General features: G+C 32.5%; 2 protein-coding genes and 2 non-coding genes across 4 annotated transcripts; 2 read left to right on the top strand and 2 right to left on the bottom strand.

Moving 5' to 3' along the window:
- Window positions 1-3,128: 3,128 nt before the first annotated feature.
- Window positions 3,129-3,202, bottom strand: TRNAW-CCA. Its single transcript has one exon. It is a non-coding gene; the product is annotated as a tRNA-Trp (tRNA).
- Window positions 3,203-3,376: 174 nt separating this feature from the next.
- On the bottom strand, window positions 3,377-3,450 carry TRNAP-UGG. Its single transcript has one exon. It is a non-coding gene; the product is annotated as a tRNA-Pro (tRNA).
- A 17,725-nt stretch (window positions 3,451-21,175) lies between these two features.
- LOC125208402 (protein LIFEGUARD 2-like) lies at window positions 21,176-23,225 on the top strand. The gene is made up of 4 exons (XM_048108011.1): window positions 21,176-21,570; window positions 21,696-21,809; window positions 22,538-22,695; window positions 22,792-23,225. Exons 1-4 carry the CDS (start codon window positions 21,327-21,329, stop codon window positions 22,996-22,998), a joined length of 723 nt encoding a protein of 240 aa, XP_047963968.1. The 5' UTR covers window positions 21,176-21,326; the 3' UTR covers window positions 22,999-23,225.
- A 29,551-nt stretch (window positions 23,226-52,776) lies between these two features.
- LOC125203571 (sulfate transporter 3.1-like) lies at window positions 52,777-57,689 on the top strand. The gene is made up of 11 exons (XM_048101952.1): window positions 52,777-53,202; window positions 53,320-53,527; window positions 53,806-53,977; window positions 54,829-54,894; window positions 55,073-55,186; window positions 55,525-55,641; window positions 56,072-56,485; window positions 56,594-56,784; window positions 56,871-56,956; window positions 57,113-57,189; window positions 57,309-57,689. Exons 1-11 carry the CDS (start codon window positions 52,872-52,874, stop codon window positions 57,495-57,497), a joined length of 1,965 nt encoding a protein of 654 aa, XP_047957909.1. The 5' UTR covers window positions 52,777-52,871; the 3' UTR covers window positions 57,498-57,689.
- Window positions 57,690-60,948: the final 3,259 nt, after the last annotated feature.

The raw sequence follows: 60,948 nt of genomic DNA, 5'->3' as shown, positions 1-60,948 counted from the left end.
CCACTAAAAAATTAAATGTATACAAAATTAAAGCTTTGAATGTCTCTAGATTCTACATTTTTCGCTGTATATATGTTTCAGTCTATTAGTGGTGGTTAGGTAGGTAATAAATTGATTATAGTATAAAAACAGAATTGTTCTACTAACTATAGTATTATAGTACTGTGTATGTTATGTAAGCACTTTCCCGATTTAGTACATTTTTCATGTTCTTTATTTTATTTAGTATATTTTAATTTGACTCTAATACCTTAAAAAGTGTTATCGATATTATTAACTTTATAAATTACAATAATAAAATTAAACTCAGACTTATTATTATGTTTATTTAAGTAATATCAAAAATACATAAACTAAGCTATCAATTTTTATGTAATTTGTAGAATAAATTCATGAGGCAATAGAACCAAATTAAATGCATAAAACAAAATAATAATATTAGTATTATATACGGACTAAAGGAGAAAGATCCTCACGAACGATGAGGACATAAGATATGTAAGAATAACATTTCTCAAAATGTTTGGATGAGCAAACACAATGTTAAATTGGTTAGACCCTCTCAATTCCATGAATTCCTAATTCTGACCCTTTTCATACTTTATCCTTCGATCATGTACAATAATTATAATTAGAAGTAAATTCCTCATAAATTTAAAAAGTTTTGATATTGCAATACAATTTGGAAAAATACCAAGGTAGACGAAGAACTATTATATTTTATTATTTTTTTCTTTTTTAAATCGGACCGGCGGATGCCATGCTCGTTTGGTAGGTCTAGTTACAACCAATTAATAGACCAGAAATTAAGTATGCCTTCAAATTTCTTCTTGTCACTAAAATTAAAACAAAATAGAACTACTAATGGTGTGCTGAGATCTCAAAACTTTTCACTTTATGTTCCAATGCAATTAGTGATTTATATAATTAATATAATCACGTACTGAGCTAAACTGCAGGTTGACAACTGTGACTACTAAAGTTTAGGGGAAAATGATTAAATTATACTCCCTCCGTCCTACATTTGAAGTCACTTATTGTTATAGCTCGGGTTTTAAGAAAGGGATGAAGTGTGTAATAAATGAAGTGAGATGGTGGAGTGTGTAATAAATGAAGTGAGATGATAGAGTGTGTAATAAATTAAGTGAGATGGTAGAGTTCGTTGAAGGTGAGTCCCTTTTGACTTTTCATTTTTGTTTTGGTTTATTTTAATGTAGTAATGACATTTTGATGTAATTTTAATGAAGAATAGAGTAAAATTGTAGGACCAAATATGGAAAATTCTAAAAGTGACTCTTAAACTGGGACGGACTTTTATGACAAAAAGTTATTCTTAATCTGGGACGGAGGGAGCAGTTCTCTGACCCTCTAAACGAATCAGTAATTATACTACTCGGTTTTGGTCTCAATTATGGGATGCCAGTACTTGTCTAATCTGTTTGCTGCCATTCTAAAAGTTCTTAATTGTAAATATTATAATTTAAGACAAGAAATAATAAAGACCCCACTTTGTGGCCTCCCATACACTTCGTACATGCCACCCAGTTAAGCCATTAATTAATTATCAATAAATAAGCTGGATTGTTTGGTAGAAAACGTGCCTTCTTTTAGGAAAATATACTGTAAAAAGAATGTTGCTTTTCTATGACGGCCATGTTGTGCTGGACTACAACCCATATTAAATTGATGAGAACATCAAATATTCATTAATGCACGTTAGTAAACATATATTTATGTGATATGGTATGATTATTATATGGGAAATGAATATTGAAACCAATAGTATTAAATTAAGTCAATGAGTGTTTTCGAAGACTTACCTGGTTCATTATGATTTAATTTTAAAAGTCACAGTGGTCGGTTCTAACGTCTCTTGATCAGAAAATATATTCAATTATTTAATACTACTAACTAATTACTGATTCAATATTATTTGTAAAGAAATTTGTTTCATTTTTGAGGTATATATTTTAAATGGAAAATTTGATACACCAAAATACTTATTTATTTCAAGGTCTTTAGTTTGAGATTTTTATTAATTAGTTAATTGTTATAATCATTAAATTGTGGATAGTATTTTCTTTTACATTTTTAGAGGAAAATAGATCTGAATTTTCAAACAAAAATACAACAATAATTTCTATCTCATTTTCAAACATTTTTACAGCATTGTCTCAGTCTCTCTATTCTTTTTCAAACCCTAGCCACCACCCTTTTTTCATCTCTTCCAGTGGCAACTGCCTATCTACAGCGACGCCTCCACCGCTTGGTCCACAAAATTGTTTAGATCTTTCAACACTGGAAAATTTTCATTATCTTTTTTTTTTGGGGTTTTGGTTTTTTAAACTAAAATTTTTTTTTTACAAAGTTTAATTTCTTAAAATCCATGTTGAGTCAAAATAATTCTTTAAAATGATGGACGGAGAGAGTATATATACATATATTTATATATACTGTTTGTTTTTATTTTGAATACTATGCAATTGATTTTATTTTTTTTTCCTATTTATTTGTCGCCAACCAGTTTGCACAAGGGAACAAGGGAAAACTAAAAGCGAAGACGAAATTAAATTAGCGAGTTTTTTTTATTAGATTTGTTTTTTCTCTATACCTAAAAGGTTTTTCTTCTTTAATTTATGTGATCGTTAGGTAGCAAAGTCTGGTTCCAAGAAAACGAAATCGGATGGTGAAGCATAACATGTGAATTCATGTATGGTAATAAAAGTTATTTCTCCTAAAAAAAATGGAGTATTTTTTTCTCACCTTTTATTTGGTAAGTGTGATTGGCCTAATTCATACCAAGTTTATTTAACTTGCGCACATCAAGTCTCAGGACTGCAAGCACATGTATGGTATGACTTGGCCGAATTCATACCAGACTCGTGTGCAGTTAACATTGCGCACAATAGTTTGAGAACATATTATGAAATGATTGAATTCACATCAAATTTGTGATACCTTCAGGTATTTCCATCCACCAGAAATACAAGCGTGGCGATCAGTTGGACCTTTGATTAATTCAAATTTGATTGGCCTCCTCCTTTCTTTAATCCACAGGAGGTCCAATTTGAATTATTGTGCAAACGACTGAATTCATTTCATTTTAATTGGATCCATGAAGAAAAGATCACGCTTTGTAGGATTTGAACCCACGACATCGGGTTTTGGAGACCCACGTTCTACCGAACTGAACTAAGAGCGCTTTCTTATCAGAATAGAAAAGAATGTAAAGAAAAGATTCTTTCTTTTTTTAAGATTCCATTTTTATTTTATATGCATATATGCTATAGTTTCATAAAAATGAACGATTCCGCGCAACGCAATTTGAACCGATCTTGGTTGATTCCTCGTTACTGCTCAAAGGGTCAGTAATAGGTAGGGATGACAGGATTTGAACCTGTGACATTTTGTACCCAAAACAAACGCGCTACCAAGCTGCGCCACATCCCTTCAATTGTTCTACAGTATAATTGTAGAGAATTCCTGTCTTGTTTTCCACATCCCTATGTACTGCATTGAGAAACAAAGTTTTCTGACCATTTCTTCTTTTTTTGGCCTCATTTAACATTTTTTAACATATAATAATAAGAAAGGAAAATCTTATGGATCGTTGTACATTTCAATTGGAATTAGGGATTTCGTGTACAACTCTGAGTAACCCTTAACTACATATACATCTGATTATATATGCTTTATGTATTAAAATTAAAAAAAAAAGGAGGTTTTTCAATGCGAGATCTAAAAACATATCTCTCCGTGGCCCCAGTACTAAGTACGCTATGGTTCGGGGCTTTAGCAGGTCTATTGATAGAGATTAATCGTTTTTTCCCCGATGCGTTGACATTCCCCTTTTTTTCATTATAGTTATTGACACCAGAAGGAATGAAGAAGATTAGAAATACAATCAAATACCTTTGACTAATCCCCCCTTATTTTCTCTTTTTTCCATTTTTTTCTAATCTAGAATAAGGGATGAAAGAGAAAGAATAAAAGTGGATTCAACCTCTGCGAGACTCAGTCTCAAACTCGAATTAAAAAAATGAAAGGTGGGGATAGAGTAGGAAAGTCGCGGTCTAGGGCAAAAATACAAGATCTTTAACTGCCCTTCAAATTTAAATAGATTTTTGAACTCATTGTCTTACTTATTATTTATTATGTATGACTTTGGGCTTTGATTTCATTTATTTTTATCTTTTAAAGGTGGATTTCAAGTTAATAACTTCTATTTTTTCCTTCCTTTCTTTTTCTTCATTTCGAATTAAAATAGAAGAGTTGAGTAAATCAAAAATCCAAAGGAGGTTCATGGCCAAGAAGAAAGGTGTGCGGGTAACGGTCATTTTGGAATGTACCAGTTGTATACAAAACGGTGTTAAGAAGGTATCAACGGGTATTTCCAGATATACTCAAAAGAATCGGCACAATACGCCCAATCGATTAGAATTGAGAAAATTCTGTCCCTATTGTTACAAACATACGATTCATGGGGAAATAAAGAAATAGATTGAACCAAGGATGTCTTATCCTTGAAAGGGGAGAAAAATGACATTATATAGAACACATTGAAATTGAAATAGAAGATATTGCATTTAAATAAAAAGAATCCTATTTGTAGTTCAAATGACAATTAAGGAATAGGATTTTCGGGATAAGAAATAAACTAAACAAACAAACCATGGATAAATCCAAGCGACCCTTTCTTAAATCCAAGCGATCTTTTCGTAGGCGTTTGCCCCCGATTCAATTGGGGGATCGAATTGATTATAGAAACATGAGTTTAGAACTGCGTGCATCGTCTCGACTCTCGGCATTGTATGCGCACAAGTTTGGTAAGGCTCATATAACTAGACCAATTACGTGCATGGTGCCAAGGTTGGTCACGTAGGGGGCTAGTAAAACTAGTTCAAATTACCGGAATTCATACTAAACTTACTAAACTTGAATGATATAAATTTGGTATGTATATTATAAATTCGCCCAATTCATGTCTTGTATGTGCAAGTTTGATATGCAAGAATATGAATTGGCCATTTTAACTACTATGTATTATGAGTTTAAAGCTTTAGCAATGCGAAGTGGTGGTGGTTAAAAAAAAAAAAAGTGGTGGTGGTAGGGCGAGGAGGCGACAGTGTAAGTAGTACCCCCTCCATTCCATAGTAGTGGAGTTATTTTGTCATTTTTGTATGTACCATAGTAGTTGAGTCACTTTTATTTATTTTATTTTTCTGGTAAAGTCAACACATTTCTTCTCACTTACTTTACTCTCTTTAACTTTATTTTCTCTTCACATGTTCATTTTGCATTTCCTACTTTATTCTTCACTTACTTAATTCACTTAACACAATTTTTCTTAAATTGCATGCCGAAAAGAATGTCTCCACTACCACATAACTAGGGGGGCAGGAGATTGTTGAGAGAGAGAAGAAAATTAAAGAAAGAAATAAACCTAAGAAAGAGGCAAGATAAATACAGAGATAAACAAATGGACAATTTTGACCAAAAACTCTCAAAGTATAGTTTTCTTCAAATTCGTGGCTAATTAATTATTTTTAACTCAATGTGTCTGTTCAGAAATTGCCTCATAAAATATAGTACTATAAAATTAGTTTCACTTATTAATTGCCGTTTTAGAGCTCGTTTGGTTTGATTGTTTGTTGTTAACATAGAGTTAGTATATATTAGCGTGCTTTCCATGCATATATGGTAAGTTTTGTTTCCTATTGATGTTTATGTATTAACCTTTATTCAATAATTTTTTAGAGTCTCAAATAAAGCTAATTTAATAATAATATATTTCTAATTTATAATTAAAATATATTATGAAAATATTTCTGACAAATTTCAAAACTTTTGAGGTACATATGGATCAAAGGTTCCATTGTGGCTAGCTGGGCAAATGATTAATAAACAAAAGTACTAAAAAAAAATAGTGTAAAGATATTTCAAAATTTTAATAGTGGACAGTGCTAATAGTAATTAATAAGTACTCCTAATTTAGTAAAGTATAAAAGAGATTAAAAAATAAAATTTGTTGAAATATTATTGATTAAAAATGAGACACAACACATTAAAGGGAGAAACTTACGAAAAGACTATTTTTAATTGACGATCCAAAATTACTCCCTCCGTCTCCCATTAAGAGTTACACTTTTCCATTTCGGTCCGTCCCCAATTAAGAGTCACACTTCATTTTTACCATAAATAGTAAGTAGGTCCCACGTTCCACTAACTCAATTCACTCCCATTTTATTATAAAATCAATATAAAAAAATGGATCTCACATTTCACTAACTTTTTCAACCAACTTTTTTTTACATTTCTTAAAACCTGTGCCCGGTCAAAGATTGACTCCTAACAGGGGACGGAGGAAGTAAAAGAATACACTATTTTTTTGACCTGAAATAGACTGCTAGCTGTAGTAATTAATGTTTTATTCCTAATTCTACTTTATTAGCAGAAAACTATACTCCACATTATAAACAGAAATTAAGGGGTGTCAGATTGTACTTTTCTAGTCAAATTCTGTAAGGATGCCCTTCAATGATTTAAATTATAAACTTATCTTGTCTATCCAGTTGTAATTTATCCACGTTGGATTCAACCACTTCATTTAATTTTGATGGCACCGATATTCTGAAGTATCCAACTATTTTGCTCTTAATGAGAGATTATTATTAGAATGGGCTACTTATCTCTTGAAAGTTCTTTTGAGGAAGATGATTATCCTACTATTTTGCTTTCAATGAGAGATTATTATTAGAAATTAGCCACTTATTCTTAAAAGGCGGAGATGGTTATTTATTCTTATATAGATAAGCTAGAATCATCGTTAAGTTGATGTGAAACAAAATATAAGAGTTTTAATACGCCCCTTTATGTGTGGGCCGAAATAACATATCAAACTTCAATCATGTGGGTAGGCTAGAGAAGAGATAAAGAGATAAAATTCATCATTAATTTGGGCCGTCCAAGATTTAAGATTTTTGACAATTATTGCAACTGTTTGATCTTAAAATACTCCTGTTACTTTATTCTGTATGAAGTTCACCTAGATAAAGAATAAATGCATCGGCATTTTAATTATTTCTACAATTCCTCTCGTTTTTACATTTCAATGGAATATAAATAAAGCTAAATTAGTGAAAATGATAGGAGTTGTCGTATTTAGAGATATTTCAAAACTCTAATCCATCTAAGTAAACCATCAATAAAAATACTCGAAGCTATATTGGGTCCTGGATAAAAACATACTACTCCTTCTGTCTCACTCTAAGTAATATATTTTCTTTTTTTTTGGAGATGTCCAATTTTAAATGACATATTTTTAAATATGAAAACATCACTCTCTTTACTTTTTCCCTCTCTTATCACTTTACTCACAAAACTAGTAAGTATTACATAAAATCTTGTGGCGAATTAGAAATTCTCCACTTAGAGTGAGACTAAGAGAGTAATTTCTTTTATTAGTATAAACATAAATTTCAAAACGCCAAAGTGGACTCGAATTCGTGACCCTAGTCTAGGCATCAATCACTCTACCGCTAGGTCAACACATGCATACGTATAAAAACATAATCTCATTGAACTCATGTACTATATGATCCAAATTACACTCCGTCCCAAGTGTCTATTTTTACTATTTTGGTCTATATATCCTCAATTAAGAGTCAATTTTCACTATTTTACTATAGTTATACATGGTAAGGTTAAGTAAACTTCATATTCCACTAATAATTTATTATAAAATTATACTATAAAATTGAGATGTATATTCCACTAATATTTTTAAACTTATTTTTCTTTATAATTTTTAAATTTAGTGTGAAAAGAAAGTAGACACTTAATGGGTGACTGAGGGACCGGAATAGTAAAATTACTTGATGAGCTTCAGTTAACAAGGGCTTTGATTTAATTGGGGAAAGCCCAATTAAGAAATGAGCAAGAAGAACACAATCTCCCAGTCCCAGACTCGTGCGCGCTATCTCCCTAGGGAGTATTATGCTATGTTCTCTTTACTTCAATTTTTTATTCTCGTAAGGTATTGCCCACTATGTTCTATAATATCTATGGAAATAGGATCGAAGGTTCAAAGTTTATACTGAATAATTATATGCGTGGAGAAGCGTGAACAGTTGCTGAATTTTTGGAGATTGCTAAAGGCCAATCTTCCATTTTCACTAGTTTTTGATCTCTAGAAATATATGTATATGGTTAATTCTATTCATATTACAAATCTAATATCCACTTTATTGATGATTGACTTCGTAATATTCGTGGGATAATGTTAGAAATTCATGGCTTTTATCATAAAACCAATTAGTGCTAAAGGAAGTGACAAATTAAACTTATATAATGGTTTAAGTTTTCTCGTTATAGTTATTTTTATTTCCTTGTCAACATCCTCTTCCAACTTTTCAAGGTGAACTTGACCACTCTCCAATTTTAAGTTCAGATATATTACTGGGACACGCAATGTCAAAGTGTTCTCTAGTTTCACGTTTAGGCCGTAACACAAATTCATTCACTTTGCTGTATGAAAAGATTGCTATGAATGCGTTCATTTTGGTTTAAGCATAAACGGGAGAGAAGAAAATTCTCATTCGTCTTTATTTTTAAAAAAGAAATTCTGTATATATTTTCTTAGTCCTTATCTTTTGTAAGAGGATAATAATATTATCACGTCCATATTAAATTGTGTAATTATTATCTTTCATGAACAGTATACAATAGAAAAGAAGAAAATGTGAAATTCATTTTTATTGATAACGATGGAAAAGAAAGATGAAATTTAAAAATGAAAGAGTTTCTTATCGCTTGTTTTCTGGCAGTCATCCTGACCGCATCTCGCAAAGTATATTTATTTGGAGTATTATTTAATAAATGACATGTTTTAATATAAAATTAGTAAAATAGAAATAATACTATAAATTAAAAATATGAAGAAGTATTATCAGGATAATATAAATCTCACTTCATTAGATATAAATATTTAGTACTAAACGAAAAGCGATTAATATTTTAGACGGATTAAAATAGGAAAATTAAACATGATTACATTCGGTGAGCCGAGTTTTCTGCGTATTTGGAAAATATAATCTTAATATTTGAAACTTTCTAAATATTATGAACATTTATATGTTTTCACGATAATGTTAGATCGCACATTCTCTGCAAATTATTGCCTTTATCTTTTACTTCTCCAATTTATATTTTTATGCCCCCTCTAAAAGACGACATTGAATTAGTGATGACGATGGTGGATCAATAAATTATAAATTTAAATACAACCATGATGTTTCGAACTTGGATTTTTGAGTTCAACCAAAAGTTAAAACGACATAAACAGGGCGTGGGCATGATAAAATCAAATCAAATCAAGGTTGATTCGTTTAGTAGACGAGCTTGAACGAACTTTTATATATCAAGCTGAAATCATATAGTATAACTTTACTAATCATCGCACGACAAGTACATAAATTTATTTTCTTAAAAAAAGTTTACGACGATTACGGATTTAGACTTTTTGTAAAGTATACGCAAATATCATAGCAATATTTTACCTTTCAAAAACTTTATCTACATGGAGTACACGTGATTTTAACACTGGAGGGTCCAAATTACTACTCCCTCCGTCCCAAGGAAGATGACCCCTTTCTTGGACGGCAGTGGCGGATGCATGATTTTAATACTGGGGGCCCAAACTAAGGTTGACAATTGTTGTGTATTTTTAGTATTAATAACACCAGAAACAATCACGACTTGAATAGTTCACATAATGTGAAATAAATAATTTAAAATTAGTAACATAAATTAAAATACATATGGTGACATTGCCAACGTCGAAATAATTGAAGAATATATTTTTAAATAAAAAGCATAACATTAAAATTAAATTTACTAATATGATATACTATAGTTACAATGTAACTAAATAATTTTTTTCTTGTAATGTTACAATAACGATATTTACATAAATTAAAAAAAAAAAACAAAATTAGTTATATAAAATTACTTGTGTGAAAAAACATAAATGAATTAAGTACTAGACAAATGAATTAATCTATGGGTAAACGATTAATTCTATTTAGCTCTAAGATTTGAGAAAAATCCAAAAAAACCAACACATACATGTTAATTCTATTTAGCTCTCTGCTCTGAGAAAAATCCAAAAAAACACACATATATATTAAGCAGCTACTAGGATTCTATACTCTAACCTCATAGATATTAGGCCATCTGCTCCACCAAGTAAGCTATGGAATGCATGTTAACTGTTGAATGAATACATATATTATACGTAAATCTAAAATCGGTGGGGGTTCCAAGGGTTCTCCATCCCCTTTGTAGGTCCGCCTCTGTTGGGCGGTACGGGATTTTATGCAACTTTATTTTGTGTGTTAAATGGAGAGAGTAAAGTAAGAGATAAGGGATAAAGTAGAGATAAAGGGGTTTCCATTTTAAGTAATAAGTCATCTTGATTGGGACAAACCATAAAGGAAAGTGAGTCATCTTTAATGGGACGGAGGGAATACTACTTTTTTCATCTAAAAAAAAAAGTTTTATCCGTCCATTTCTATTTGTTCACCAAGTTTATTCTCATACTAAAAATGGATAGTCACTCTTAATTAACTTTTTATTTTCTCATAAATAAAAATTACACAAAATTATTAGTCTGATAAAAGGTTTAAGATTACGGATTTAGACTTTTTGTGAAAAATACACGTAAATATCAGAACGATATTTTACCTTTCAAAAACTTTATCTACATGTCATATAAAATCGTAGTTCAACTTCCTAACAACGTTAATGTATAAATAGACTATGAGTCATAATTAAGTTGATAAGACGTTTTCCTTTACTCTATACGTAAAGGTTCAAATTAATCATTAAGAAATCATTGAGAAATTATCATTGGCTCTTTTTAAAAAAAAATAAAAAAGAAAAACGAATTTAAGACATGAATACAGATCGATGAACTAATTCATGTAGTACTATCTATTAATTTATTAACGTGGGGACACACTTAGGATGGATTGTTTCAACTACCTTCGGCAATATTCTATTACGACATATATCTCATTTATGATTAAGCCCATTTGTCGCCTCAATTAACTAATTAAAAATTTCCTGACTTCTATTAGTTTGATTTTTGACAGGTGAACGAGTGCCTATAATATTTCTTATAAATTAAGATGAGGAAGAACACAATGAGAAGAAAATGATGACTTAATTAGTTCCAAATAGTGTATACATAAAAGTACTTGATTATAAAAGAAATCATAAAATTTAATCTGCGACTTATAATCAATTATTAGCTATAGCCTATGGTTAGAATTTATTAATTCTTGATTTCACTATGAATTATAGTAGTAACATTTATTACTTAGAATTAAAATAGAATTAAGAACTATGAATGCATGCTGATCAGTCAATTGGAAAAGTAGAAGAACTAAGAACTAGTATGAAAGTTACTCAAATGCACACAACATGGCCAAAAATGGCCTCGTAAAAATGACGTGAATCTTTCACGGAAATTAAGAATGTTAAAATATGATAGTAATTGATAAATTGTGGAAATGAGTTTGATTGGTTGGCCCATGTTTTTGGATTTTGCCTTTCCTTTTCATGCACTGTATTCATTACTCCCACATCTCCATAATTCCATATATATAGTTAGGCCTATCGAAATTCTCTATCACCCTATCATTTTCATTTATTTTTATGCCTTATTACAACCACCATTGCAGTTGAAAGATATACTTTATTCATTATCATTCTTTCATTCTTTCTTAGGTAAAAATCACACTCTTATTTACAATAATACATTTTCCCATGATTTATTTCTTCCTAACAATTTAAAGTATTTAATACTATATTGAACTGAAAGTCTGAAATTGAGTTCAAATTCTCCTTTGTCTATTCGTTTAAAAGTTAGAACATTCACATCTAGGAAAGCATCTTGAAATCCCAAGTACTTCGCTTTCAACCTTGTCTCATATTATTGTTGTCGTTTTTAGTATTTGGTTAGATGTTTTACTTGGTACTAAGTTGTGTTGAGGGTGCTTCTTAGAGTGTCTCCACTGGCGGACCCAGTAAGGCCCAGGGAGGGGCTTAAGCCCTTCCCCAATTTTTTTTTCCTTTTATCCTATTGCTAAAATCTTTTAAATTTTTAAAAAGATAGTCTTAAGCCCTTCCTAAATTAAGGTTATCGAAGACTAAATCGTGTGAGATTAATGTTGAGTAGGGGCTGAAGTCGCTGAGTCAAATATGAGAAATCAAATTTGCAGAAGATGGCTGTTACGACTGTTTTGGAGAAGAGGATGACCTCTAAAATACTTAATTATAAATTTATTTGAAATAATAAGGCCTTGAAAGTAGCGTTGACAGTTGATTTCAATATACAGTAGTGGTATAAATAATTAAATACTAAGTGGATAAAGGTTTTTACTGCTTTTTTTATTTTTTATTTTTTTTCTTTTTCTTTCCTTTCATTTCTTTACAATTCTATTATACAAATATTTATTTGTTTCAAATATGTTCGCTTAGAGTTTTCATCCTATAACTAGTTTAAGGTGCTCACATTGAATAATCTGAAGTTGTCTCAAATAATATTTATCTTCTTTTACAACTACTTAGGGCAACATTTTGAGTTATTCAGTTGGAATATTTTGTTTAATAGGAGTAGTATATTCTTTGTCTGTGATTAATCGTCTTGCTTTGATTTAATCTGTGCTTAAAAATTATATTAAAAAAAGAATAAAAGTTAGTGCATTATGAGTTACATTTTCATATATTACTATAATAAATCATGAATGAGACGAGTTAGTGAAATGTGGAGTCTACTTATCGAAACAAAAGAGTAAATGAGACCAATACGCGACACATATGAGAAATGGAAATAAGAGACGATTATTCACGGACGAAGGAGTATATATATTTCAGCCCCTACCACGATTTATTTCTGCGTCCGCCACTGCAGTCTCTGTTGTTTGTGTTAGTAGTTTTCTTTTTATGTAGGAGCTATAGTATTTGTTGGTTTTTTTACTGATTCTTATATTAAACAATTTTATTTTTTTTAAAGTTTTTATGTATTATTTTTTTTATAAAATGATGTGAATATACATGTAACCGACCACAATGTCGTACGATTAAATTAAATCCACATAATTGTACATTTATTGCTATAGATGAAATAGATTCACGTAACTATCACACATTTTATTGATAAGACAATTTTGCCAAAATAAAATTCAAACATAGACCATGGCGTTATCTGGTGGGACGAAATAATCACATCGTATCGAATGGCTGACAATAGGTTATGAAACATTTGACATGAATAATTAATTGTGAATTTCTCTAAAAAGTACTACTACTCCTAATAAAATGAAAACATACATGGTTCGTAGCAAACCACGGAAAGAAATCGTGGATGCCCCACAACCTGTGGGTGCCATGAAATTAATTGAAGAACACGTATTAATTGGAATGCCCAATGGAATTAATTAAAGAACACGTAAACACGTTTTAATTGGAATAGATGTCGGAAATTAAACGTCAATCAAAAAAATATATGATGGTAACTGTTGTTTCCAGAAATCTATACATATATACAATACTCCCTTCCCTCTGTCCCAAGATAAGTGACTTGTATTCCTTTTTGGGGTATCCCACTATAAGTGACATATTTCCATTTTTAGAGCATCCGCAATGGTCGGCTAGCGACCGGCTAGCCGATTCGTCGCGCTAGCCGATCGGCTAGCCGAACCATTGCAATCGGCCAGCGCGAAATCGGCGAGCGCATCGGCGTGGGCTGGCCGATCACTCGTCGCTAGCCGATCCGCTGGCCGATCGGCTAGCCGCCATTGCAGAGGCCCGATTGGCTAGCGATCGGCCAGCGGTGTTTTCCGATTTTTTTTTTTTTTTTTAAATCATATATAAACGCGATTTTCGTTTCATTTTCATTTGCACCACTTGTTTTAACGAGTTTTCTCTCTCTCTAACTTTCTGTTCAAGAGCATCATCGAGCGATGGATCACGCGGGTGGTAGCGGTAGCGGTAGTGGTGGGGATCCTGAGGAGTACGAACGGAGGATGAACGAGGCTATGGAGGCCTACATGAACCGCGGGATGGAGCGGTACATGCGTATGGTGGAACAGCAGGCGATACCTCGCCCTCCTCCACCAGTTGTCCACCACCGAGCGGTGATTGATCGGGATCACGTAGCTGAACATCAGCGGCTGTACGAGGACTACTTTGCAGAGTACCCGCGGTTTCCCGCCAACATGTTCCGGCGGCGTTTCAGAATGCGCGGGGAGTTGTTTATGCGCATCGTTAGGGCATTGGAGCGTCGATATATGTGTTTCCGCTTCGGGCACGATGCGGCTGGCGGGACCCGGCCACACCCCTATCCAAAAGTGCACGGCGGCAATCGGGCGGTTGGCCTCTGGAGGCGCGCGGACATGTGGGATGAGTACCTCCACATCGGTGAGTCGTCGGCCACTGAAATGTCTACGAAGGAGTTACGTGGGGCGTGATCGGCATTTTCGGTGAGCGGTACCTTGAAGCCTACTCCCGAAGATTGTGGGTGATGCGAGATGCACGGGGAGAAGCGTGGGTTCCCCGGGATGTTAGGCGGCATAGGACCGTATGCATTGGGAGTGGAAGAGCTGTCCGACTGCCTGGAAGGGGGCCTACACGACCGGCTACAAGTCAAAGAACCCCACGATAATCCTCGAGGCCGTAGCTGATTACCGGTTGTGGATCTGGCATGCGTATTTTGGGATAGCCGGGTCGAACAACGACCTCAACGTCCTGAACTCGTCTCCCCTCTTCAACGAGAAGTGCCGGGGCGTCGGTCCAGCCGTCTCATTCGTGGCCAACGGCAACCGGCATGATATGGGCTACTACTTGGCGGATGGGATATACCCTCGGTGGCCGGTCTTTGTGAAGACGATTCGACAAACAAGTGATGAAAAGAAGGCTTACTTTGCGCAACGACAAGAGTCGGCGCGCAAGGACGTGGAGCGCGCATTTGGTGTGCTCCAGTCTCGATGGGCGGCAATCAAGGGCCCAACGCGTTTGTGGGATGTCGGATGCGTTTCCGAGATAATGTACGCCTGCATTATCCTGCACAACATGATCGTCGAAGACGAAGGCGTACAACTGACTAGTTGGGTCGGTGACGATGAAGCCGGTCCAAGCCACGGAACGGCCACCCCTAGTGTACGACGTGGGGTACCTCTCGATGAAGCCGGCCGACTCAAGGAATTTGCCGGCATGCGCCAAGTGGATGCTCATATTCAACTCCAAAAGGATATAATTGAAGAGTTGTGGGCACGGAGGACTGCACGACGATAGTTTTTTTTTCTTTATTATGCATGTACTTTTTTTTTTTTTTTATCTATGTAACTTTTTAAAATGCAATTAATGAATTTTCCCGTACACGTGTCTAAATTTAATTCCGTATTTTAATCGTAATTTTAATTCCGTAAATGTAGTATATTTTGAATTGTTTATATTGCGGCTGGCCTATGCATTTGGCCTATTAACCATTGCGGATGCTCTTAGCAAAAAGTCATCTCTCTTACTTTATTCTCCACCTACTTTATTCTCTCTTCTCTCCTCTACTTTTCCCTCTCTCATACTTTACTCTCTCCACTTTAACTTATTTAAATACAATTTCTTAAATCCTGTGCCCAAAAGAAGTAGGTCACTTATCTTGGGATGGAGGGAGTATATAAAAAGAGAGTTTTGGGGGTATTTAGGGAAATATTATTTTAAAATAGATATTATTATTTAAAGAAAATTATATGGTTACTTGGTAGTTAAATTAGTGGGTAATTATTAAAGTTAGTGGGGAGTTATTTAAAGTTACTAGAAAGTTAATGGGTGGTTATTATCTATAGTAATTTATTTATATTTATCAATTAAAAAACTTAGAAAACAAGTGTATGAAAGAAGGAACGAAGATCTTACAGCATCTAACCCATTTTGCAGTTATGGCCTCTGATATCTTTCTCGCTCCGCACTTTTGTTGTGCTGATTAATGTTGTGTGATTGTTAGTATTTTTTATTTTAGAATGGAAGGGTTGTAAAGTGTGATTAATATTTGTAATAATTCAGTCCATTTCAATTTTGATTCTCCATATTTTGCACTATGTATGACATTCAATGTGAGGTGTCAAATGATTAAATGCATGGGAATGGCAAAGTCTAAAGAAACAGCCGATTAATATTTACAATTCAATTAACAAAAATCAGTTTTATATACGCTTTAAAGGATTGTGATCAATTGAGATTTTTTATGCTAATTGAGAAATAAGATGCAATATCAACCACTCATTTAATATAAATGAGTGGTCCAGATTTTTTCACATAGAAAATATCTTAAGATTAATTAATTATGAAAGGGCAGAATGGTAATATCATAGTAAATTTTATTTAATAAATATTTTTTTTAATTTTTAATTTTAATTTTTTATTAATTTTTTTTAAAAAAAATTTAAATTATTTTTAATTTTTTTTTAAATTTTTTTAAATTTTTTAATTTTTTTTTTCAACTACATATACAATTCATGTCAACTACACACATATAATGTCAACTATGTGTACAATCCATGTCAACTACATATACAATTCATGTTAACTACACAATATAATGTCAACTACATGTACAATTCATGTCAAATAGTATTTATTGAATAAAGTTGTTGACATTTGATGTGTAGTTGACATGAATTGTATATGTAGTTGAAAAACAAAATTAAAAAAAATAATAAAAATTTTAAAAAAATTAAAAAAAATTTTAAAAAAAAATAAAAAAAAAATTAATAAAAAAATAATAAAAAAATAAATAAAATTACAATTATGCTCCTCTGTTGACATAAACTACATGTTGTTGACATTTCACAAATATTCTGGATGAGTGGCTGAGATTGCATCTCAATTCTCAATTAGGTTGATAAATCTCAACCTAACAAGACCCTACACTTTAATATCTAATTTAAAATAGCAATTTTGTAAATATTCCCCCGCTTGAGTCTTGCACAGTATTATTGTTACATTTATAACTTGCCTTTGAATTTTTGGTGCAGGTACATCTTCCGTATTTGTTGTTTATGATGTTCTCCTTGCAGGTTTTTATGGTGTAATGTATAATTTTTTCATGTAGTGCTCTATATGAATATTAGGTTGGTGGCAGTTCTTATTCATTTGTCTTTCCTGGACGTGGTATGGGTGGTAGCAGCTACACGTGAAGTAGGCGATGCGGGATATACTATTAGGTATGCAACCAATTTTTTTTTTCCGGCTAATGCATGCATATTGATATCGGTTGTATATTCCATGCTATTTTGCTATATTTTTGTTGATGATTTTGATCGATTTGGCTATCTTCTAATATATATTTGTATATTATTTTTATTGACATGTGTTTGTGATTGATCTTTTGTAGTATAGATCAAAAAGTGATTTAAATGATATGTGATTTGTGTGCAATTTTTAGTTTATAAACTTATTTGGTTATATGAGTTTTTATTGGTACAATAAATTGCTATTGTATAAATTTGTGATTTTAGAACTTGAAATAATAATATTATTTTTCATTCGGCATATGTGTAATTTTTTTTCTGTTTGATTATATATTTTTTAACAATTGTTTTTTAATTTTATATATTTATGATTTCAGATTTTATATAATGATATTTTCATTAATTTATAAAATTATTTTACACTATAAAATAAGTTAAAATAAAAAAATGGATCGTATATCGTAAGTATATCGTAAGTGGGTGATACTAGTACTACTAAAAAGTTAAAAATGTGATTCGAGTATTGACTTATTAAAGGATCAAGAGGGATGGAGAAGAGGAATGCAATTGAGGTGGGAATTGAACCACTATTTATATTGATTAATCAAATAGTCACATGTCTTTCTTGTAAGCGAATGCTAATCATGATAAAAATGGCATATTTTATTGGTTTAATAATGTATGAACTACTATTTCATATTCTCTTGGGGCGTAATTGGTAGAATTGATGAGGTTTTAATAAGTTTAAAGATATAACGGCTTTTTCAAGTATTTTAAATAGCTAATCATACTTATAATGATGTTTGGTAGAAATATTTGGTGCCTTAGTTTATCATTTGGTAGGTATTAGTCATTATACTAGAAAATGATATTAAAGACTATGATGACAAATATGTCCTCACTTTTTTGAATTAAATGTCACCCTTACCCCCTGTCGTCCTTGCATTCCTGCATTCATCGTCAGCCTATTATAGCACTGTGTAAGCACCAAAATTTAAACTTGAGTTGTTCAAATAAGCAACGTCGTGGTTGTTGGAAATCTCGATTTACCACCGCCAAGGAGTGTCTGGTGCTGCCTCTATGTTTGTAGAGATCGAAAATTAGGAGGGCAATTTGGACATAAAACTCCAAAACACGAAGTCAGAGAAGCGGAGAAAAATTAATCCCACAAATTTTCTCTGATAGTGAATTGCAAGAATCGCAAATTCTATTGTCAAATCAAACTCAGCGAGATCCGGGGATTGTATGCCGGGTCTCCTGAAAAATTCGACCTCTACCAAACGGTGGAGAAGATGAGATAATGACCCATTTTTTGGGCTTTTACGTGTTTTTGTGGGCTTTTATGGGCTACCAATCATGCCCTAGAAATAGGCCACTCACTCCACTCACATTCTTAAAATAACTTATAAGGAGAAAGATATGATCATTACCAGGTCAATGTAGGACAATATTTAAGATATTTAACAAGCTCCAATACGTATGAGCCAGAATGACATATCGGACTTTCATCACGTGGGTAGGTAACATAAGAAATAAGTAGATAAAATCTATCATCGACTTGGGTAGCTCAGTTACCATATTAGAAATGTTCCACTCACCCCCTCAAAAGGCTTCATAAGGGGAGGGGCTAGTCCGAAACCCGAATGTTTAGGGCTGGTGTTGAAAATTACTAACTCGATAAAATTACAATTCGACTAACCCCTACCGAATTAGTAATTCAAAACCTAAGTAGGGTTGGCTTGAAACTCGATGAGCTGACCTGATTGACATCCCTACTTGCATATACACATAATACCAGCAAGAAGAAGATATATGAAGAAAATGATCGAAGGAGGCTAATGCACAATTTGGTAAAGTAAGAGAGAGGAGTACAAAAATTGGTAAAGTAAGAGGGAGGGAAAGAAAAAAGTAATGAAATTAATGTTAGTGGATCATGGGATCCACTTTAAGTTGTTAATTGTAGTGGTATAAGTGGTAAATAAATTAATATATAAGAGTGTAAAGAATTCTTAAAATAGAAAGTTTGAAAGTTGTTATTTTTAAAAACGGATTAAAATGGAAAGAGTCGTTATTTTTGACAAACGAAGGGAGTAATAAAGATCGAGAGAAAACCCTAGATTTAGAAAGAGAATGAAAAAGTTAAAAGATGATCTAAAATTTTGAAAATGACAGGAATGATGCAGATCTCAAACGCGGATTTTAAGTCAAATCGGAGCAAACTGATAGGGCGGCCCATTCATGTAAATGGGCTATAAGGTTTATGGGCTTTTGTTATGGAATTTACCTAAAACTTAGAATACTAGATGCCGGCTCTAATTTGGCTTCCACCTGCTAGAATAGTGAGTCATAATATATCAAAACCCAAATCTGCACACTAAAATATGGTAATTAAGAAATCAAATTTGCTACCAACGGGTTGTAGCACAGTTGGCAGTGCTGTGGTGACCTTGAGGTCACGGGTTCAAACCCCACCAGCCGCTGAGAGACTTTCAGCCTTAATCCGCAAATCCGATCGAGCATTGAATTAGTCGGATTCCGCCGAAGGTGGGTTCGGTACACCTGTGGTCAAACCAAAAAGAAAAAAAGAAATCAAATTTGCTAGTAAAAACAACAGTTCGCAATCCAAAATAAAACCAACATTTATTCAAATTTCTCTATGGTTGGTCTAGGTTTATAACGATCATCTATACGCAATATTACCGTTTATTTTTTCACAAATTAACACAACATCTTCGCCATTACATATTAATTGTCAAAAATGAAATTAAAATTTGGATAAACATATTTATCCATTATAATATTCTTTTTTTAATCTAATCTATCACGATCCTAAAAAGAATTACATCACAAATATACTGCAGTGCACCCATAACAAAAGGAAAATTAAAAGTTCTACTATTATATATTCATTTCTTACCTTTAAATTATTGTTTTTTTTATACCTTTAAATTGTTGTAATGGAAATAAAGATGCATAATATAATCAAACCTTCCCTGCTTATCAAATAATGTTTCAAGATTAATCATCTATTAACATCGAATGCAATTAAAGTTGAATAAAATATATCCATTTCAATTTATTCTACTTAATACGCTGTACAGAGGTGAAAAATAGTTGCACGTTATTATATTGCAAGTTTATGCGCAAAATGAAACTCACCCATAAATTACTGTATTGCGATACCATCTAATCCTTCATTGAATTACATGTTAAAGAGTTGTTAGATAATGACCCTAAAATTTCCTTTGTAATCTGAGTCATAATTCCCAAGTAATTAAAACTAACATGTAGTATGATATATCAACCATGCCATAAAACAACATCAAAATTCAATAATCATGTGTTGACTGAATTAAACTATGATGTATTGTGTTTTAAACCAACCTTTATCACACCTTATGGGCCCAGGGCCCATCACAGCATTGGGCCAAACTGGACCAGTTGTTTCTCTAAATTAAAACCGGAAACTTTAAATTCCCATTTAAATGTTGAAATCACGCAACAACTAAACAAAAAAGATTACTAAACAAAATTAGTAGTATAAATTTGTATCAAAATTCAAAAAGGTAATTTGGTCAAATTTACTAACTATACTAGTATATATAGATTATAAAAAGGAACTAAATAATTTTTTTTTAAAAAATGATTATTAAACTTTTACAAGTGAATTATGTAATTAATCCCAATCAAATAAGATAAATATTTTAATTCACTCTTTACAAGAAAATATTTAGAATCTCCATAAAAATATCATGAAAAATTAGAGAACCGTGTTTGAAAGAGAGAGTTTTTTTCTTAATGAGAAAGAAAAGGAAATGCTTTGATTTAAAAAGTCCAACTAATATTAATAAGTTCCAAAAAACCAGCACGTGCGAGCGGCAAGTCGTCGTCTCCAGACGCATCACGAAATTTCCTTTCTCCCCAATTTATACACTTTCGAAAACCTAAAATTCAATCCCGATCATTTCATCGATATATCTCTGGAATCAACAAGAATTTCTCCAATTCGTTGCGAAGATGTGGGGCTACGATAAGTATGACGTGGAATCAGGCAGCCAGCCTCTCTACCCGATGATGCTGGAGAGCCCGGAGCTCCGCTGGTCGTTCATTCGCAAAATCTATTCGATTGTCAGTATTCAGCTGCTTCTCACCATTGCCGTCGCCTCCGTTGTCGTCACTGTCCACCCGATTTCGAATTTCTTTGCCACCACTACGACCGGGCTGGTTCTCTACATTTTGCTTGTGATCACGCCTTTCATTGGTAGGATTTCGTCTTCTCTATTTAACAATTCAAGTATGTTCAGTGGAATTGGTAATCTCTTGTGGTTTCATTGATGGGGTTTTGACTTCGTTTGGTTCCTTTTTTTTGGGGATTTTTTTTCGTAGTGTTGTGCCCGCTATATTCGTATTACCGGAGCCATCCATTGAACTATATACTGCTCGCCGTGTTCACGGTGTCACTCGCATTCGCAGTCGGACTCTCTTGTTCTTACACCAATGGTGAGAAATTTGTTTTATTGCTTTAATTGTGGTTTTGCATTATGATTCAGTTTTTGAGGTGTGTTTGTGCATTATTGTAATTCAGCTTTTTGAGGTGTTTTTGTGCATTATTGGTTCTTGCTTATGTGATTTAGGTTGGGATTGATATCAGATACAAGCTTGGGTGACTGTTTTAAGTTTAACTACATAAATTTATTATGCTTTTGGTGTTTGATTAGATGAAAACCTTTAAAATCCTAGGATTTCTTATAGTTCTCTGTAAACAAGAGCTGCTAAATTACTGGATTAGACAAATTATGCTTTTATTGACATTGATGTTACTTTTGAGTTGATCATTATGTAATGATCATGTCGGAAAATGGTTATATAAGAGAATATGTCATTGTTTTTTCTCATTTCATAGTAGAGTAATAGGATGGATGGAACCTGATTTCAAATGCTGATTCTCTGATGATTTCGTCAAATGATAGTGTGAAAGGATAATATCTCTCTTGCTGTGAATTCTGATAGGGATCTTACAGGAAGTAGGAATTAGAACATGGAAATGATGGAATATACGGTACCAAGTAAAGGAAATTTTCAACAGAATGCTTTGTTTTACAAACAATGTAATGCTTGATTGTAATAAATTTGTGTTCTTGGAACATGTAGCTGATGTAGCTCTTTCACGTATTCTCTTTAAATATAAACTTGTTCGCTGAAAACTTGGTGCATTCCAATGCTTGCAGGGAAAGTTATCCTGGAAGCTTTTGTCTTGACTGCAGTCGTGGTCGTTAGTCTAACTCTCTACACATTCTGGGCGGCCAGAAGAGGTTACGATTTTAATTTCCTTGGACCCTTCCTGTTCGGAGCTATCATCATACTTATGCTGTTTGGAATAATTCAGGTTTGTGGATGTCATTATGTTCCTTATCTTGTTTACAAAATAATTAACATATGGATAAACAATGGTATGCTAATTTTGGCCACTTTTATGCTGCAGATATTTTTCCCAATGGGCAAAATAAGCACAATGATCTATGGTGGGCTTGGAGCTATAATATTCTGTGGATACATAGTCTATGACACCGACAATCTAATCAAACGATATGGGTATGATGAGTATATCTGGGCTTCTATTGCGCTTTACCTAGATGTCATCAATCTCTTCCTATCTCTACTCTCAGTGTTCAGAGCTGCAGATTCGTAGAAGGTGGTACATGTTATTTTTCATTTACTACTTGTTTACACGTCTATCATGTACGTTGGTATAGTTTGGTACAGAATATTGAAACCCGGTTGAATCATTTTATCATAAAAGCTGAAGCTGCTGGCATGTTGATTCAGTTCCGCTTTTGTTCGAATCTGTGATGCCATGCAAGTTTTGTGCTGATATCTTCACAGTTTTCTGCTGAAAAAATGCAATTTACCCTTCAATGTCTTTCTAACTAGAGGTGCTGATTAATCGAAATAAATCAATTTCATATGATTATCTGGTAAAAAAAATTTGTTCAAATTTATCTGAGCTATTTTGCAGACCTGACTAGGTTTTGGTTAAGTGAATTTGCACGTGTCAAGTTTCTTTTGTGTTAAATTCAGAAATACGAAAGATTGGTGTAGTGTTTGACCTTCTTTAATGAAGTAAATTCGCATTAGCATCATATCTTGTCATTAATATTGGATGGGAAACAAAAATATTAAAGAGATCTGGAGATTTGTGATGCCTTTTTTCTTGTTAAAGAACTCTATTCTCTAGTTTATATGCAAATGGAGGACAAACATGGTAGTAAGGAATTAATATTATATTCAATATTTAAACACTGTAAGTAATGTCATTAATACTCTAATTAATATCGTAAGCACTTGAATTAATGGCTAAGCACATGGTGAGGGAAATTTGTCTTCGTCGTAGCATTCCACTCGAGTTTCTCTTCTTATTTTATCAAAATAACAATAATCTAATTTTATTGGCTAACGGTTAAAGCCCAACATAATCCTTAATAGACTGTTTATCTATAAACATTCTTTTTTTAGGCCCAATTGTTGAAATAAACATATCTATCAGTCTGTCACGATAAATCTGTCTTATAACGGAAATGTCAGGGTTTAGAGCGTCTCCAACCATTTACAGTAAACTCAAACTCATTTTAGTAAAAATGATACATTAAATATGATTTTATTCCAACCATTTACACTAAACTCAAATTTAAAAATATTCTTTATATTATGTCCTTTTTACTCACAAAATTTAAAAAAAATTTAGGTTTTGGTTTGTATAAACCTAAAGATAGGTTTTTTTTTCCTAAAAAATCAAAAATAGGATTAGTTTTTTAGTACTATTGGAGCTAAATATCTATCCTATTTTAGGTTTTAGTGTACCATTGAAAATGATCTACTCTTATGGAAAAAAGAAGTCATCCATGTGATTGTATATTTGTATTGGCCAAGTGGTAGAGTGGTTAATGCTCGGCATGGGCGGACACACACATAATTAAGGAGGGGCTTAGGGTATCCGCAATAGTTAAGCCCGTGGCCCTGCCCAAGCCACAAAACTTGGCCTAGGCCATGAAACTGATCTGGCCACCAAAAAACTTGTCTATCCTAATAGTGGACATGCCCAAACCACCGATTAATAATTTTTTTTATTTTTTAAGGTATTTTAATTTAATTAGAATAAAAATTATCAGACATTAATAAATATAAAAATATGCATAATTTAATAAAAAAAAATTAAAGTCAAATCTTCGTTGTATTATTGAAATGGGTAAAATCATACAACGAATTTTTTAAAAAAAACTAAAAGAAACACTAAAATACACCGTCACCGCCGCCTAGTCGGTGGCGTCATCAGAATCCGCCGCTTCTTCTTCACCAACTATGTAATATCCCTAACTCAAATAATTAGTTATTTTGTATATTAGCATCATTTATCGCCATTGCATATATTATTGTCAGTACTAAAGAGAGATTATATGGGCATTATAACTACTAATATTTGATAAATTAAAAATAATCAATATAGTTAATTTATCTATAATTTAGAAACATTAAAATATTTACAAATAAATATAATTATATATATTGTGTATATGTGTTTGTCTTCAAATATTAAATAGGGAGTAGTAATTTATGTATGTACATTTATAAATAGACGTGAAGGTGTGCATGAAGTATATTTAGTATTATGAAATTAAGTTAACACATTAAAATAAGCTTTTTATGGTCTTATATATATACACGTGTTTATGCATGGGAATGGGTTAGTCACCCAATTTCTAAGTATAGGTTATGTATCTACACGTGTACACTACTTAATAATTACGTGCATACAATAACAGCTATTTCATGTTAGATTTTTTATTTTTGGTATCCAATTTGGAGGAAAAGTGCGGAATATATATATATATATATATATATATATATATATATATATATATATATATATATATATATAGGGTCTTGTTAGGGTTGAGATTATTTAGTTAAATTGAGAAATGAGATGCAATATGGACCACTAATCCACAAGATTAATAAAATGTCAACAAATACCACATTATGTCAATAAGGGGGTATAATTGTCTTTTCATTAAATTGTGTTTGAAATCATTTTCTAAAATCCTCTCTAAAACTCTAGCTTCAACATTCAAATCTTCAAATCTTCAACATTCAAATCTTCAAATCTTCAAATCTTCAAATCTTCAAATCTTCAACATTCATATCTTCAAATCTCAACATTCAAATCTTCAAATCTTCAACATTCATATCTTCAAATCTTCAAATCTTCAACATTCAAATGTTCAAATCTTCGAATCTTCAAATCTCTTCAACATTCAAATCTTCAAATCTTCAAATCTTCAACATTCAAATCTTCAAATCTTCAACATTCAAATCTTCAAATCTTCGAATCTTCAACATTCAAATCTTCAACATTCAAATCTTCAAATCTTCAACAATCAACATTCAATAAAATAACACTTATAATTCACATATCAATATAGAGAATATCGAATGTCAACAACTCGTATTAAAATGTCAACAACGAACAAATAACACTTATAATTTACATATCATCAATACCGAGAATATCGAATGTCAACAACTAATATTAAAATGTCAACAACTAAAAAATAACACTTATAATTCACATATCAATACCGAGATTATCGAATGTCAACAACTCATATTAAAATGTCAACAACTAAAAAATAACACTTACAATTCACATATCAATACCGAGATTATCGAATGTCAACAACTCATATTAAAATGTCAACAACTAAAAAATAACACTTACAATTCACATATCAATACCGAGAATATCGAATGTCAACAACTCATATTAAAATGTCAACAACTAAAAAATAACACTTATAATTCACATATCAATACCGATATTATCGAATGTCAACAACTCGTATTAAAATGTCAACAACTAAAAAATAACACTTACAATTCACATATCAATACCGAGATTATCGAATGTCAACAACTAAAAAATAACACTTACAATTCACATATCAATACCGAGATTATCGAATGTCAACAACTCATATTAAAATGTCAACAACTAAAAAATAACACTTATAATTAATGTCAACGACAAATGTCAATAACAAACGTTATTTATGTCAACTACGATGTCAACAACAAACTTTATTTATGTCAACTACGATGTCAACAACAAACTTTATTTATGTCAACTATTATGTCAACAATAATATTTCACAAATAATTAATGTCAACGACAAATATTTTCATGTCAACGACGTATATTATTTATGTCAACAATAACGTTTTACATATAATTCATGTCAACAACAATGTTTTACATATAATTTATGTCAACAACAATTTTCATAAAATTTATGCCAACGACTTATATAATTCATGTCAATAACAATAGTTATTATGTCAACGAGCTATATAATTCATGTAAAAAATAAACATTTTCATGTCAACAACTTATATAATTTATGTCAACAATAATATTTTAGGCAATATCACAAACACCTTATCTACACAACTCAAAAATTCCAGCAACACAATCGAATAAAAAACTACATCCATATATTTCACACACCAATACCGAGAATATCGAATGTCAACAACTAAAAAATAACACTTATAATTTACATATCATCAATACCGAGAATATCGAATGTCAACAACTCATATTAAAATGTCAACAACTACAAAATAACACTTATAATTCACATATCAATACCGAGAATATAAAATGTCAACAACTCGTATTAAAATGTCAACAACTAAAAAATAACACTTATAATTCACACATCAATAGTCAGAATATCAAAATGTCAACAACAAACTTTATTTATGTCAACTACGATGTCAACAACAAACTTTATTTATGTCAACTACGATGTCAACAACAAACTTTATTTATGTCAACAATAACATTTTACAAATAATTAATGTCAACAACAAATATTTTCATGTCAACGACGTATATTATTTATGTCAATAACAACGTTTTACATATAATTCATGTCAACAACAATGTTTTACATATAATTTATGTCAACAACATTTTTCATAAAATTTATGCCAACGACTTATATAATTCATGTCAATAACAAAAGTTATTATGTCAACGAGTTATATAATTCATGTCAAAAAATAAACATTTTCATGTCAACAACTTATATAATTTATGTCAACAATAATATTTTAGGCAATATCACAAACACCTTATCTATACAACTCAAAAATTCCAGCAACACTTATAACACTTAAAATGTCAACCAAATCTCCTTCAATACTTAAAATGTCAACCAAATCTTCTTCAATTCAATTTAGCAGCACTGACATGTTATATATCACAACAGATTGATTATACAAAAGACAAATTCCCACAAACACAAGCGCGTAAAACCAGAAACGCATCTAAATACACAGATCAATAACTCGCAATCCGCATCGATTGAAAACGGGCAAAATCGGAAGTCAAAAATCGAAATCGAAATTCCAATTACAAGCAGCCACGATTAACAACTAAATCAGAAATCAGAAATCAAAATCAAATCAAAATCGAATCAAATTCTCACTGAATTGATCGATTCCGATCAATGTAGATGGACAAGGCAGCGCTATTGGGGCACGCGGTGGATAGTCGTGAAGGAGCAGCGACAGAGGGCGAAGGAGGCGAGCAAAATAGCAGCGGCGTGCCGAGCGAGATCAACGAGGTGATCGTCGATCAGATTGAAGACGGATCGGAACAGATCAGGCGTCGATCTGCTGCGACGATCGGCCGGAGCTCTTTGCGGAGATCGGGAGCGTGCTGAAGGCGCTGGAAGCTGGCCGGAGAGGAGGGGTTGAACTGCCTGTCCTTCGCGCTGCCGAGTATCGGGCGGCGGGAGCTGGCCGGAGAGGAAGGGCTGTTCGCGGCGAAGGCTATAGAGAAGAGGAAAGTGTGGAGAAGTGGTCAGGGGAGATTCGGGAAGGACTGCAGAAGTGATCAATTTAAAATATAAAATTACCATTCTAACCTTTCATAATTATTTATCTAAAAATATTTTTTGTGTGGCAAAATCTGGACCACTCATTTAATAAAAATGAGTGGCTGATATTGCATCTCATTTCTCAATTAGCCTAAATAATCTCAATTGATCATGATTCTATATATATATATATATATATATAGTCCCATTATCCACAAACCCACTCTTAAAGACCGAACCACCGAACCATACCAAATTAGGGCTTTTATATCTAGTTTTTTATGGATAAGATACATAAATTTATAAATTATTTTCGCCTTCATCACGAGCCTATTTTAATTCATCCGAAGGTAAATAAGTCATACTAACATGTTACGAAGATTTAATTTCGTTCCAGAATATATTACTTCATTCTAATAGGTTTTTACTTCATTCTAGTAGGTTTTTACTTCATTCCAGTACGTAAATGTGGTTTCGCCGTCGCGTGCCGTTCTTTCTCTCTACAATATCTATCACCACCGCCATGGCGCTAATATTGGTTTAATAAACACATGGAATAATGTAATAAATTATTGGAATGAAGTATGCGTAGAAGCATTTGAAGTCCTACTGGAATGAAGTAAAAATCTTATCCAATGAAGTAATAACGTTTCTGAATGAAGTAATAAACTCACTTGAATAAATTGCATTTTTAAATGTTAATCAAGCAAAAACCCACGTCAATGAATTTGAATGAAACATATGTTGAATCATTTCAAAACCTACTGGAAGCAAGTAAAAACATGTTGTAGTTTCAAGGTATTAGGTACAAAATGAAGTAATAAACCTATACAATGAAGTAAAATGGGCTAGTAATGAAGCAGAAAAATTTTTCACAGCAACACATCTCATCAAAAAAACTAGATCTAATGGCCTAGATTTGGTCTCTAGTTCGGTCTTTAAAATTGGTTCGACATTGATCACAACTCTATATATATATATATATATATATATATATATATATAGGGATGCATTACCCTCCTTTTCCCACCTTAGTATAAAACATAGGACTAATATACACCCTAGGATCCACTAATCTAATGGTTTTAGATTAAATCCTAGGCGGTACATTATGACACTAATTTCGTACATCGCAGGGCAATTTTGGCACAAAATTGTTTAACAATTCGGTTTCTAATTAGCAGGACCGTCATTTATGGGAATTCAACTCCTCATCATTTCATTCCCATCCCACTCTCTCCTCCCATTACTTCTCTCTCTCTTCCGTTCCTGGCATTTCGAAATCCCGCAGAACCCTAGCCGCCAACTCTAGCGAAACTGCTTGTACCTTCCCTCATCTCCATGATCGGAATTCATCAGGGTGAAACGGCGACTACCACGACGACGGAATCCCGGTTCATACCCACGAAATTAATTTTGGGCGGCGGGTCCAGTTCAATTTACTTTTGATTTCGACTGTGGGGTAAAAGGTAAGCCCGAAAATTCAAGTTTGCTTCAATTCCCGTGGATTCAAGTTTGCGGAACTGTTGTTTGAATGTTTTCGTACATTGTGTGGTATCAAATTTGATTTATAAGTTGGTTTGATTGATCTAGGATTTTTCGTTCTTTTTAGTTTCTGGGTAAGGCCCAAAATTCAAGTTTGCTTCAATTTCTCGTGGATTCAAGTTTGTGGAACTGCTGTTTGATTGTTTTGGTACATTGTGTGGTATCAAATTTGATTTATAAGTTGGTTTGATTGATCTAGGGTTTTTCGTTCTTTATAGTTTCTGGGAACTGCTGTTTTGTTTCAAATTTTCGCATAAACATTGTTAACATGTTTCTGTACATTGTTGTATGTCAGAAGTTACATTATATCCTATCATTGACGCATTATGTAACAAAATCGCATTCATGTTACATCATCAATACAGTTTAGTTCATCAATGGAATAAATTATTATGCGCTAAAGGTTCATTATGGTAAACAAACTTTGAAGTTTTCTACACAAAAGCAGTGTACATTGTTTGTTTACCGTTTGTGGGTGAAGCTTCATTTTTGGGTAGTTTTGTTACATTAATGTTGTAGAAATCATTATGGTATGTTATGTTGCTGCATTATGGACACATTTATGGTACATTATGTATTAAGTTTTGTACATGATGTTGGTTTGCTACATCATTACCATACATTTGTACATCATTGGATACTACATTGTTACGTTATAAATGTTGGAACATATATACTAAAAAGCATTTTTCGAGTTTTTGAATTTGATAAATTGCTTGTATATTGTAAACACTCTTCATTTAATGAGAATAATAAATTTTTTCTTCACACTGTGTATTTTACTTTAATGGGTATTGACCGTATTTAATTATATATTAAATTATATAATTAAAGCGCCGGAAAGTAAAATCAGTCTAAGTCTTCTACATTGAAGGTTGGGTCGTGGAACAGGTCATCACAGTAGGTGGCCCAACCGGTACCTTGTAGAAGTAAAACTTTTTCACAACCTAGATAGGCTTTGGCTACCTATCGTGAAAGGTTGCAGTGTCCATCCGAAAGTCGTCTTTACCTTGAGAATGACTAGTGACACTGGTGTGGTATAGCATTGAATGGATCTAAAGTATAGACACGTCTTTGTTGCTATCTACTGTAAGACGATGTCTTGGAGATTTAATATTTCCTAATCTTTGTAATAATATAGGACACACGTTATTTAATCATACGCTGCTTTGACTTATCAATAGGTGCGGGTTTTTCGTAACCCAATATTCCTGATATCTTGGGTAGTAGTAATTAATAACTAGAATGGTGTCAGTTTTATTATTACATTGAATCGTGTGCCTGCGTGGTTTGACTATATCCCCAAGAGGTGTTCGAGAGAAGTTCTATTATTCGGAAACCCGGCCGGTTTGGATTTAATCCAAGAATAAATAGAAAAGGAAAAGTATATTTTTAATATACATCTCGTACTAGACAAACTCTTGGAAATAAAGATATTAATTAATTTAAAGTCTATAGCAGACTACAAATTAATTAATGGATATAGAAAGTCTTAGACACGGGAAATAATATATTAAAGAGGTTAACCCGGATTGCTTGTAATCACGGATTGGATGGGCGGTCAATATTTCTTCAATAGTGGCACAAGAAATATTCCATTGGCCTTATATTAAATTATGGGTTATAATTTAATTAGTAAAGAAGGTCCAATTGGGGAGGCCCAATCCAAGCCCCATAGATCCCTAACCTAGCCCATCATAAACTCTATAAATAAGAATGTAAGGAGGAGACACAAATGTGATCACAAACCCTAGCCTCCACACTTGGCTTTCTTGTCTTCTCCTTCAAGATTCTTATAATTTCTAAGAGATTCCTCCCACAAGGAATTTAGATCTATAGAGTTAAGGGTCATAGGTTAGAAGATCTTTGGTCTTGCATTCACAATCAAGCTTCAAGATCTACACGTGGAGAAGTAGCAAGCCACTTCGATTCTTTGGAGAATCATTGTTGTAAGTATTCAACAACATAATTTAAATTAAATTATGTGATTAATTGCGCAATTATATGTTTCTACATGTTCAAGCATGAAATTGAATCGACCCACATAATCACCTAAATAGATTCTTTTGTGGATTTATATAATTTGCATTTTCCGCTGCGATTATCCCCAATAATAAATATACATTTTGTCAATACAAATCAATAACTTTAAGTGTAGTAGCAGTGAATATTGTTTGTATGGAACATTATGGACACACTTTAGTACATGAATAGCTACTACTGATATTAATGTTGTTTTGATACATCATATGTGGACATTAGTATGTCATATGTTGCTACATTATTATATAAATAATTTACAGTGCACACATCCAAATCAGTTTGGTTACAACATTATTATGCATTCTATCATGAATTTAGTGCATTATGACATTAATGTAGTACATTACTCTTTCAAAGCAACATATAGGGGTTGTATTTCTACATCAATTCATCCACTCTACCACTTTGTTTCTGAATAGGTACAAAAAGGTCAAGATATCTTCATGAAGAGGGCGTTAGGGTGGCAAGAATAGGTTCAACGAGTGCAAGAATCGATTCGAGGATGACTTTGACGATGATATGTCCACTACATTAACGCAACGACAAGCTTTAAAGATGTTTAAAGATGTGCTACATTATTATTTTGTTGTAGATTATGATGTGCGAAAATTGTATTTTAATGTAGATTATAAGTTGTTTGATGTGGGGCAGAAGTTATATCCATTCCCCAAGGGTTTAATAGTCCATGGGGCTAGGGTGTAGTACCAACCCAGTAGCACAACGTTCACTAAAGGCAAGGAGTTAGAGCCGTTCTTGTAAGATTCAATTATTTATTGTTTTGTGTAGTAGTCTCTGTTGTATTCTTACAATTATTAGGTTAAAGTATTCAGGTTAATTGTTACATTATTTGCTACTAATGTACTGTACATTACCACCATAAATATGTACATTACCAAAATGGCTAAAACCAAATTGACGAAAAAATATACATTAAACTACTACATTCGTACATTATTCATTGTTAGACATATACATTATAAGACTATATACGTACATTATTTCCTGCATAAAATCCAAAACACACATTAGAAACCGAAATTTTATGCATGTGGTGGTACTATACCCTAGCCCCATGGATTACTAAGCCCTAGTGGAATGATTCAAACTCCCTACCCTTGGTGATGGTTTCATTTTGTGAGTGAGTACTACAACGTAGCCCTATGGATTGCTAAACCAAAAGGGTATGGATTTAAATCCCACCAAATATTAAATCCTTACATAGGTACATCATTTAGTATGATGTATGTACATTAAAGCCAATTTTTCTACATTATTTACTGTATGAAATCCTAAATACACATAAAAAATGAAAATCAATGCATGTTGTGGTACTATACCCTAGCCCTATGAATTGCTAAACCCCTAGGGGAATGATTCAAACCTACACTTGGTGATGATTTCATTTTGTGAGTGGGTACTACAACCTAGCCCGATTGATTGTTAAACCCAAAAAGTATGGATGCAACGTGCTACAAGACATTAAACCAAGCCTTTTGTACATTAAACTAAGTCGTTCGTACATTACGAAGCCATATCGTACATCATGATCCGTGTGAAACCAAAAACCCAAAGGATACAAACAGAAATTATAGGAAATTGTTGGTAATATGCCCTAGCCAAATGGATTGCTAAACCTAAAGGGAAAAGAGTTATCTTTCTGCTCTTTGTGAAGTTTTCGTTATCGGTTGGTACTACAACCTAGCCCAATGGATTGCTAAACCCAAAGGGTATGGTTGCAACGTGCTACAAGACATCAAACTAATTTTTTCGTACATTAAACTAAGTCTCGCCAAACATTAAATACTTACAAAGGTACATCATTTAGTATTACGCACGTACATTAAAGGCCACTTGGCGTACATTATTTAGTTCTACTTAGCCTAAACATTATTCCCTAAAACACGTACATTATTTACCATTCAGACTGTACATTATTAGACATTACGCGTACATTATTTTCTGTACATTAAAAACTATAGCAGTTTCAAAACTGCATGTTCCGAAAATTCAGCGGCAAAATATCATTCAATTTTTTGAGACGATCCACCTCCCTTCTCTCACCTTCCACTCACTTCTCCCTTCACCCTCGACGACAACGAATAAAACAATGGTATGTGAAACATCTCGATTCATAAATCATATTAATAAATCAAAATTGTCTTCTTCCATACTAGAGGATTCAAAGAATTATAATGAAATAATATCTCCCGATCGTCCGTGAATAATAATGTCAATGCAGTTACAATGAAACAGAATAATGTCAAAGGAATTCGATCGCAATATGCATAAATTTCAAAAGAATTCGACTGCAATGATTCTCTCACTCATAAATCTTCCATATGGGTGAGTTTCTGGGGGATTATATTTAATAAAGGAAAAACAATAAAGAAGATCAATGTTGAAATATCACGTCTGAATTGGAGAGAGAGAATCATGGGATGTAAATAACGGTATAAATATAATCTTCCTATTATGACCTTTTTTATTTTTTAATTGATTTAATTAATTACACATGGCATATAAATCGGCCATTGGATGGAAGAAATCAATGGATGAAGATTAGATTTGTGTTTTAACAGATTTTTTACACATTAATCTGAATACATCCCTATATATATGTACTAAGATAGACAACCCTCTTTATTGTAACACCATACCACCATTTTAGGCCATTGGATCTGAAAATCGTGTGTTTGTCATGCTGCCACGTGTAAAAAAATAGAGGGGTAAAATAGGAAATTTTTAATTTTACGTTACCAGATTGCAGTGTTGTTCATTGAATATTGCAGTCTTACCACAACAATATTGCAGTTTACCACGACTGCAATATCTAATGCATAGATTGCAATATCTAAAACAGTAGACTGCAAACCCATGTTTTTTCACGAAACTTAATCCTAGCCGTCCATAGATGAGATCTAACGGACTATATTGGTGGTATGGTGTTATCCTATCTATGGTGTCACCATAGTGCACCCCATATATATATATATATATATATATATATATATATATATATATATATCCACAAATCCACTCTTAAAGACCGAACTAGAGACCGAATCTTGACCACATGATCTTGAATTTGATGGATTAGATGAGATAATCAAAGGTTAATTTTCGCACTTCATTATATACTCAATTTACTTCAATGCGGGGGTATTTTTGTAATTTCATAATTAGGGTAAAAATTAAAAAATTTACTCATGCCCGCTCACGCAATTTCGCTGCATCTTCTTCTCTCCTCTCTCAAAACTTCTCTCCAAACCTAGTTCATCTTCATATCTTCATCTTCCATCAGTTATGGAAAATATAGAAAGTAATCGAAGCATAAAAAATGAAATGGCAATGCCTACAGAGTTTCTTGCAGGACGCCTTGATAAATATAAGCCGACCAAATCCCGGAGATACAAAATGCCAGGAGCAATACGCGGCGGAGTCCGGAGCCATGAGACTCCATTGCCGAATTTGAGATCGCCGCCGTACGAATTCTCCGGCGATTATCCTATTTCTTAGCTGCGGTGGAACGTACGAGAATATTCCGTGTTTGCCTATTGATATGTCGACCGAAATTTGTACAGAGGCGAAGTGGAGATTAACTGAATTGACACGAGAAGCTCTCCATCAATTTCATAGTAATTGATTTGCTTATACAGTTAGGTTTATTACCAAAATGAAGTAATAAAACATGATAATGAAGTAATAAATTGATAAGATGAAGTAATATAAATGATCTGTTTTCCTATTAACTATAATCTAGTTAGTATGAAGTATTGAATTCATATAATGAAGTAATAAGTTATGATAATGAAGTAATATAAATGAAGATCATATAAATGAAGTAATAAGTAATATAAATGAAGTAATAAGTAATATAAATAAAGTAATATAAATGAAGATCAGTTGGGATGGACAGTCAGGTAAGTATGCCACTGATATAAAACATGTAAACTATTGTTAGTGGAAAATTAACAAACAATTTATGCCTACAAATTTAGTTCATTATAACAACAGTTTAGTTCATTCAGCTGTGTTATTACTTCATTATAACAACAATTTAGTTCAATAAGAGTCGAATTGATGGCATACTTTAATGTGCAAACAACACATCAGTTAAAGATGTTACTTCATTATAATATTTTATTACTTCATTTTTACTGTGATTTACTTCATTATTGTGTATTATTACTTCATTTTAGTAATAAAACCTACTTTATAAATAGATCATTTATATTACTTCATTATCATAACTTATTACTTCATTATATGAATTCAATACTTCATACTAACTAGATTATAGTTAATAGGAAAACAGATCATTTATACTATTACTTTATTATCATAATTTATTACTTCATCTTATCAATTTACTATTTTATCAAAAAGAATATGTAGTTCATTTTAATGTGTTATAACAACAATTTAGTTCAATAAGAGTCGAATTGATGACATACTTTAATGTGCAAACAACACATCAGTTAAAGATGTTACTTCATTATAATATTTTATTACTTCATTTTTACTGTGATTTACTTCATTATTATGTATTATTACTTCATTTTAGTAATAAAACCTACTGTATAAATAGATCATTTATATTACTTCATTATCATAACTTATTACTTCATTATATGAATTCAATACTTCATACTAACTAGATTATAGTTAATAGGAAAACAGATCATTTATATTACTTTATTATCATAATTTATTACTTCATCTTATCAATTTACTATTTTATAAAAAAGAACACGTAGTTCATTTTAATGTGTTATAACAACAATTTAGTTCAATAAGAGTCAATGTGCAAACAACACATCAGTTAAAGATGTTACTTCATTATAATATTTTATTACTTCATTTTTACTATGATTTACTTCATTATTATGTATTATTACTTTAAAGCGAATTGACTGTATGGAGTGTTTTAAAAACGAAGTATTTTTTTCTTTATTATGATTTATTCATATGTCAATGTTGATAAAGTTATAACCCCACTGATAAAGTTATAACCTCACATAATAAGAGAGTGAACTAAAGTACTAACGCACTTGAAGTTCAATGAAATAAAAATCTTTTGATGAAGTGATATACTTGTTGAATGATGCAAATGCACGTATGAATGAAGTAGTGATCACTCTTCCTCGTCTGCTCCAGAATCATTTAGACTAATAACCTAATTGAATGAAGTGATGAAACTATTTGAATGAAGTGATGACCTAGTCAAATGAAGTAATATAGAAAATTAAATCATGAAGTAATAACCTAGTTGAATGAACTAATAATCTAACTGAATGAAGTTATAGCCTAGTTGAATGAAGTAAAATCGAAATCGAAATAATGACGATTTCCACACCGCTCAGCAGTTTCTTCATCTTCTCTACCACAGACAACAACTACACCATCTGTTGCAGACTTAATTTCGCCGATCGCGTACAAGCAAAAACGATTTGGTTGCCGATTTGTGGCTACAGATGAAGGAGGAGGCCAGATTAGATATTGAGCAGGAACCGATTTTATCTGGCTACTATTATACTTCGATTTTGTGCCTTGATTCGATAGAATCAGCTCTCGCGAATCACGTCTCAATCAAATTGAGCAACCACAGCCTCCCCAGCGACATCCTTTACGATTTAATTTTAGGGATTTTAGTTGATGATTTGAGGGCGGTGAAGGAGAGGGACCCTGCCTGCATCAGTTTCGCACACTGTTTCCTAAACTTCAAAGGCTTCTCCGCAATTCAATCTCATAGAATAGCGTACAATCTATGGTGCAAAGGCAGGAAAGTGCTGGCTCCGCTGATACAGAACAGGGTTTTGGAGGCCTTCGCGGTGGATATCCATCCTGGGGCGAGGATCGGGAGCGGTATCCTTCTCCGAGACAATAGTGGCGTAGCAAAGGGAAGGCAGCAGTGAGATGAAGGAAGGATGGAGAAAGAGAGATTTGATCTTCCAAAATTACCCTTTTATCAATAAAAAAATAAGATAATATGTAATTATTAATAACCATTAGATGTGATTAATGGATGTATGAGATTTGGTCTCTAGTTCGGTCTTTAAGAAGGGTTCGACATTGATCACAACTCTACATATATATATACATATATAGGGGTGCGTTAGGCTCCTTTGCACCCTAAGTGTCCTATTTCCTTCTTAATCTCAGCCCTTGGATCCTTGAATTGGATGGTTGTGATCAATGCATTATTAGTCTATAATGTTGCATTATTAGCCGTTGTGCATTATTAGAATGAAAATGTGCATTATTAGTCTATAATGTTGCATTATTAGCCGTTGTGCATTATTACAATGAAAATGTGCATTATTAAATGACACGTGGCATTAATCTAACCGTCAGATGACAAAATCGTGGGGCTAGGATTAAGAAGGAAAAAGGACAAAAGATATGAAAAGGATTTGAATACATATATATATATATATATATATTTACGTTTCATATTTAAGGAAGAGGGGGGTAAGAAGTAGCAGACTCTGCTCTTTTTCCCTAATAAATTGATGAAAAACATATTAGGCTGCGAATTACGGTCCGAGTAAAAACAGATAAAAGAGAAAAGTATAAAAGATGAATTTGTCCGATGGAATTGAGAGTTGTGGATCAAGAGACGGACTTAGGTATCTGATAAATAACCTATCCTTCATAATTCTGTCATCCTGTGTGTATAAATAACACTTTTAACATGTATTATATGATTATTTGCTCTATGTTTGATTTAAGTGAATAATTAGTTTATATGATACGAATCTAATATATATAGTTATGCGTTATTTGATATTGATGGTGAAATATGATATTGATTTATGGTTAGTGCAATGGATATGTTTTATATGTCATATTGAAATTATTTATGGGAATATGATATGGATATATGATTCTGGCAATGGATATGTTTTACATATGATATTGGAATTATATGAATCATTTGACTAAAGAGGATATGTGACAGTCTTGCCCTGGATCTGATATACAATGGCAATGGACCTACGGGTCATATACAATGGCAATGGACCTTCGGGTCATATATATGTGTACAATGGCAATGAGACATACGGGTCATATATACAATGGCAATGGATCTACGGGTCATACATATTTTTTTTTCTAATTGTTTCAACTTTACTTTTAATATGTTTTTTGTAAATTGTAATTTTGTATTTAAATTTTAAATTCAAGTGTATAGTTGTAGTATTGTTGTATTTTGTAACTTGTAATTGTAATATTGTATTGTAGAAATTTACATTCAAAGTTTCAAATCAATAAAATTGCAATTCTTTATCGTTATCGATTCTCTTTGGATTTTACTATAGAATTGCAATAAAAGTTATAACTCTAAGATTTAATAACTCTAAAAAAAAAAAAAAAAAAATGAACCGGAACCGGAACCGGAACCGCCGGAACCGGTGAAAAACCGGCGGTTAGTAACCGGAACCGGAACCGGCGGTAACCGGCGGTTAAACCGGAACCGGATAACCGGTATCCGGGCCGGTTACGGTTCACGATCTCGACGAACCGGAACCGGCGGTTTTCGAACCGTGGCCACCTCTAATACCAGACTTGATTTGTCACAGAATAATAAATTGAACATAGAGAAATATGCATATGGATATGAAAATGTTGATGATATTTAATGTTTATGGTTATATGTGCTAATGTAGAATATTTGTAAATAAGCTAATAAATGATGGATTTTATAATTTTGGTATTTTAGATGGTGACGTAATTAATATATAATTTCTTTACATAAACTTGTATTTGTTTATTATAAACATATATGTCTAAGAGGGATTGGGGTATGACAAGCTACATCGCCATCGCCGTCACCGTCGCAGCCCTCCGCTCCCGCCGTCGCCGCTTTCTGCCACCCCAACCCAGTGGCAGATCCAGACTTTCTATATTTGGGGTACGAATTTTATGATAAATAAACATACAACAATTAAAAATAGTACTCCATCCGTTCCATAGTAATGGGGTCATTTTGCTACTTTGGTAGTCAATACATTTCTTCTCACTTACTTTAATCTCTCTTATTTATCCACTCCTCATCTTTTTATCTTTTCATTTTCTACTTTATTCATCTTTTACTAAACTCACTTAACATAATTTTCTTAAATCGTGTAAAAAAAACGACTCCACTACTATAGAATAGAAGGAGTACAGTAAGATGTAAATAAGAAAAAATAAATTATACTAGTACAAAACACTACTCATATAAACACTACCTAGAAAAATAGTAGTAAAATGTAAACAAGAAAAAATAAATTATACTAGTACAAAACACTACTCATATAAACACTACCTAGAAAAATAGTACAATAGAAAAGAAAGAACTTAAAAAACTTCCTTAAATCTTCAAATATTGAGCACCTATGTACGGCTCCTCTATAAGTACACGGTCAGAAAGATAATATACAAAATGGAAAACAAATGAAAACTAATTGAGACAAGGAGGATTCGAACACAACCCTCCACTTAGATAATACCTCACCAACCACTGCCCATGCATGCTTTTTGCAATGTTAATCTCAATACTAGTACTAAGTAACCATTTATTTTGGGGTATAATGGTAACCCCTTGTTATATGCTGGCTCCGCCAGTTCCCCCATCCTCGACCTCAGCCTCAGTATAAGGTCGTAGTACATCATTTGGTGGGCGGGTCAGCCGACTTCTCACATAAGGACAAAATATTCTGAAGTTGCTTCATCATCTGCACCTCCAGGGTGTTTGTCAATGCCGCCGCAGCCGGTGCTGGGCGCGATGCAGACGCGCCCGCAACAAAGAACTGGGAGGAGGATCTAGCGTCTCGAATTATGGATTGCTGGCCCTATGGACGTGGGCACCGGGAGAGTGACGAGGGGAGCTCCTCCAACACATCGTCGTTGAGGTCGAAGGGACGTAAGCCGCTACTACTGCTGTAGTTGCTGGAGACACCGAGTCTTGTACGCTTCGCACCAGGAGCACTCTGTTCCTCGCAGATGGCCCTGAATTTCAGGGAGTCCCGCAGAACGAGGAATTATTCTCAGTAGCCGAACTTGGGGAAGCCTTCAGTATTGAACAACTGCATCAACAACGCTTTTATGTCGGCTTCGCTGCGGCCGCTCTCAGCAGTGCGCATTTGGTTCTCTTATATGCCAATGAACCTCTTAAGGGCTTTAGTGATCCTGCCGAACTTCTTTCAGACCTGGTCGTGTGTACGCTCGTCGCTGCCTGGCGGTTTGAATTCATTATACACCGCCAGGACGCGCTTCCAGAAGCACACGTCGGTCTGATCTGTGCCAACTATGGCATTCGTCGTGACCGCGTCCCAGGCACGGGCAATAGCAACGAACTCCGCCTCTTTGTAAAGAGTCCCCCGTCGACCGCTACTGCCATCACCATCTCCGTCACCGCCGCCTTGCTGCTCTCCGTCGCGGCCGGCGCCTCGCACACCACCACCACCTCGTCGCCCCCTGCCACCGCGGCTTCGCCTCCCCCCAGAGCTGTCGTCTCTCCCACCGCCTCCTCTCCCCGTCTCCACATGTCCGGACGTCGGGGTCTCCGGTGTCCCCGTCAATTCCTCTCATGTGAATCTATCAGATTCATCCAGAAGAGATTGGGTGGAATGGAATTGGGAGGATTGGAATTGAGAAGGGATGTTAGAATGCGGAAAGTTGATCGCGTCCATGTTGGGTCGGTAATCGCCCAACCCCGATTGAGGAAGACCCACGTACCTCTGCTGACGAGAAGGGGACTGACCCCGGTTTTGGGGTGTTTGTTGCCACGGCGCCGGCGATGGCGGACTCCACATCTCCAGTGTTGGGGAGGTGGAAAGTTGTCGTATCCCAAATCTCCATAGCCGGGGGAATTATCATCGCCACCATGCATTTTGAGATTATAAAAATAATAGAGAATGGTGTAAAATGTGTGTAAGGTAAAAATGTGTGGAATGAAATATTTATAAAAATAAAAAATCGAAAATGGGTTGAGCTTTGGCTCTCGGCTGCCACAATAGGGAGCCGCGACTCTCGCCCAAGCGCCACGGCGAGCCGCCGTCTTGGCTCACACTCTTAAGCCATCCCCCAACTAATTTTTTTCCATTATTTTAGTTATATAATATTATGATTTTATTGGTAATTTGTGTAAAATGAAGTGCAAAAGCCCATACCAAAACAATAAAATATAGGAAAATTATTATTATCTTATATAAAATTTGAATATACAGTCTCTACTGTAACATTTTTATGCTCCGCCCTGATGCTCGGACTAAAGGTCGGTAATAATCTCAGTACTGAGCAAAATTAATTATTTTATTTATTTGGATATGTGCCTTTTGTAATAGTTTGATTACACTTCAAAATTTATAATTTTGTTCTATGTATACAATTCATGAACCTACACATGATGTACGTAGTACAACAATTAAATTGTCTGACTTACACTGTTATGGTTCGTTGGTACATATGTTGGGATAAATTGGTTAATTAAAAGTTATGTTAAATTATTTGAGTTAAAGTTGGACAAAATTAATACTTCTTCCGTTTCTAAAGAATATGCATTTTGAGTTCAACACGAGTTTTAATATAAAATTGGCAAAGTACGAGAGAAATAGAGAGAAAAAGTGATTAATGTAATATTAGTAGAGAATGTGTCCCACCTCATTAGAGAGAGAAAAGAGTACAAAATTAGAAAATAAATATTCTTATGGGATGAACTAAAAAGAAAAGAGTGCATGTTTCTACGGGACAAAAGTATTATTTAAAACCTCAATAATATATAGGTAAAAAATCTGCGCACAATTAACCTTTTGCGTACGGATAGAGATATTCCTATTGTAAATTATAGTATTGAGAGTTTGGATTAAGTTTAGATTTTCATAGAAAAAATAGTAGGTATTAATTTATCATCCTCATGTTAACTTATGTTAACTTATTTTGTTTTCTTTTAATTAGATTATTATTGTAATGGTAATCAATGACTAAATAATTAGCAATTTCAATTAAGACCAAATTTTAGCTATTAGATTAAAAGATCTAGTGGTTAAAATAATGAGACATGAATTATATTCAAAATTAAAAATTTGCAAAATAAACTTAAAAGGTAGGCTAATCATAATATGAAGCAGTTAAAACTAATCACTTTCTTTCTCCTCAAAATTATTTCAAAACTTGAAATTTACGTAACTCTCTCAATTTAAATTATTTTTTCATAAAAAGATATATCAAATTAAAGGAAATTTCGTAAGGAATATAACGAGATCTCAATTGCATATGTTCCGACGATGATCGAATGATGAAATTTATAATTTTCATTTCAATTTTTGTATATGTTGATAAAAAGATTTTATATCAATAAATGCATAAAATAATCTCAATATAATGTATGTACAATATCCATAAAACTTTGTAGATATTTCCAGATAATTGTGTTGAAATTCTCAGGCTATTGTGTTGATATTTGTATTACACTATGTTGATATAAAAAATCGTGAAAATTATATGTTACAATAGATTGACTATTTTACCATTTTGTTGATATTTTATTGACTATTTATTGAAATCCGTGAGCTTTAATCTTATCACTCATTTTAAGATCTAATGGTATAAGATTGGTCATCGTCGTGAATTAGATACTACCAGTGGCGTATGGCATTGTACCCCCAAAATAATGTATTCTTAATGTAATATTTGTATTGAAATTACAAAAGTGTCAAGTGATCTAGTGGTTGATGAAGCACTTTTGCACAGAATACAGCTGAGTTCGATTCCCCATCATTGCGTTATATATGGCCTTTTCTCTACCTCATAAAGAAGTAGTTTTTTTTTTTTTTTTTGTCTTCATATTTTAGGTTGGATTTGTAGGTATAGTACTCCCTCCGTCCCACAAAAGATGTCACATTTTCCTTTTTAGTTTGTCCCACAAAAGGTGTCATATTTCCTCTTTTGAAAAAAGTTCTCTCTCACATGAATATAAAAATTATACTCCCTCCGTCCGCCATTAGGAGTCCCGGTCACTTTTGCGCACTCATTTTATAAAAATGATAATAAATAGTTAAAGCGGAGAAATGGTAAAGTACAAGAGGGAATAATGATAAGAAGACTCTTGTCAACATTATTCTCCTTCTTATTTAACCATTTCTCCACTTTAACTATTTATTATCATTTTTACAAAACGAGTGCGCAAAGTGACCGGGACTACTAATGGCGGACGGAGGGAGTATTTTCTTTCCTCATTTAACTCACAAAACAAAACCTCCTAAAATCCTGTGCCGTCCTACAAGTGTGACATCTTTTGTGGGACGGAGGGAGTACTGTATTTTATTATTTTTTATATTTCTAATATGTGTATGAATTTGTTTTTCTTTTCATTTTTTATTTTAGATATTGGTAGTTGTGTTTTATTTATTTATAATTAACATTATAATTCTTTAGTATGAATTCAGAAATTCAATTAGTTACACTTTTTATTCTTTTGTTCTATGGTTTTATTAACTGTTTGTTATGGGATACGATCTCTAAGTTTAATTATGTTGTAAAATGACTTTAAAATGGATTATTATTGTAAGATGTTATTTTAAATATTATTTTATTTTTTTGTGTTACACTCTCTCCATTCCATAATAGATGTCATACTTTTCTTTTTAGTTTGTCCCACAAAAATGTCACGTTTCCTTTTCTAAAAAAAGTTCTCTCTCACATTAATGTAAATATACTATTTTCTCTTCATTACGAGACGAAGAGAATATTTTACATAAAATTCGCACCCCCAATCCAAAAAGTCTGGATCCGCCACTGGATACTACTCCTATTATTGTAACATGACCATGTGATTGTATATTCATTCCATTTATAGTGAAAATTAATGTTTGCTATCGTGATGCGATTAAAAAAAAGGTTCAATTAATTAACCCTATTGATAAAGACAGAACTCCTGAAATATTTTTAATAGATTATACATGATGTAGAGATGGAAACACTTGAGGTCGAACAATAAGAATACATAAAGATGGTATTTATTTTATATTATTAGGAATAAAAACTAAAGACGTTGATGGCCATATTGAACATTATTTTCATACTAAAGACTGATGGCCATATAAGAAGTATAATAACTATGCAAATACGGAATTTCGAAAGAGTAAAAGAAAAACATTGACTTGTTGGATGTGTTATGCCATAGCTATAAATATGAATAAATAATGGAGACATCATTTCCATAAAAGAGAACATGAATCACCAGTACCATCATCTCATTTGGACGATTTTCTCATTTAATTGTGGAGCAGAAAAATTGACATGTGCTCTTAAATTAATTTCCTTTTGAAAGTATAGTACAAAAATCCACTCACTTTTGTCTGCCCCCATCTATATGTAAATTAAATAATGACTTAATTAAGATAAGTGAAGATGCAAAAACTTGCAATTGCTTATTGAGTTAAACTACATGTCATCTCAATTGATCATGGTAAAACTCAATTCAGATGATATTCTTGATTGCATAACTTCTCAGGTAATTTGGTCATTTGCTAAAACTTTTCGATACAGAAACCTAAATTGGATAAAATTTGACTGAATATGATTATAATCATTAAAGTGAACAGTGTTTATTTAGAAATATTTCGAAACGTGTCTTCCCCTTGTGGAAGTATGTGGTTGCATAAACAGTTGCCGGTGATAAAGTATATTGCATTATAGTCAACCATACCAAATACTTGGGTCAATTGAGGAGTATTAACAAAATTGCTAGGGCAAAATGATCCTACTATTATACTCCATTAATAATAATTCCATGCATCTATATCTATATTTCATCAAGTCATGACACTGATATATTTATCTTATTTACGGTCGATTTCGGCTATTTCTTTTTCTATTTTGTATTTGAAAGCTCTCCTTTAGCAAAAACCCTGACTTAGAGTTTAGTGGGAAAACGAAAGTTTAATTGAATAATATTACAAAAATATTATATATATGTGTGTGTGTCAATTTCTAGTGGTTTTCATCATTCCCTCTGTCGCCCACAATTCATTCGTTATGACTTATGAATCTAATGGTATATACTACTATTTGATGGTAGTCGGTAGAACACATGGAACTAAAAGGGGGCCAAGAATTTGGGGCCAAGAATATACTACTAAATGGAATGATAATGGGGATAAAAGTTTGATTAGTGGGAGGGACCATGTATATATATATATATATATATATTTCAGATTCAGACATTTAGTTCAGGTTTATGTGCTACATTAGTTCTAGAATGTGTACTCCCTTCCCTTGATTAGTGGGAGGGACCATGTCTCATTTTCCTCTTACATCCATCGAATTAGAACCACTTCTTTTATATTTGCTCAGCCTCATGCTTTTAATTATTCGGTGTTACTTATGCTCAAAAGGTTATCCCCATACTATGTGGTTTAATCAAATTTAAAATTTATGTTTCCCACACCACACCATAGTCCCTATCTCCCATGCGCCACAAAACCATATAATTATGTGATTATAATTCAAGTTGCTTAAAAAAAAATCCAAAAATAGTCTATATAGCTAGTTAGCTGATTAGCTCCAATTTCATTTTATGGCCCATGTCAAAGTTTTCGGGTTGCTAAAATTTACATACTGCGGAAAGCTGATACAATTGAGAGGAAAAAACCACTGATCACTCGGAAAAATTAAGTAGTTGAAATATTATCAATGAATAATGAGACTCATCTTATTAGTGAAGTAATGATGGTGAAAAGGTTTTTGAAAATAGAAATTCGACTAATTTTTTTGGAACAGATTAAAATAACAAAATAAAACTATTTGTTGGGTATGAGTATGTATTATTCACTAAAATTCCTAATCACTACTAATTTCAACATCTCACATTATCTCTCTTTCTCACACAAATTAGTGCCAAATTATATTTGTATTTTTTTATAGTCTGAAAATAAAAGTCATTATGATATCGAAGTATAATTAAATGTAAGTCGCTGCAGCAATCCAATACATAGCATCCACAACTTTTTTTAAAAAAAAGACTATTATGATCCCTATTTTCATCGACCAATACAAGTGGAGAAAAATCATAATGATTATGTATTTTTTGGGATATCAAAATTGAGTTGGGATAGTGAAGTATCATCAAGATCAATTTGGAAATGCAGTTTGAGAAGTCAATAGCAAGACGTTATGAGGCTCGAATATTCTTGAATTATTGGAGGCATATATGACGTATGAGGGCTAGATGAAGATACCGTTTCTGTAGCCACCAACAAAGAGGATTCTTGCTGTCCAATCTTTTTCAAACTTTTTGCTTAAATGGGGCGTCTAATTATGGTGTCACTACAACTAATTAAGGTCTGTGTTAGGTCAATACACTATACAGATTACGGACGGTTCAGTTTACAAGATTATATGTCAGAATTAAAAGTGAGTCTCAATATTTACTATAATATTTATTTATTACACACTTAAACACTTTCTTAAAATATGTGCCCGACTCAACCGGGACTCCTAAAGCGGGACGGAGGGAGTATAAAATTGAGATGATTTTGATTTAAATATAATATAATATACTTCATCTATCCCATTGAAAATGAAACGTTTTCCTTTTTAGTTGTCCCATTAAAAAATGAAACATTTCCTAAAATTGAATAACATCATCTTTACATTTTCCTCTTATTTACTTTACTCTTTCTTTATTAACTTACTAAACAACAGTGCATAAAATCAGTGCCGGAAACCAAATGTTTCATATTCATTGGGACGAAAGGAGTAGTATAATACTTCCTCCGTCCTAAAAAATAGACTAATTTACCATTTTGGGCCTTCACCCAAAATTAGACCAAGTCTAAATATGAAAAGTTTTCAACAAATAATAATCCTACATATTATTTATAATATGTGAACCACACAATCTACTAACACTCATTTCACTACTTTTTCCACTGTCTTTCTTACTTTTTTTATATGTCTTACTTTACCAATTGCATATTAAAATATGTATCATTTACATGTATGTCTATTTTGTGAGACGAGAAGAGTATAATTTTGCTTAAATCTAAAATAAGAAAAAAAATAAAATGAAAGGAGTGGAATGGCCATTCCTAACAACATGGAATTGGAATTACTATTTCTATAGAAAAGAAATGGTGATTTTTAATAGAACAATAATTTTTAAAATAAAAAATATCAAGCAAAAGAATAGAATAAAGATAGAAATACTCATCATACTAAGTAGCCCCTAAATACTTTTCGGTAAAGTATGAATAGGATGTCAAGTAAACTTTTGAGGAGACAATCAGGTCTTTGTATCATAGTCAAAACAAGGTCTGCACGATGTATATATATATGTCTTGTATATAGGCAAATAGGCTTATGCAGGAGTACGTTTATTCTTTGACTTTGGAGTACTTATCTGTTTTGATTTGAATATATAATTATAGTTTTGGTTATTAATGCATGTGATTGTGTATGACAGGATGGCTCAATTTCGCTTCACCTTTGATTGGAGAAAAATCTAACCACCATCAGCATAAACTTTTATTTCAACCACAAATTGATGTCTGAAATCGTTTTCTGACTACAAGAAAAAGATAAGATCCCTACAGTAAAACAGTTGAAATTTTATGTCCTTTGCAATAAAATGAATTGATTTTAGAATTTAAAAAAAAGGTAATCTCGAATTTTTTATACTTTATTCATATACTAAAAATAGAAAATTTGAGAATGACACGAATTTTAATTTAAAATTTAAAATTATAAAAGAGAAAGACAATATAATTGAAATGATAATAGTATATAGACTCACATTCATTCTAACGTGTGATGATAAAGTTTCTAAAAATAAAAATGGACTAATTTTAGTTGATGGACAAGAAAAAAACAAAACGAGGCTATTTTTTAGCTTGAACACAATACAAGTTAGGATATGAATATTTATGTGTAATACCATTGTCTTTTAGTAAGAATGTAATTATGAATAATAGTATAAGAAATTCTACCTAATCAGTCACTTCGGCTTGGTGGGTGATGGTTGCTAAGGTAGTTTTCTTATGTGACATCGAGTGGTGTCTACTATTTGGGTTGTTATGATACAAATGAGTTATTTTTCTTTTTGATACAATCTCTGTTAAGGCAGGCAGGCATGACTTTCCCAATTAAAATCTTAGGTCGATTACCCAAATAAAACCAATTCAAATCAACGAAGCCCTAAACAGCTACAAACATTACTTCAATGGGTGTTAATTACCTTCCCTGCAATGGATACCACGAGGACGAGGTCGTCCATGCTGCTTCTAGTAAGGGTAGAATTTCAGCGGCCAATTTGATTTCGATGAAGTAGGAGTAAGCATCCGGTTTTTAGTTCGGTTTTTGCCTAAACCGAATTGAATTGAAAACCAAATTTTGTCCACCCACCCCTAATGAAGCAGTTGAAATTTTGATACACCTGGTAAGGCGATAGTGTATCATTTAATTATACTAGCGTTTCCGATCCGTATATGATAACGCAGTTTCAGTACTATATACCATAGTGACTCATCCCTAATGAAAGATGAGGTTTGCACAAAACATTAAAGGTGATGTTAAAAGTTAGTAGTCCACAATGCAAAAAAAATAGTGAAATTTTCAATGTGATCTGACTATGATAGTAGTTGAATATTGAAAAGTTATTCATAAATAACTCCATACAAATCAAATGTGATTTTTGATCTTTGTTATATGAGAAAACGCTTTTGTAACATAAGAAATCAAGTGAAAATTCAATTAACTTTGATATTTTACTCTGAATTACAAGCTTGTTTGAAGGAAATGTATACATAAAAGGTACTGTAAAACATATTCTCTGGTGATAGTGTTTGAGAGAATTGTCGAAGACTTTACTGCTTACTACTTCCTCCGTCCCGCTTAAATGACACGTTTTCTTTTTTAGCTTGTCCCAACTAAGATTATATATTTCCCTTTTTAAAAACTCTCTCTCTCCAATTAATACACCCAACCCATTTTTTTTCACTCCTATTACAATATTCATTTTTCTTTCTCTCTCTATTTTAATACTTACACCCACATTTTCTCTCTCCAATTAAACACGTTAACCAATAACTCCTAAAATCCCGTGTCGGCCAAGAAATGTGTCATTTTAGCTGAGACGGAGGGAGTAGTAGTGATTTTCTAAAGGCACTTAAAAAATTTAAAAATCGCATTAGAAATATAAGTCTTTCCCCTTTACTAGCTCAGGATTCGTACTGGATTTGGATCCCCCTGCTGTGCAATCAGCCACAGCAGGGGATGCTGTTAGATAAACAACAATAAAATATTTATAAATTATAATATTATAATATTAATATTTATTTTAATAAAATAATGTGATGTTTCTAACAGCATCCCCTGTTGTGGCTGATTGCACAGCAGGGGATCCAAACCCATTCGTACCACCCTCGTATTGAATAAAAACTAAAGTTCGTAATCAGCACGCGCGAGAGACTATATATAAGACTTTATAATAAATCTATAAGACTGAAATTCATAATTGGTCTTGTAAAAATTTTTTTTAACAAGAAGAAATTAAAGTTTATAATTGGTCTAGTACATTTGTTTAAAAAAAAATTGTCCTACACGTTTATAGTGTTAGCTTTTGGTCATAAACAAAATATTTTGATCCATATTTAACGGTTTCGTCAAACATTAACAATCAATCAGGTCTTAAAGTCCAAAATTAGTCTCATATATATGTGTGCACAAAAACCTTTTATTAGATTTTAGTCCTAGACAATATGTTTAGATTCATATTTAAACTCGTTAATTAGATCAAAATGCGGTTGATCGTTAATTTTTAAAAAAACCATTAAACACAGACCAAAACATATTGTTTAGGACCAAAAGCTAACACAATTAATGTATATGACCAAAAATTTTTTGGGCTAATTTACAGAACCAATTTTAAACTTTATTTCATAATTAAATTTCAAAATTTAATTTAATTAAATATGATTTTAATTAATAAAGTTCAAATATAAATTAGAAATAAAAACAAGGATCCGCACCGTCTATGTTTTGCCCAATTCACTATTAAAAATTAATTTTAAATCGTATTCCTTAAAACTTGAATATTTGTTTTTTTGTATTTGTTTGGCTTACTCTGATTTAGAAGTATCATATTGGTTTGGCATGGGTAGTTACCGATCAATTTTTTGATCAAATAATTTGATCAAGTGGAATTAATGCAGTTACACATGCTTATTTAGTTAGATCATTGGCCACTTCATCAGGAAACTTCCAGCCACATAAATTTACTTAAAATGATTAATTAGAATGCTAAAAATAGTATTAACGGAAATACCAGCACGTGTTGAGCTTAGGTTAAGTGGGATTTCTCCAATAGTTAAAATCACCTTACACTTTTTGTTGAGTTGAGTTTAATTATACTAAAAAGTATCAGATCTATTAATTGACATAATATTCATTCCACTGAACCACATTTAACATATACTCCTAATATAATTTTGTTTTTGAGCAATTCCTTAGAAGAAATGACCTTTGGTGCACCCGGTCTTGGTAGTATATAGTATATGTTGGTATGAATGATGATGTGAAATGGTCTATCATAACATCTCATTGTTGAGGCTGGACGCATGCATGCACGTTTGATATGCATAACTTGAATTTGAATAATTCATTAGATACTATCAATTTCTATCAATTATAAAAATATTTTTATACTTGAATTCTCGTATCAACACCAAACTATATAAAAATAGAAGATGTCACGCTATTGAAGTTCCTCATTAAAATAATTATTCCAGAATTGTGTTCGAAAAATTTAAAATAGTACTCCCCACATTCCTAATAAATAGACCGGTTTTACTATTTTAGGCTGCCCTCAATTTAACAATGTCTGAATTATATAAAGTTTTTAACCTATATATTACAAGGGTTCATATAGCGTTGGGCAAAAGATGAGCGGAGGAAGAGTAGAGTGAAGGGTGAAGCCGAGTAGAATAGATTATAGGGGCCCATATAGCGTTAGGAAAAAGATGAGCGGGACGACGCCAAGATGAGGTCGAGTCAGGCAACATATAGTAAAGGATGAGCAGGACATTACCAAGCATGACCTTACTTTGTCTCTTATAAATAGAGGCTAGAGAAGACACTGATACTAATGCAAAATCGTTAAAGTAGAAGTCATAAATATTAACACAATAACAAGAGAATATCAATGCAAGTATCTGAAAATATCAACACAATTTTATTGATATTGTACATGCATTACATTGAAATTTTTCGATACATTTATTGATATAAAATCTCCTTACGAAAACTGAAATAAAATTTATAAAATTTCATCATCTAATCATCATCGAAATATATGCAATTGAAATCTCGTTATAACTCATTCTCATTCACATTTTATTATAAAACCAATACTTTAAAAGTAGGACCCACATCCCACCAACTTTTTCAACTCACTTTCTATTACATTTCCTAAAACCCGTGCCAAGTCAAATTGTGTAAAATTATATGGGACGGAGGGAGTAATAGTCAATATTGGACCTACATTAATAGTAATGTAATGTATGATGAATTTTATTTTCTAAAATATAGAAGTGGATTTTGTTTTGATAGATGGACCAAAACTAATTGCATGATTTATAATATTGATTAGGATCATTAAAATTCTAATTAAGCTGATTATGTTAATTAAATGTATTAACTGTGATGTTTTTTGGCGCTTCGGAGCGCACTGTGTGATGTAAAATTTAATAATAAGATAATCAATTTGATCGACCTCTACTAATTAAACCATCTCCCAATCAATGAAGCGGCTAGGCACAAAGAAAAAGGCTAAACTTCCAAATTAATACCAACAATCTACATGTGTGATTGTGTTTATTTTTGGCCCCACAAACGCACCCAAACATGCACTATAAATCCCCATTCAGTCTTAGCTCTTACCACAAAATCCCAATTACATGCTCAAATAAACCTACTCACAATATATGCTTATCAAGAAATAAAATCATCATATACTACAAAACCCTTCTTATTACAAAAAACATTCTAAAAAATGGGCAACGCCGATGATGGCGAGTACGGCTCGGCGGCCAGCCACCGCGTGGCCCTCCCTCCGCCGCAGCCGTTCGTGACTTCGCTGAGGAACACTTTAAAGGAGACTCTCTTCCCGGACGACCCCCTCCGGCAGTTCAAGAACCAGCCAGCGCGGAGGAAGGTCGTCCTCGGCCTGCAGTACTTCTTCTCGATCCTCGAGTGGGGCCCGCGTTACACGTTGGACTCGTTCAAGTCCGACCTCATAGCCGGGATCACCATAGCTAGCCTAGCCATACCGCAGGGGATAAGTTACGCCAAGCTCGCCAACTTACCCCCTATCCTTGGCCTATGTAAGTAAATTAATTAATATTGTCTCATACTTATATAGTTACAAACTTAATTAATTTACATCATTTTTTTATATATAATGACTTAGTACATTTTTAAAAAATGATTTTTTTTTAAAGATTCGAGCTTCGTCCCGCCTTTGATTTATGCTGTGATGGGGAGCTCGAGGGATTTGGCAGTCGGAACCGTGGCTGTTGGATCATTGCTGATGGGTTCGATGTTAGGAACGGTGGTGAATGCTAGTGAAGAGCCTAAGCTCTATCTTCATCTTGCTTTCACTGCCACATTTGTTGCTGGCCTATTTGAAGCTGCCTTAGGCATTTTCAGGTAATTAAATAAGGGAATTTATTCTTGATTTAATTTCTAAAAGGATTATCTATATATAAAAATAAGGTTATTATTTCCTTTTGTGTAAATAAATTGTAAGGTAATAGTATCACATGAATAAGACAATAGTTTTTGTAAAATTATGCTAAAGATGGAACAATTATTTGTCAATTTGCCTAATTGCACATGTCATGCTCATTTTAAAAAGGAAGACTCTATACTCCTACATGCATTTAGCTTAATTAAAATAAAAGATTAAAAGAGAGGAAGATGTGCAGGCTAGGGTTTATAGTGGATTTCCTATCCCATGCAACGATAGTAGGATTCATGAGCGGAGCCGCGACGGTGGTGTGCCTTCAACAGCTCAAAGGCCTACTCGGGCTTGAACATTTCACCCACGCCACTGATATTTTATCTGTCATGCGTTCTGTTTTCACTCAAACTCATAAGGTAACTAACCAAACTTTTTTCCTAATTAATAGGAGTACTACTATTTTAAGATTACTTACTTATTGATATTTTGTAACAGACCAAACATGAAAACTCAACCAAAAAACTGGCATATTAGGAGAGAGAGCTCATTTAGCTTATATACCTCATACCAGTTGCTCTCACAATCGATATACGTGGAAATTGAGTCCGTAACACTTATACTTATAAAATCATTACTATTAGTATATTGTGTTGTGTGAATCGTTGTGAAAAAACCTCGCCAACCACCAGCTAGGCTCATTACTTTTTTCATTCAAATTGAAATGTAATACAATTAATTATTAGGTGGCGGCCAACTTTAGGTTTGAATCATTATACATTCAAAAATTTGGGTATTATCAGCCATCAATTCTTAGCTGCTTCATCTAAATCAATTCAGAAAAAATATGGCCCTCGAGTGTACGTTTTCCTGCTTCAATTATGTGGATATTTTGTACAATTCGTAGATGACAAACAAACGAGTATTGATTTACTCTTTTTAATCCCTCATATCATTTTCAAGAATCTCTTTCGATCTCGAGTAGGTCTGCTCTATATCATGTCACATACTTTTGCCCTTGAAAAACGAAAAAATTGAACTACTTTTTCTAATCCAAAAGATATTTTTGTAGTAATTTAAAGATATTTTGACATTAGTAGTATTTTTGTGATCAAATATCCGGTGAGTGACATTGTCTGGCACGGATGTTTCGTGATGATTATTTAAGTTTGGTTAGTACAAAACATTAATCAGTTGTTAATCGACGTTGATGAATCAAAAAATATTGTCATTTAACATTTATTTACTTTTGCTATTTATCATTTGGCAGTGGAGATGGGAAAGTGCTGTGCTGGGATTAGTTTTCCTTTTCTACCTATTGCTTGCTAGATACTTTGTAAGTCAAACTATTTAATTATTTTTGAACTATTGTCGATTACATTTTAGCTAGCAAATGTCTAACTTAATGTATAGCGTTATTCAATTGTAGTATAAGAGATCACAATTCTCTGGTTGGTGATAACTTTTTTTTACTATAGCAAAGAAAGAATTAATACTAAATTATTGGTGTGTAGAGCAAAAAGAAGGCAAAGTTATTTTGGATATCAGCAATGGCTCCATTAACATCGGTGATAATGGCAACTATTTTTGTGTACTTTACCCATGTAGAAAAACATGGTGTCCAAGTGGTGAGCCTTTATTTTTATTTTATTTATTTTGCACTATTTCATTAATATCTCCGTCTTTTATTTTTGTCACCACATAAAAATCTGAAACATTATTTCACCCCTTCTTGATATTTCTATATACATTTAGTGTGCACAGAATAGCATTATTAAGGTTGCATGTTGTTTTCCAACATTGTCCAAAAATAATGCTCTTTTGTTTTTGTTGACAAGTAATTTCCATTAGCATGCAAATCCCGAATAATTGATGACTTTAATTATTGATCGAATTAGCTTTACAGTACTATCTGACGTGGATTATACACTACTATTATTTTTTACTTTGCATGATTATTTTTCAGATCGGAGAGCTAAAAAGGGGGATTAATCCGTCTTCAGTGACGGATTTGAACTTGGATTCGAAATACCTGCCGGTAGCAATTAAAACAGGCATAGTCACAGGCATCATAGCTCTCGCTGTAAGAATTTTTTACTTTAATTTAGCAGTATGTTATTACTATTTCATTAATTATTTTGTGGGGACTAATTTCATTATTGATTATTAAACGTTTACATGATTATATTGAGCACGAATATGGACATCACATGTGTTGTTTTGGCTGATTTCTCTACTTTATTAAATTTGGTATGTAATACCAAATTATTTCGAATCATCCATATAAGGTGAGATTTGTTTGATACGGTTCTATTATTATATCATGTGGCAGTTTGAAAAAAGTAGTGCATGCATTCATATTGCCGTTTAACTTATGCACTTTTTGTTGAATATATACATGTACAAATTTACTCTAAATTAATCACCTCGGGGGAAAAATTAGTACTTCAATCATGTCAAAATGTTGTTTGATTTACTTTTCTAAGCCATAGTAAAAATTGTTAAATGGACAGGAAGGAATAGCAGTAGGGAGAAGCTTTGCCATGTTCAAGAACTACCATATCGATGGCAACAAAGAGATGATTGCTTTCGGGATGATGAACATCGCCGGCTCTTGCACTTCTTGTTACCTCACCGCAGGCCCATTTTCAAGATCCGCGGTCAACTTCAACGCCGGCTGCAAAACTGCAGTCTCAAATATAGTGATGGCCTTGGCTGTAATGATCACATTACTATTCCTAACTCCATTGTTCCACTACACGCCTATCGTCGTCCTATCCTCCATCATCATCGCTGCCATGCTCGGCCTCATTGACTACCAGGCAGCAATCCATCTATGGCACGTCGACAAATTTGACTTCTTCGTCTGCATCACTGCCTATGTTGGCGTTGTCTTCTCCAGCATCGAAATCGCCCTTGTCCTAGCGGTATATTTATATGTCTAAAATAACTTTATGTATATCAATCTGCCACAAATTTAACGCATCACTCATATATATATATATATATATATATATATATATATATATATGCAGATTGGACTCTCTATTATGAGAATACTATTGTTTGTTGCAAGGCCCAAAACATTTCTTTTGGGTAATATTCCAGATTCAAAGGTTTTTAGGAATATTGATCACTATCAAAATGCAAGAAGTGTTCCTGGAGTTATCATTCTTGAGATTGATTCTCCAATCTACTTTGCTAATTCCAACTATTTGAGAGAAAGGTAACTATTGTTTTCTTTTATTTATCATCACAATTTAAATAATTTTTGTTGTTAAATTTCTTCTTTTTTTTTATTGTTTATTCCAGAATTTTAAGATGGATTGATGACGAGGAAGAAAGATTGAAATCACTTAAAGAAACAAGCTTGCAGTATGTTGTACTTGACATGAGTGGTGAGCATTTTACTATCTAAGATACTAGTATGACTTATTTAAAGGTCTAACAATTTTGTATACTTATTCAAAATTTGTCATATATAGTGCGCAAAAATGTCAATAGTTATTAGTGTTTTAATTGTGAAATGCTTGAAATGGTTATCTTCTCTGCAGCCGTTGGGAACATTGATACGAGTGGGATCAGCATGCTCGATGAGATCAAGAAGATCGTTGATCGAAGAGGGCTAAAGGTCAGGGTCTTTTTATCTTTTTTCTTCCATTTTAATTTCCTCCTATAGTCTATAATGAAATTGAAAAGAGTTGGTACTATTATCTAATATTGAATCTTGTGTGGATATGATACGAGTAGTTGATGATGGTGAATCCTGGAGCAGAGGTGATGAAGAAGCTAAACAAGTCAAAATTCTTAGAAACAATAGGAGAAGAATGGATATTTCTGACAGTGGGAGAGGCTGTTGGAGCATGCAATTACATGCTTCATAGTTGTACCCAACAAATGAAGTCTCATGAATCGGACAAGCAGTATAACAATGTGTGAAAATAGCTCGTGTTACAAGATTATCATTTGGAGCTTTGATTTACCCAATAATTAAGTAAAAATAAATCGGTTGCTCAACTGTTTCGATTTGACTACTATGTGGAAACTTTGATTTTATTTACAAAATTTAGTTGGGCTAAAAAAACAGTCTAGCTCCCAACAGCAAAGTAGAGGTTCAATTTTTCTTTTCAATATTTCTGGCCTTCATCTTTATCAACTGGTTAGTCACTACTGAAAATTTAATCTTTGTAACAGGGCATATATATACTTGACTTTAATTTATAAGATAGAGTAATATAGTTAAGGGAAGATCTGTTGTGATGAGATAAAAATTAAGATAAGCTTCTTATTCTCTCTGCTTCTCTAATTTATAATCCAAATTCTAATACTCATTTTTCTCATTCTCTCTGCTTCTCTAATTTTTGCTCCAATTCGTTCTCCCTCTTGGAGAACAACAAACTCTAAAAAATTACTTCACCCCAACGGTGTTCTTGGATTAATCTCTAGTTGATCCATGTCGATTGCTTCTACTAAAATTGCAAATTCGAAAACAAAAATGACTATTCTAGAATATGACTACTAGGATTCTCGAACAAAACAATTTTAGGACAGATGGAAACAGGGCGAGGTATTTTCCAGAATCCTAGGATATGGTGTATTTAATTATTTATAGCGTTGTGATTAAAAAAATTATAGAGCAAGAGTGAGTCGTTTTCATTTCTAAAAATAGAATCAATCAATTTTGTATGAATTACACCTAGTATTTAACATTTTGACATGTGAGCATGTGATGTTTTATTTCTATACAAGTATTATTTTCCCCCCTACATAATGGTTAGATTTTCCTAGCACATGATTCTAATATTATTGAGTTGACATTAAAAAATTAATAAATGACTATTCAAAATATAGTTATGATCCAAAAACTGATATAATGATAATCTGTTTGTAAATGGTAAGACTAAACCTGAATAGACCTATTGTGACACAGAAAAATAAATCCAAATGGCCTAGCGCAATACATTTATCACTGGCCTGGCCCATCACATAATCGATGTATTTTAACTGAGGAAAATGTTATGGCATCCCGTAAGTACATAGAATTTCTATGTTCTATTCGAACTTGCTTTCTTATTTAGTGAGCTGAGGTCATAATATCCTATAATTATTTGCTGAAAAGATATAAATTCATATTTTCCCACGAATTCTAATATCATCAATTAAATATTGCTTCATCTGCCCACTATCAATTATAATCCTCGTAGTAACCGATACGAGTTTTATGTAAAATTAGTAAAATTTAAAAAAAAAATAATTAACATCTTAATAGTGAATAGTGAAATCACCTCATTAAAAAAATGATTTGTAAACAATAAAATAAGACTAAATTTTATGAAGCTAAAATAAAAAAAATGAGTATGTGACTAATAGTTATGGACTAAGCCTAACTATACTAAATAGTAAATAATATTCCATCCGTCGTAAAAAAAAATATAGACTAGTTTTATTATTTTAGGTCCTCCTCTAAAATTACACCAAGTTTAAATATAGTAAATTTTGGACAAATTATAATCTTACACATCAATTACAATATAGACCCCACAATTTACTAACATTCATTCCACTGCATTTTTCCTTTATCTCTTACTTTTTCTCATCTCTTTCTTATTTTACCAATTGTACATTAAAATCTGTATCATTTACAAGTTTGTCTATTTTTCAATACTCACTCCATTCACAAAATAATATCTCAATTGCTATTTTATGATGTCCACAATTTAAAGTTACATTTACCTTTTACAATTTTTTATTAGTTCTATTTTAAGCAAGTGGGACTAACAATCCATTAGATCATTACACTCATGTTGAGGTATATATAAGTGGGATCTACATTATTCTAATTTTTTTCACATAATGATAAATAACCAAATTTTGTACGACTAAAACAAGATTATATTAGTAACTTTAATGTGTTAATTAAATATTAAAATAATAAATATAAATAGTTAACAAATTAAAAACACTTTATTAGTTTTTGGTCTCATTTTCAATTTTTATTTTTATATTTGCATTATTTCTCTATTATTTTTCAAATTTAAATTAAAATATGCATTAATTATATTTTATGATTCAAAAAAATTTAAAAAATTATACATAAATACCATAATATTATGCATGTTCCCTATACTATAAATATGTCTAACTTTTTAATTAATTGTATAAATAAATTACATTTTTTCTCAAATAAATCAATTTTTGGTTGTACAAAATTTGGTTGCATAGCTTTATTGTGAATTAAGTGAAGTGTTAATGAAGTATGAAATGTCATATATTTCTTACTCATAATGATACAATAATGACAAAAGATATATCAAGAACAATAGTGAAAAAAGAAAGTATGTAATAACATAATAAAGTATGAGTGAAAAATGTGAGATGAATTAAATGTGTTGGATTTTAATTAAAAAGGAAACGACTCATGTAACACTCCTAACTAGACAGCCATTGACCGAATATAGGAGATGCCTCAATTTCAATACCATAAAGTTCGATGAAAATAAAATTCATTCTCACATACTAATCAAAACCAACATTACATACAAAAGCATATTAATTCTATTTTTCATGTCAACAAGACAATAATTTTTATATAAATTATAATACAACAAAATACTTAAAAAATATACAAAAGTAAAGATATAGTAATGTCAATGTAACAACTCAACTGTTATAAATAATTCTATTTTTCATGTCAACAAGACAATAATTTTTATATAAATTATAATACAACAAAATACTTAAAAAATATACAAAAGTAAAGATATAGTAATGTCAATGTAACAACTCAACTGTTATAAGATAAGATAGTAGAAAAAGAAATACTCCCTTCATCTCATAGTAGATATCACACTTTCCTTTTTAGTTTGTCTCATAAAAGATGTAATATTTCATTTTTTTTTGGAAAAAAGTTCTCTCTCACATTAATATAAATATTTTTTTTTCCACTTAATACACAAAACAAAACCTCCTAAAATCTCATACCAATCCTCAAGTGTGACATCTACTATGGGATGGAGGGAGTATGACTGAACTAAAATAATAGAATTCTTCTTTTGTTCTAGGCTGTTAATTGCATTCCATCTTAATGAAGAAGAATAGAATTGTTCCCAGTTAGGGAGTGACGCATAAGCATTATGCATCACTGTAAATGAAACGCATAACTAATATGCGTCTTTAAGGAGTGACGCATAACAGTTATGCGTCTTTAAGGGGTGACGCATAACCATTATGCATCTTTCAACTGGTTTAAATCGGGCAGAAGCAGCGCTCAGACCAGAACAGATTGCACTTCCAATTCCTCACGGGTGTTTGCGATTTCCGGTGATGTCCGACAATTTCGGTCGATTTCCAACATTTTCTCCATAAGTTCCGGTAATTGTTCTTCAATTTA

Source organism: Salvia hispanica, chromosome 2 (genome assembly GCF_023119035.1).
Source record: "Salvia hispanica cultivar TCC Black 2014 chromosome 2, UniMelb_Shisp_WGS_1.0, whole genome shotgun sequence".
Taxonomy (NCBI): domain Eukaryota; kingdom Viridiplantae; phylum Streptophyta; class Magnoliopsida; order Lamiales; family Lamiaceae; genus Salvia; species Salvia hispanica.
The sequence above is the reverse complement of the archived record's forward strand: the minus strand, read 5'-3'. Positions and strand labels throughout refer to the sequence as shown.

Excerpts from the sequence above, each read along its gene's own strand:
- LOC125208402 (XM_048108011.1), top strand. The coding sequence starts at position 21,327 with ATGTGGGGCTACGATAAGTATGACGTGGAATCAGGCAGCCAGCCTCTC. Across the intron at positions 21,810-22,537 it reads CTCTTGTTCTTACACCAATG|GGAAAGTTATCCTGGAAGCT; the intron begins GTGAGAAATTTG and ends CAATGCTTGCAG. Across the intron at positions 22,696-22,791 it reads TGCTGTTTGGAATAATTCAG|ATATTTTTCCCAATGGGCAA; the intron begins GTTTGTGGATGT and ends TTTATGCTGCAG.
- LOC125203571 (XM_048101952.1), top strand. The coding sequence starts at position 52,872 with ATGGGCAACGCCGATGATGGCGAGTACGGCTCGGCGGCCAGCCACCGC. Across the intron at positions 53,528-53,805 it reads GCTGCCTTAGGCATTTTCAG|GCTAGGGTTTATAGTGGATT; the intron begins GTAATTAAATAA and ends GAAGATGTGCAG. Across the intron at positions 55,187-55,524 it reads AAAAACATGGTGTCCAAGTG|ATCGGAGAGCTAAAAAGGGG; the intron begins GTGAGCCTTTAT and ends ATTATTTTTCAG.